This window comes from Rosa chinensis, chromosome 3, assembly GCF_002994745.2.
Source record: "Rosa chinensis cultivar Old Blush chromosome 3, RchiOBHm-V2, whole genome shotgun sequence".
Classification (NCBI taxonomy): Eukaryota; Viridiplantae; Streptophyta; class Magnoliopsida; order Rosales; family Rosaceae; genus Rosa; species Rosa chinensis.
Window position 1 is genome coordinate 38117737 of NC_037090.1, and position 71282 is coordinate 38189018.

The 71282-nt window shown below is 38.6% G+C and overlaps 5 protein-coding genes, 1 long non-coding RNA gene and 1 pseudogene across 14 annotated transcripts in view; 4 read left to right on the forward strand and 3 right to left on the reverse strand.

Annotated features, from left to right (window-relative positions):
• Positions 1-7447: 7447 nt before the first annotated feature.
• On the reverse strand, positions 7448-15682 carry LOC112195449. Of its 3 annotated transcripts, XR_005807999.1 has the most exons (7): positions 15424-15682; positions 14895-14989; positions 8520-8609; positions 8343-8390; positions 7957-8140; positions 7698-7868; positions 7448-7606 (listed from the first exon to the last, which is right to left on the reverse strand). XR_005807999.1 is itself a non-coding variant. In XM_040516087.1 (5 exons), exons 2-5 carry the CDS (start codon positions 8602-8604, stop codon positions 7862-7864), a joined length of 324 nt encoding a protein of 107 aa, XP_040372021.1. In that variant the 5' UTR covers positions 8605-8609; positions 14895-15122; the 3' UTR covers positions 7588-7861. The 3 variants fall into 3 exon arrangements, 1 of the variants encoding a protein (XP_040372021.1); XR_005807998.1 differs by lacking the exons at positions 14895-14989; positions 15424-15682 and having other exon boundaries at positions 8520-8739; XM_040516087.1 differs by lacking the exon at positions 15424-15682 and having other exon boundaries at positions 7588-7868; positions 14895-15122.
• Positions 15683-15995: 313 nt separating this feature from the next.
• Positions 15996-29527, reverse strand: LOC112192199 (kinesin light chain 3). Of its 7 annotated transcripts, none has more exons than XR_002933408.2 (19): positions 29280-29527; positions 29127-29198; positions 28659-28846; positions 28436-28540; positions 27732-27832; positions 26189-26267; positions 25358-25369; positions 25209-25274; positions 24939-25007; positions 24802-24858; positions 24204-24281; positions 23246-23343; positions 23107-23152; positions 21403-21530; positions 20262-20370; positions 19197-19259; positions 18691-18832; positions 18389-18457; positions 16476-16548 (listed from the first exon to the last, which is right to left on the reverse strand). XR_002933408.2 is itself a non-coding variant. In XM_024331826.2 (18 exons), the coding sequence occupies exons 1-18, from the start codon at positions 29413-29415 to the stop codon at positions 16348-16350; spliced, it is 1674 nt and encodes a 557-aa protein (XP_024187594.1). In that variant the 5' UTR covers positions 29416-29526; the 3' UTR covers positions 15996-16347. The 7 variants fall into 7 exon arrangements, 5 of the variants coding, with proteins under 5 accessions (XP_024187594.1, XP_024187593.1, XP_024187595.1 ...); XR_002933409.2 differs by having other exon boundaries at positions 16499-16548; positions 18389-18454; XM_024331826.2 differs by lacking the exon at positions 18691-18832 and having other exon boundaries at positions 15996-16548; positions 18389-18454; positions 29280-29526.
• Positions 29528-29592: 65 nt separating this feature from the next.
• On the forward strand, positions 29593-30553 carry LOC112192200 (mitochondrial import inner membrane translocase subunit TIM17-2). Its single transcript, XM_024331832.2, has one exon. It carries the CDS (start codon positions 29662-29664, stop codon positions 30301-30303), a length of 642 nt encoding a protein of 213 aa, XP_024187600.1. The 5' UTR covers positions 29593-29661; the 3' UTR covers positions 30304-30553.
• Positions 30554-30766: 213 nt separating this feature from the next.
• On the forward strand, positions 30767-33580 carry LOC112191533 (protein LIFEGUARD 2). The gene has a single exon (XM_024330898.2). It carries the CDS (start codon positions 32678-32680, stop codon positions 33401-33403), a length of 726 nt encoding a protein of 241 aa, XP_024186666.1. The 5' UTR covers positions 30767-32677; the 3' UTR covers positions 33404-33580.
• Positions 33581-39323: 5743 nt separating this feature from the next.
• On the forward strand, positions 39324-41381 carry LOC121052356. The gene is made up of 2 exons (XR_005808803.1): positions 39324-39763; positions 39857-41381. It is a non-coding gene; the product is annotated as an uncharacterized LOC121052356 (long non-coding RNA).
• A 13313-nt stretch (positions 41382-54694) lies between these two features.
• LOC112193588 lies at positions 54695-57139 on the forward strand (annotated as a pseudogene).
• Positions 57140-68855: 11716 nt separating this feature from the next.
• Positions 68856-71282, reverse strand: part of LOC112194544 — a 2715-nt gene continuing 288 nt past the window's right edge. The window contains exons 2-3 of the mRNA XM_040517048.1: positions 70699-70966; positions 68856-70428 (exon numbers count right to left, since the gene is read on the reverse strand). Of these exons, the coding sequence (XP_040372982.1) occupies positions 68856-70428; positions 70699-70966 (1841 nt within the window). The remainder of the gene's footprint in view (positions 70429-70698; positions 70967-71282) is intronic.

Sequence of the window (71282 nt, forward strand, 5' to 3'; positions counted from 1 at the left end):
CGGAAATCGGCAAAATCCCAAAACTGCAACCGTTACCTTCCCAGCGTGAAATCGAGCTTTTCCGGCCAAGTCGTCGAAAACTAAGGGCACCAGCGTGACCAGGGGGAGGAGGCGACCCTGTGGTGGCCGGCTTTCTGCCGGGTGATGGCCGGACATCGGCCAATCGAAGGGAAGAAGGATTTCCCGAAGAAGAAAGAGGGGAAAATCGGGGGAGAGGAGAGAGAAAGGTGGGTTTCCGGTTTTGGAAACCTACCACAGTAATTTTCCTTATATATATAATTTTCTTACCATGAACTGTAACTTTCTTAAATCACTCATAACTTTCGCACACGAACTCCGATTTTTACGTACCACATATGCACGCGCTCGGTTTAACGCCCTCTACAACTTTCATGAAGGAAATTTTCTCAAATTATTAACTCATAAAAAGTCAATTTTAACCACCCCCCTAAACGTTAAAATTATAACCGCGAACTGTAACCATAAAGAATTTCATGTAACTCAGTAAAAAGGGTATAACAGATGTGGGGTGTAACATGTGTATAGCAATAGGTAGAGAACAAATTATGTGTTGTTTTTAGAGTATGCAAATAACAGCTACTAGGTAGCTGGAAATTCTTAGGTAATACTGACAGGACCCGCCCCGGATTTCACCTTGAAATCCGAAGTGACCCTGCGGGGCCCACCTTAGAAGAAATTCTACCAAAAATTTGGCAGAACTTCCCCTAAAATGGGCTACCCAAACCTGTAGAAAACATTTACACTCCTCAATCAATTCATCCTTATGCTCCTGGAGCCACCCTGCTCTCCAAATCAACATCAGTCTCCAATTCACAAAACACGCATCCCAACTCAAATATCATAAATCCCATAGGTAATCAGAGCAATTCTAACAGAAAGGTATAAGAGGAAAACCTAATTCAACGACAGATGCGGAAGCCATGCTGATGACTATGCCTCAACTCCGTGTACGCCCGACCTCAACCAATTCACCTGCAAACTGGGCATTTGAAACCGAAGGGCCCAGGGGAAAGTACATAAAATACGTTAGCGTGAGTGGACAAAAATAAACAATTTTTAAACCAAGTGGATTTTATACTTTCCCATATATATATTTCCTTAAAAACTCTCGATGCATGTAACGATTCAGAAAACAATTCACGAGAAGCCCTGCTCAAGAAAAACCGACTAGCCCCGCTAGTCACAAACAACCGAGAGGAAAGATCGAAACTCCGATACTCAACAGGATAAAACCAGCCCCGCTGGTTACACGGAAATCAGACTAGGCCCCGCTAGTCGAGAAATGGTAAGATATAAGGAAGAGATATCACCATACGGGAAATGGAGCCTCTCAGGCTCTACCTACCCTCAACTGCCACTCACACATAGATTGTGCGAGGAGGAGAACAAATAACCTCAACTTCCACTCACACATAGATTGTGCGAGGAGGAGACCAAATGACCTCGACTGCCACCCACGTGAGGAGGAGAATAAATCACCTCTACTGCCACTCACCAACACAAAGTAGGTGAGGAGGAGAACAAGCTACCTCAACTGCCACTCACCAACACAAAGTCAGTAAGGAGGAGACCTAATAACATAACCCGCGTATGGTGAGGAAAAATCATCGAAAACCAGTAAATCCATGTAGCTTCCCCATATTTCTCACGAGATAGAAACCATGTATTCAACGACGTGACCCCACACGCCAAGATTACTCTCAATCTCAAAATGGATAAGTGAGAAATAGGAATATTCTCAAATCCGTAACCAAAACCGGAATTTAGTTTAGGAAAATCCCATTTCCAAAAATCTCTCAAAATCTCCAAGAAGCCAACCAAATCCAAAATCCTTAATTAGGCATTCCCAATGCCAAAATTGAAAGTCAATAAACAATTGAGAATATCCAACTCCCTTGAAACTCATCTTAAAAATCTTCCAGGAGCTTAACTCGGTGATTAGGGATATGCTTAATTCCAGAAATTTACCTCGGAAATAAGGAATTCATCAAATAATATAATAAATCAAAACCAACCTTTGAAACTCATTATTGAAAGCAAATCCATGATATAATTCGAAATCAATTTCCGAAAATTAATTCATTTCCTCAAAAAGTAATATGAATAATCACTAGAGCATTATTTAAGAAAATAAATGCATGCATCGCTATTTAAAACAAAAGTCCACTCACAGTGTACGGCTAAGCCTGCCGTCGATCCGAACCCTCCTTGAGGGAATCCTCCTCACGTCCTGTACAAAATAACGTCCGAAAACCGTAATTACTGGATGGAAACTAAATTACGTTAATTAAAACCAAACCCTAACATCATCTTTATTTCCCAAAATCTCCCAATCTTCTTCACTAATATTATTCTCTTAAGGTATGGGCTTTAGGGCCGAATCAAGGAAATCTGACAGATGGATTTCTCATAATTCAATTAACAATTTCACCATTGATCAACATCAAAATCCATAATCACTCTTCTCCAATTTTATCCTAAAACTGCAATCATGGAACTAAAAGTATAATTGACTAATTATATCAACAACAGAAGTCAAATTCTGGCCAAAACACAGTCTCACGCGCCACCTACAGTGGCGGCGCGTGGCACCCACGCGCCAGCACCAACCTCCACCACCGGCTACCAAATTTCATATACAGCAACTACTCAACACACTGATTAAACTTCTCAACTACAACATTCCCAAATTATACCTGTAAATGGTCGAATTCAACCGGCGAAATTAACCCAGAAAATCAAGAACCCTAGATTTTCAATTCTGCCTCTACACTTCAAATCTTGATTCGAGGCTAGGGGCGAAATGATCTCCGTGGAAAACCGAGCCTTCGACGGCAAAATGGTGACCGGAGGTGGCTTGAATCGCCGGAAATCGGCAAAAATGGCTAACTGCCACCGTAGCTTCCTCCGCTCCAAATTGAGCTTCTCCGGCCAAATCACCGTAATATACCTCCACAGACGTGACAAGGGGAAGAAACCGAGCTTGAGGGTGGCCGGATTACGTCCTGGGTCGGCCGGAGGAGGAAGAAACCGGAGGGGAAAGAGATCGGGCCGAGAGGGGAGAAAGAGTCGGGGAGAGAGAGAAAGGAGAGTTACCCGGTTGGGTAGGTTTCCAAAAATAGAAATCTACCAACAGTAATTTCCATATATATATAACTTACCATGAACAGTAAATTCTACATTTTTAGCCATAACTCTCACATACTAAGTCCAATTTTTACGTACCACATATGCACGCGCTCGGTTTAACGTCCCCTACAACTTTCATGAAGAACATTTTCTCAAATTTTGACCCGAACAAAAAGTCAACTTTTAGGGCCACTAAAATACCGAATTAGGGTAAAAAGTAAGAGCAGTTGTCGTTTACCGTCCAAATGACTAGTAAACGGGTAAGTGAAAATACGGGATGTTACAAATACTTTTCTGATTTAACTATAGGACTATCGAATGTCACAATACTTTTTTGATTTAGCTATATGACTATCCAATGTCATAATACTTTTCTGATTTAGCTCTGGGTAGCTATTGGGTATCAGGACTATTGATGAAGTGTGTATAGCTACAGGAGTATCAAATGTCACAATACTTTTTCTGATATAGCAGACTGATGACTAATTGCATATGGTTTTATGCTATTGGTTTATAATTTTTTTTTCTTTTTAACTTTTTTTTTTTTTTTGCAGTGAGAAGGAATTATAGAGACCACATACCTTCAAGAAGAAGTCAATGAACTCCATGATGGGAAGAATTCGTTAGCGATAAGTATCTTTAGACTTTTACAATGTGGATCTTCATCAATTGTATGGTTTAACTCTGTACCTAGTGAAACTTCTTTGTAGCAAAATTTACCTTTTCCATTGCAAGTAGACTTTGACTTTTGCAATGTGGATTTTCAGTTCTATACTCTCTATTAATATATTGCAATTTCATTTCAATTTCTTGAATTGATGCACTAGATCATGGTTGAAAAAAATCGTCGTCTCTGTAGCTAACAGACAATGGATTTATTCTAGAAATCGTTGTAATTTACCATCTTCATCATCACCGACAACGTTATCAATTTAGAAACCGATGTAACAGTTTCTCAACACCAACGCTTTTGACGAGAAACTGTTGCGTAATGAAGTTGGAAAATATTTTTCAACTAAAAATCGATGTACACAATCCTCAAAGCCAATATTTTTTTGGTAACAACCGTTGTGTATGAAAGTTGTTGAAGGCCAAAAGTGATGTGTAAATTATATTACCACATCGGCATGTAAGCGAAAACTGTTATTGAATAATTACATACACAACGGTGCATTTAGTGCTAACGGTATGTGCTGAGTATATCTACAACGATTTCTGACTAAAAACCGTTGTACTTTATTATGTTCAACATCGGTGAAGTACCGTTGTGGAGTGAAGCGTAAAAAGACAACACTCACCTAGACAACGAAAATATATTTTTTCAGACAACGGTGCGGAACAGTTATCTATTTTCGATTTTGTACTAGTGTCTCTTCAATAGCCTTAATAACTTCATCATAGACAATTTTTTGACATGTATTTAATTAAGTCACTAAATTCGCGTGTTCATGTTTTAACTGAAGACAATCATAATCTAATTCTTCTTTTAATAATATATTATTTATATCTAATATTCCATCTAGATTAGGCAATGGTAATTGATAATTTTTTAATGAACTTGATGATTTGTTAAGCAGTTGTTCTAATTCATATAACAATTTATTTTTCAATTCTGATTTTGGTAAAATTAGAGTTGGATTCCCAACTTGAATTCTGATGTTATGTAAAATGTCATCACACATATTTAGCCAATATGAATTGAACAATGTTTGAGGACTTGCTACGTCACAAAATAAAATTATTGTAACAAAAAGTTGTCGAATTTCAAAAGTTGTTGTGGTATGTAAAGAATCTGTTAATGCTTCAATCCATTCTTTGTTATTGCCTAATAAACCCAAAACTCTACAGGCTTCTTGGTAAGAAGTATATGTAATGCCATTAATAGTTTTTATTGCATCATAATCACAGCAACCTTTTTGAATATTTAATAACATTCTCATAAAATATAATTCACCTAATGTAGGCTGTATAGACGCAATCCGACCAATAGTTTGATGAAGTTATCGTGGGGTCCAACATTTGTTCTTATTGTTCCAAACAAATTTAGTTGGAAATTCTGTGTAAGTTAATCCAGTCGCTTCTGGATTAGTTGAATTTGCTTTAAACCAACCAGTAAGCATAGTATCTTATGTACTTTTTTGATTTATTATTGATTGTAGAGATTGAAACTCATTTAAAACAATATTCTGTTCTAAAGGCATATGAATTAGCAAATGCTGCACAACAGGATGTCAAGAATGAATTGAATACTCAAATAATCTTCATATAGATTCATGAGGAGTCAAATATCGACAATTAAGATAAGTTGTAATCTCATCATTTAGATTTTCATATAAAACAGGAACTCGATCTGGACCTTTATTAATGTATTTAAACAAATATTTAATCAACATTGACTGAGAACACCATTCAACATTAATATGAGCATCATATCTTAATAATAAATTTGAATTATAAGGAACAACAAAAATTTCAAATATGCACGTTTTTGTATCATCATCACGGCGTCTATACACTGGAGGTAAATTTGTTTCAAGTTTGGTATTTATATTATATGGTTTTGGAAAAAATTTGGAACATTTTCCATCTCGCATGCTAGGAGATTTTGAATTTATTTGTCTGCAAGGTCCATGAATCATAAATTGACTGACAATTTCTCAAAAAGTCTTGGATTAACATTTTTATCTGGTAATTCCGCTGAGATAATAGAATCTACATCAGTCACTGTATAACATTTATAATCTTTTTTTTTAAACCAAAATAACATGTGAGCATGAGGAAGTCCTCTATTTTGAATTTCTATAGTGTGCACATGTGCTTCAATTTCTCCAAAAAGTTCTCCAGACTTAATATAATTAATCATATCTTGTAATTTTACATTAAACATTCTCAAAATGATGTCAGGTTTATCTTCAACTTTATACCTAGGTTTCGTCTTAAAATATCTTTCTATTCTGGTCACTTAACATTGCACGTAAAAGTTATAAATAAATCTGGATTACCATATTCTCTGCAAATTGCCATATCATCTTAATAATTATTAATCATATCTCTAGGACTTCCTATATGAGAACTCGATAAAATGATTTTTTGTCCTAAATCACGATCTTTATTAATTCTTGCTGAAGCAGCAGCAAAAATATCTTTATAAATTTCAGTTCGAAAATTCTTTTGATTTCTTCTGATCCAATCTAAACGATATTTTTCAACTATTGCGTAAGCATCAACTAAAAATTGTTAAAATAATCGTCCGCCTTTTAGTATGGTATTCACTTCATTATTTCTATCTTGAATTTGATATGCAATATAAGCACGCATTGACATTTTCTGTCTTTTGTTTGTATTATTTCCTGCAATTCGTTGCATCAATAAATCTATCTTATATCCATCTTCACCATATGGAAAAATTATTGGATATTGCAATGCCATGTACTTTGGATGATTTTAGAAATACATTTGTAAATATCTATTATTTGATTGAATAATTATATCTTTATTTGAATTGTACTCTCCAATATCACCAACTATTAAACCACCAATTTCTTCAGTCATTGGTTCTTCATATTGTTTACTATCAGTAGGTTGATGATTAGTATACTCATATTTAATGAAGGTATAGAATGACTTTCAAATTTATCTCTCATTGTTCTAAATTCTTTCACTAATTCATTAATTTCATCAAACATTTGAATCAGTCCTCCAACAATGTCTGCTTTGATATTTGCATTTACATGACCAGGATCAATTGCATTTACACGATTTGAAACCTCATTTTTTGTATCATACATTATAATTGAGCATATTTAGGACTTTCTTCATCATAAAATAATACAGAACCTATTAAATGATGTACTTGACCACTAATTTTAAAGACATAAGGACTTGATCCAGTGTTTATTTTACGATCAATTGTAGCTCCCATTGATGTAAAAGAAAACATTGAATTATAAACTTTGATATTTTCTCTAAAAAATTATTTGGATCTAATAATATTTCAAGAAAATTTGGCGTTGGTTTGAGTTGCTGAAGTTTGATTTGACTTTTTTTGCAACAATTTGGATATGAAGATGTTTGTTTATTAGCTTCTCCAAACCAAAAACATGCGTTGCAATAATCACATACATGAATATTATCACTTGAATCTTCATACGTGACAATCAATTCTGTGATGAAAATTTCACTTGTCATAAATAATTTATATTACAATCGTTGTCTCCAAACAATAACTTAAATTTGACAGGAATAACCTTCTCTACTTCTTTGATACACTGCTTGACCAAAACAATGTGACAACTGAACTGAACATAGAATTTTGTAAAAATTTATTTGCCTATGAATAAAAATTTCTTACATTTTCAAGCTCTTAACTAATCATTAAATGCAAAAATTAGACCTTTAACTTCATCACTGTTCGGAAGTTGAGAAGAACTGCCTTTGTCTAAACATTGTGAGGTCCCTGCATCCAAAAATCAAAATAGATAAGTGAATCGTATACAAACTTTATCCACTGTTTTCAATTGCATTATAAATATGTAAATTTGCATCACCAGAAAAACTTTGATTTGAAATTGCAGCAGTGTTTTGTTGACTTCTTATAAATCTCTTGCGACAATGTTGAAATCTCTTGCGACAATGTTGAAATCGACTGGCATCATCATTCCCAGCACTGTACTGAGTGTCTAAATGCCGGTCCCTTTTTCTCATCCTCAACTCAAATGCTATAAACAAAATGCAAACAATATTACTTATTTTGAACTTATAAACAGAAAGCAGATAAACAGTTTAAATTCGATAATGGATGCTCACCATCTTGGATGAATTTGATGGTCTTCGTCCCTACCAGAAACTGCGGTTCCAGTTTCAGATATACTACCAATTACATTCTGGTCATTAGATATTTCTTGGACTTCCCTTTCAGCATTATGATTTTCATCTTCATACTCCTGTAACAATCTCTTACTTCTTGTCCACCTCATCTTTGGAGCCATAACTGCTTTCAAAAAACTATACATTAGCTTTAAATTGAAATAGTTTTGTTTTGAAATTTGAACATCTCAAATACAAACACTGGAATATCTGTTTCTCTTTCAATCGGAACAAAAATAAAACAACAAATAACCTAACGACACGAACACTTCCAATCATAGTTTAACAATCATATGTAGTCATTCAAACTGTTCTCAAATTTATACCTGAATTCAAAGCAGTTGAACAATCTACCTGCACACTGTTCCAACAATCTGAGAATCAAGTGACAGAATTTAGAAATCCAATAACGGTCATACAAACTATTAACTGAGTACAAAAAAGACAATAATGAACACAGATAGAACCAGTAACTCAGCAAATAAAACTGTAGCATTTATTACCTGAATAAGAATAAGAGATCAAGATAGTGTTAACCAATACACATAGGAACAGTGGCAGCAGAACGATGTGTAAATGATTTTGCATATAATCTGTAAAAATGAAAGAAAATAACAATAAAATCTTGAAATCAATCACAAAACTACCAAGAGATCTTCTCTTATAACACTGTAGTTTTAAAATAAACTATGCGAACTTAAAACAACATACAAAGTGAAATTATAGAAACATTGATAGCCCTGCGTCACTGATCTAGAAACAAACATCGATAAAATAAAAGTCCCTCACACTTTAGTTCTAACCTTCAAAACCCAAAATATATGTGTGTGTGTGTGTGTGTGTGTGTGTGTGTGTGTATACACATGTGTGTGTGTGTATATACATACACACACACACAATTTAGTTCTGTGGAAGTAAAGCCACTTGTGCATCTTACTTCATGCTTAAGTTCTTGATAAGCATGATCTTCTTGATTAGTCAAAAATGGAGGCTTGCTTCATGCTTAAGTTCTTGATAAGCATGGTGTTTTTGATAAGTCAAAGATTGTGACTTACTTCATGCTTAAGTTGTTGATAGGTCAAAGATTGTGACTTACTTCATACTTAAGTTGTTGACAGGTCAAAGATTGTGGCTTACTTTCCAACATATGATAGTTGTAAAGATTGCATTTACAACTCATACATAGCTAAGTTTCTTAAGCTTTAAGAAGCTATTTGTAACCTCCTCTATCTAGTATAAATAGAGGTCATGAGTTCTAGAGTTGGAATCCCATGATGTTGTGAGTGAAAACAGAGAGAAAGAGGGAGAAGAGTTTAGAGAGAAAAGAGAGGTTTCTCCTAAAACTCAAGTGTCTTTCCTTTGTTAGAGTGTATTTCCTCCTGTTATAAGAGAGAGGGGGTTGTCAATTGTGCTCTCCTTATTGCAGTAGAGAAATTGTTGTATTCTTTTGCTATAGTAAAATCCTTCTACAAGTTGCATATCATCTTATGCTTCACTCGTTTTCACAGTTTCTACTTCAGTTGTAATTGGGTGCCCCATACCACAACGCTTCCTAATAGTGGTATCAGAGCAGCAGGTTTATAACCGGTTTTTCGTGTTATAGTAAGATCCAGTTAGTGGAAAGGAGGCATCTTCAACAATGGCGACGAAGTACGAAATAGAGAAGTTCAATGGGAACAATTTCTCATTGTGGAAAATGAGGATAAAAGCAGTTTTGAGAAAAGATAACTGCTTGGCGGCAATTGGAGATAGGCCTGAGGAGATCACTGACGATGGCAAGTGGAACGAGATGGATGGCAATGCGATTGCTAATCTGCACTTAGCACTAGCCGATGAAGTATTGTCAAGTGTGGCGGAGAAGAAGACAACAAAAGAGATATGGGATACACTCACAAAATTGTACGAGGCCAAATCACTACACAACAAAATCTTCTTGAAGAGAAAGCTTTACACCCTTCGGATGATGGAGTCGACTACAATGACCGACCACATCAGCACACTCAACACCTTGTTCTCACAACTCACAACAATGGGGCATAACATAGAGACGGGTGAACGTGCTGAAATTCTACTTCAAAGTCTACCTGATTCGTATGATCAACTCATCATCAACTTAACCAACAATCTAGAAATACTAGTCTTTGATGATATTGCAGCTGCGGTTCTTGAAGAAGAGAATCGGCTCAAGAGCAAAGAAGATAGATTGGGAGGCTCACAACAGACTGAAGCTTTGATGATAATGAGAGGGAGATCAACGGAACATGGCCCTAGTGGGAGTCAAAATCAGAGTAGACCAAAATCCAGAAGTAAGAAGAATGTCAAGTGTCATCACTGTGGTAAGAAAGGGCACTATAAAAGGGAGTGTTGGCATCTCAAGAAGAATGATGAAACCAAAGGAAAAGGTCCTGAGTCATCAAGTGCTCAGGGTTGTGTAGCAAGCACCTCAGATGATGGTGAAGTCTTATACTGCAAGGCAACAACAGTTACTGAAGGGAGGAGAAAATTTGCTGATATCTGGCTTATAGACTCAGGAGCAACATGGCATATGACCCCCGCCCCCCCCCCCCCCCCCCCGGGAGAGAATGGTTCCACCAATATGAAACTATCTCAAGAGGAACTGTGTTCATGGGAGATGATTATCCCTATGAGATCGCTTGTATTGCTACCATCAAAATAAAGATGTATGATGGTACAGTTCACACCATTCAGGAGGTACGGCATGTGAAAGGCCTGAAGAAAAATCTATTGTCATGGGGACAATTCAATAGTAGCGAATACCAAATCCATGGTCAATATGGGATCAGGAAAATAATTAGAGGCGCGCTTGTGGTGATGAAAGCGGAAAAGATAGCTGCAAATCTGTGCATGCTTAAAGGAGAAACACAACAAGAAGGAGAAGCATCTATAGCGTCAGTCAGATCTTTAGAAGAATCAACGATAATGTGGCACCGTAAGCTTGGCCACATGTTGGAACGAGGTTTAAAGATTCTCGCTGAAAAAAAGCTTCTTCCAGGGCTCAAAAATGTTTCGTTACCCTTTTGTGAGCATTGTGTCACCAGTAAGCAGCATAGATTAAAGTTCAGCATTTCTAATGCTAGAAGCAAAGCTATCTTAGAACTGATCCATTCCGATGTTTGGCAAGCACCAGTTCTATCCCTAGGAAGTGCAAGATACTTTGTGTCTTTTATTGACGATTACTCCAAGAGATGTTAGGTATATCCAATCAAAAGGAAGGCGGATGTGTTCCCAGTTTTCAAAATATTCAAAGCACGTGTGGAGCTTGAATCTGAAAAGAAGATCAAGTGTTTGAGGATGGACAATGGAAGAGAATATACCAGTAATGAATTTGATAACTTCTATAAACAAGAAGGTATAAAGAGGCAGTTCACAGTGGCATACACTCTACAACAAAATGGAGTAGCAGAGCGGATGAACAGAACCTTGTTAGAATGGACAGGAGCGATGTTGAGGACTGCGGAGATGGCCAAGTCATTTTGGGCAGAAGCAGTGAAGAGCGCCTGTTATGTGATCAATCAGTCACTATCAACCGCAATTGATCTGAAGACGCCAATGGAGAGGTGGACTGGTAAGCCAACTGATTATTCTCTCTTACATACATTTGGAAGTCCTGTGTACGTTATGTACAACGCCTAAGAAACATCATAACTGGATCCAAAATCCAGAAAATGCATTTTCTTAGGGTATGCTGATGGAGTTAAGGGGTACTGCCTGTGGGATCCCACTACCCATAAGGTGATAATCAGCAGAGATGTAATATTTATAGAAGACAAGGTACAAGGAAAAGAAAATGATAGCACTTCAAAAGAGAAACCAGAGACTATTACAGTTCAAGTTGAAGGTAAACGAGAACATGAAGTTCCAGATTCTTCTGAAGTGGCACTAGAGCACGAAGAACAAGAACAAGTTGAGTTTGCAATTCCACGAGTTCGACGATCAACTCGGGAAAGAAGAGAACCAGCTTGGCACTCAGAATACATTATGGAAGGAAATGTTGCATACTGTCTACTGACAGAGGATGGAGAGCCATCAACTTTCCATGAGGCTACAAAAGGTCAAGAAGCTTCTTTGTGGATGACAGCAATGCAAGAAGAGATTGAAGCCCTCCATAAAAACAAGACATGGGATCTTGTTCCGCTACCACAAGGAAGGAAGGCCATTGGTAACAAATGGGTCTACAAGATCAAATGAGATGGCAATGACCAAGTGGAGCGGTATCGTGCTAGATTGCTGGTGAAAGGATTCGCTCAGAAAGAAGGTATTGACTTCAATGAAATATTCTCTCCTGTTGTTTGACTCACAACAGTTCGAGTAGTCCTGGCGATGTGTGCTACATTTGACTTGTGATTGGAGCAGTTAGATGTGAAAACTGTGTTTCTTCATGGAGAACTTGAAGAAGAGATTTACCTGCTCCAACCAGATGGATTTGAAGAAAAAGAAAAAGAGAACTTGGTTTGCAGGTTGAACAAATCTCTGTATGGTCTCAAACAGGCGTCGAGATGTTGGTATAAGAGATTTGATTCCTTCATCATGAGCCTTGGATACAACAGACTCAGTCCAGATCCTTATGCTTACTACAAGAGATTTGGTGATGGTGATTTCATTATTCTGCTGTTGTATGTTGACGACATGTTGGTAGCAGGCCCCAACAAAGATCATATTAACTAATTGAAGGCACAGTTGGCTAGGGAGTTTGAAATTAAGGACTTGGGACCAGCAAACAAGATTCTACGGATGCAAATTTACCAAGACAGAAACAGTAGGAAGATTTGGCTCTCTCAGAAAAACTACTTGAAGAAAATCTTGCGTCGCTTCAACATGCAAGATTGTGAGTCAATCTCTACCCCTTTTCTTATTAATTTCAAGTTATCCTCAAGTATGAGTCCTAGCAACGAAGCAGAGAGGATGGAAATGTCTCAAGTACCGTATGCATCAGCAGTGGGTAGGTTAATCTTCGCTATGGTGTGCACAAGACCAGACATTGCACAAGCAGTGGGAGCGGTTAGTCGATACATGGCGAATCCTGGTAGAGAGCATTGGAATGCTGTGAAGAGGATCCTAAGATATGTCAAGGGTACCTCAAATGCTGCATTATGTTATGGAGGATCAGATTTTATTGTTAGAAGCTATGTTGATTCAAATTTTGCAGGTGATCTTGATAAGAGTAAGTCAACCACAGGTTATGTGTTTACTCTTGCTGGAAGGGCTGTAAGCTGGGTTTCGAAACTGCAGTCTATTGTGACTACTTCTACGACAGAGGCAGAATACGTCGCAGCTACAGAAGCTAGCAAAGAGGCAATATGGTTGCAAATGCTATTGGAGGAGCTCGGACACAAACAAGAGAAGATTGCTCTATTTTGTGATAGTCAGAGCGCTTTGCACTTGGCAAAGAATCCAGCATTTCACTTAAGGACAAAGCACATAAGAGTTCAATATCACTTCGTTCGTGAGAAGGTGGAAGAAGGAAGTGTGGATACACAGAAAATCCATACGAATGACAACCTAACAGATGTTCTAACAAAGCCAATCAACAATGACAAGTTTATTTGGTGTCGATCCTCTATTAGCCTAGTAGAAACATAAGCAGTGTGGACATGGCAAAGTAGAAAAGATAGAAGAATTGCAAAAGTGACTTTAAGTGGGAGATATGTGGAAGTAAAGCCACTTGTGCATCTTACTTCATGCTTAAGTTCTTGATAAGCATGATCTTCTTGATTAGTCAAAAATGGAGGCTTGCTTCATGCTTAAGTTCTTGATAAGCATGGTGTTTTTGATAAGTCAAAGATTGTGACTTACTTCATGCTTAAGTTGTTGATAGGTCAAAGATTGTGACTTACTTCATACTTAAATTGTTGTAGGTCAAAGATTGTGGCTTACTTTCCAACATATGATAGTTGTAAAGATTGCATTTACAACTCATACATAGCTAAGTTTCTTAAGCTTTAAGAAGCTAGTTGTAACCTCCTCTATCTAGTATAAATGGAGGTCTTGAGTTATAGGGTTGGAATCCCATGATGTTGTGAGTGAAAACAAAGAGAAAGAGGGAGAAGAGTTTAGAGAGAAAAGAGAGGTTTCTCCTAAAACTCAAGTGTCTTTCCTTTGTTAGAGTGTATTTCCTCCTGTTATAAGAGAGAGGGTGTTGTCAATTGTGCTCTCCTTATTGCAGTAGAGAAATTGTTGTATTCTTTTGCTATAGTAAAATCCTTCTACAAGTTGCCTATCATCTTATACTTCACTCGTTTTCATAGTTTCTACTTCAGTTGTAATTAGGTGCCCCATACCACAACGCTTCCTAACAAGTTCTAACCTTGAAAATCTTTCACACTTAAAATTTGACTGCACAATTTAGTTCTAACTTTGAAAAAAATAAAATAAAAAAATAGACCACTGTATGCATCAGTTCTAACTTGATTAACCTTTAGAGAGAGGGAAAAAAAAAACCTCTTCGACCAAAATTCCCCTACAGATCAATGCAGATCCTAGATTCTAGAAACCCTCACAAAAACCAGATTCTGTCATCTAACATTCTGAATAAAGCTGTTGAAAGACCAATGCATATCTTTAGTTAGTAAAGTTTTATTCTAGAATCAGACGATACTAAATTCAAACCATTCAATTGCTCACTTTAAATTCATACCCATTTCCTAATTCATAAAAGCAGATTCGTAATTCGACAGAACAAATGAATAGAAAACACATGACAAATCAATGATGAGCTTTTTCATTTACTTTCCATATTAATCTCATTACAAAACAGCTTACAATGTTCGCATAAGAAAAAAACAGACCCATACACAAAGAGGAACTGTTGTATGAGAAGTTTAAAATTCAAAAAACAATGCACAGATAGAGGCTTTTACCTTAAGCTTTACTTAGCTTTGGCAGACAGCAAATAAATGATTATTTGCTTCTCTGTTGCTGCTAAGTAATTTGCACTTTTGAAATAGAGCTGAGGCTGCATACAAATAAACGAAAAGAGGTCTTCAATAAAAGAGAAAAGAATAGTGTATAAGCAAAATGTATCTAGATTAAATCCCCCCTCACTCCTGTTTTTTACATTTGAATAGGTATGGTGAATTTAGCAATGATCAACTATTGGTATCCAGCATCTAGAAACAGAAAGCAATAGCAACAGAGAGCAAAATCAAAGCCAAATCTTGATCAGGTAGAAACATGTAGATCTCAAAAATTGCATCAGAAATCATTAATCATCTAGAGGACAAATCAGAAACACCTACATCAACTTCCCTAATCCGATTCTCTTGAATCTTAAAGATCTATCAAGGCTTGTGGCAATCAGCCAAGGAAAAAAAAAAAGAATTATAACATGAACTTTCCTCAATTGATCACATTGAAGAACATTCAACAATCAAAGCATAAACCCATCACCTGATTGATCTAACACGTTTATATTCTAAACCCATGTACGATTGGGAGAACGAAATTCTACATTGGCCTAAAGCTCTAGAATCGTGCAGATAGTATTCTAGTCCATCAATCAAACTACACCCAGAAGGTGTTAAGGCACTTTAATGAGGATAAAGCAAGGCCTTTGAGCACGCCCATAATCATCGTAGTATATATGCTAAAAGAGATCAATTTCTTCCGAAAGAGGATAGAGCCTAGAGTTCCCTATATGAGTGGAATAACCGCTTTATCATACTTGACACTGCAATGGACCAAACATCTCATAATGATTCAAACCATCCTCAGAATGATGCTTGCCTCGTTGGATACGCTAATGCCAATTATTCACCTGCTTTGCAAAAGACATGTTCCAAAATTGGTTGTCTTTACCATTGGAAATACATCAAGGTATATGAAATACCCTTGTTGCCTTCTAAACTCTCCCTAAAACATCCACCGCAACAAATAACAAAATGTGCAAATGTAGTCTAAAAAAATTAAACAAAAACAACAAAAATCAAATGCCAATAGGGTTGGTATAGCAACCCAGCAAATAAAATAAAAAAAATGTTCAATGTCATGTGAACTTTAATTTTTATCTTAGATGGTCGAAACAGCAAATACACACTGAGAAAACCTGTTCTAACTTCTAACGCTACAACAAATAAGAACCCCTTTTTATAGAAATATTTCAGTAACAATTTTGGATCGCATTTCCCTCGCTTCAATGGCATGCTTGCCAGTAACTTTAAAAAGGCTAACTGATCAACAAATACAATGTCCTAACTCCTCAGTCACTAATGGATATAATATTGACAGTAATGGCAACAATTCTGTAGGTTATCCTTAATTCTACAATGATGCTTTATAGGCTGTAACAACTCCCACGAGTAGAATCTCAGTAGCTCAAATTTTGCGTTTCCTATGAGGAGAAAGTTCAACTTCAAGACGCTTAATTTCGTCTCTCAGATCTTGCAAATTGACTCCAGTAGAGTGCTGTGTTCTTTCTGTAGTGCTATCACTATTCAAGCTCAAAAGATGCTTCAAACATTTAAGATACTCGGCCTTTGTTTCAGGAGACTCAGGGATTGATCTCTCAGTTACGAACTGCAAATTAGATAAACAAGTAAAAAAAAAAAAAATTAGTGTAGTATTTCAAATCTGAAGAACACACACACACAAATGTATTGTACACAAATGTATTGTGTAAGATGCTGACGAAAGAAAATAACTATATTCAACAATTAAAATTAGAACAGATAAGACACAATTTTCAAGGGATATGCTCCATTAAGTACTGAGAGAGGGAGTTTAGTGGGAGAGGACATCTGGTACAGAGATATACTTTAGAAATGAAAAATTTGTTACATCGTGAGTTGCCAAAGTACTTTCCATTAGTGGGTACAGAGATATACTTTAGATCTTTAATTGCTTCAAAGAGTACAGCTGGATAAAACTAACCATGTTCATGTATGATGTTCAGAGGAAGTCCTGGAAAATTAACCAACTGCTAATAAAAATATGGTTTCAGGGAATGGGATACAATGCTAGAAAAATCCTAGCTCTGATTTGCCAGGCTTTCGCCAAGAAACTGCCACCTTATCAATAAAACATAAAAATGATCAAGAGTTCAAGGCTTCCAAAAAGCTAAATTGCACATGTAGCACCAGATGTCCTCTCCCACTAAACTCCCTCTTGATGAGGACATCATAGTCAAACCGGTTTATAAGCGAAAGAAATGAAAAGTAGAGCACCTAATCCTTTCCATATGGCTTGATTAATTGTTCTCAAGATAATTACTGCAGCTTTTGAGGGAAAGATTAATGAATCTGATTATAGAAATCTATTCGAGTCTGGTGTCTTTTCAAATACTTCTGTTTCAGTTTAAGAGTTTCAAAGTTTCCTTCATTAAGTCTTGAATGCTTCAGGTTTGGGAAGTCGAAGAGTCTTATCTATGATTAAGTCTTGAATGCTAGATAATGTGAGCTATCTGCTCATGTATAAGCAAGTGTAAGTGCCAAATGGCCAGATATGTCTTGATGAATAAAAATTATCAGAGTATTCTGAGTTTTCCTGAAATGGTCATGCTGGTGTGAAACCAGTTTGGTGAGAAGCCCGGTAGTGATTCCTATTTTATAGTTTTCTATTTCTATCCTAAATAATATGTGTTTTAGCTCTAAACTTCAGAGTTAGTTGATCCTGGTGTCTTAGGCAGTGAGAATTCTGCATCACCTCTTCTCTTAGTTGCCTGCCATAGACTCAGATCTGTTATACAGTCGAACTCATATCTATGATACAACCATGTATCCAGATCACAAACTTCAATGCCAAGTTTGGCATGTCTTTATTGTTAAGTCCATCCATTACTTGTAATAAATCTCACATATCAATGCTGAGTTTAGGAGAAACATATGCAATTTAGCTTTTTGGAAGCCTTGTAGTCTTAATCATTAGATGGTAACATGATGATGACATGATCATGTGGCAATAGCTAGGCAAAAGCGGCAATAGCTAGACAAAAGCCAAGCACATGCAAGAGTTTTTAAAGCAGAAGATGGATCCAAGTTCGGTACCCACAAAGATCGACTACTTTCCAAAAATTTATTGGGACCCTGCAACAACGTATTTGATAAAACAACATAGTTTTCAGAAGTTTCCCAACCTTAACTAAATGCAAGGATTTAAAAATAAAAAAATTGCGACTTTGCAGGGGTCTCTTCTCTTATTTTGCCATTAACAGCTAGCTTCTTGCAAGTACATAAACAATGCAGTCATCTTTAGTTATATCAATGACTCTTTTTTTATTCTGATCAAACCTCACTATTGTTGAATTGGTATTAGAAAGAGCAAAAGAGAAAGTGTACATGTTAAATAACCATTCACAAGAAGAAAAGAAAAAAACTATACAAAGGAATTAAAGAAAGCTTAATAAGTGACATAGATGTACCTCTTTGTAAGCAGATATACATTTAAATAGTGCATTCTCAGCTTCAATATTAGGTGCATGCTCAGACTGCTAGATTATACAAAAAAGTAGATCAGCAACTTCATATAGGCAGATTAATTGACTAGTGAGGGGTTACAATTTAAAAATTGTTACACAAAAGAGTTGTAGCAAATAAAAATTGCGGTCATTATTGAATCCTTAAACAATTGCATTACTGAGTTATTTAATCCTTAAACAATTCCATAACTGAATTATATAATCCTTAAACAATTGCATCACTGACTGCAAAATTTAAGACCTACCACAAACAGCTATTGTAACTCTTCAATTTGAAATGAGAATATCATAAAGCAATTGTTTAGGTGTCAAAAAACACTAAAACTCGCCCCTCTATTCAACTTTAGTCAGCTTCACAGATCTCCTATGCCACCCCAAGAACAAACTCTGAAAAACATATCCCCAAATAAGTAATCATTAAACTCCACTCCAGAAAACAAGAGAATAAAACCCTACAGCCCCCAATCAATTGAATATTATGAGGATAGATATAACATCTCTAACACTAATGCACTCTTGCAGATAAAACATCTCTAGCACTGAACCCATTAGGCCATTACCCACTAATGTCAGGCTGTTAAACAATTTACCTACTCTGACCCCAACAAAAAGGTGCATAATGCTGGTAGAATTTTACTAAATAACATTGATATTTGATTCAAAGGTGAAATACAGAGTACTTTTTTTTTATCAAGAAAATAAGACACAGTTTATGAGGAGGCCCTAGTGCTTCAAGACCATAAGTACTAACCTTTGACCCTTGTAATTGTTTCTTTGTGATCTCCAAAAGGCCAAGAGCATCAGAAGCTTGCAACTGTAAGTACAATACATCCATCAAATTCAATATGAGAATGTCCATATGCATAGATGTCAGAATTACTAGGTCTTAACTTTTTTCCTTTTTTTGTTTTTTTTTTTTGGGCAGACCTGAATCGCTATCTAGCTTCACACAATTTTGAGCTGTCCAGGCAAGCAAGTCACATTTAATTTTAAGGTTATTACTGCACCACAGTAACAATTCCCTTTTGGTACTAGTTTATCTACTTCCAATCTGATGAATTGAAATTTTTCTGGAGAAAGCCAATCAATATATGCCATAATACCAAAGATGTATTCCAAATTTTCATATAAAATCATCTATGCAACTTGCAGCTTTACCACCTGAAATATGTTCATTCATAAACTTTTGACAAACCACACACACTATGTCTCCACTTCCCTTATCAACTGTTTGAACAAAGATAAGGACAAAATGCCTGTTAAATGTTAATTAATTAGAAAAATATGCCCCCAAATAGGTTTTGATAAAATAATGATATCATATCAAACTGTTAAACCATAGAATATTACTAAATTGGAAGTGATTAGGGAAGTTTGGACAGTTCAAGTTTCTAATGGTCTGTTTATCTAACAATATTGTAGATCGATTTAGATAGTAATAAATTCTATTTCTCTGCTTTATCCATCTGTCTTGTATTTAATGAGTTGTTTTCAATCAATTTGAAATAATCGAAAAGCGACTCGTATTTTGTAAATCTACAACAGTCCTAAATTGTTGAAAGGGCAAATTCCACTATATCATGATCAACAAATTGATGAAGACATTCATACATCAAGAATTTCCAACAACCTTTATTACCTTACAGTCTCACACAAAACTGAATAACAATTTTAAAGCAATAAGCAGAAATTGCAAATATTAAATGCAGAGCAGTTGACTTATTTAAATAGAATAGAACTACATACAGAACTCCAAGCACATATTTATAAATGCATTTTGATGGCTGGAGAGAGAGAGACAGAGAGACAGACTGACCAATATGACTAATGGCACCTGACCATTCTTTCCAATTTCACCTGGTGCTCCATTACTACGAATCTTCTTATTTTGCTTCATCAATTTATCCAAGGAACATTGTGCTATCCTATTACAAAAAAAGAGAGCATATGACTGTACCATTAATAAAATACCATTAATTGGATGAAAGACTGAAACATACAGAAGAACAAAACACAAACGTTATAAAATTCTCAAAATGCATGCCAAGTACCAATAAAAGTTGGCATTCTCACAGGCTAACAATATCCTATTCAGATTGAGTTCTGCATGAGTACATTAAGAAGATACGACCAACCCTTCAATTTCAGTCACATTCAAGGCTTTGGGGAAGGTCCCAAAGCTAAATCTTTGTGGAGTTGATCGTTCATATATGTTCATTGGATCATTTGGATGGAGCATCATAAAAGAATTTTTGAAAATTACAAAGCAATGAGTTAGAAGAACTTTGGATAGAATTGAAAATTGGTCAGCTTTTTGGTGTTTGGGCACTAAAGAGTTTAAAAGGACTTTTTTATTATTATTATTTTTTTTTTTTTTATAAGACTTTGTTGCAGTTAGCTTGTTTTAGTTTGGCCATTTTGATTTTGGATGTGGTGTGATTTGGCCACACTGCAAACAAATGGAAATTCAAGTCAATAAAAATGAACAATTTTGGACAATTAGAGAACAAAATGGAGAATTGACAAGATCCCATCTACTGTTTTGTTTGAAGGAAAGATTGGGAAACAAAGATAGCTGATCAAGGCTAAAAAGTAAGCGCCAGTTGTAAAATAAATTAAAGCAGAAAAAACAACACGATACAAGAACCTGACTAAGAGCTGAACTTAGTAAGTCGCCATTAATAACAAAACTTATTATTTAACCATCCACCCTTTTATCAACATACCCATTAACCCTATCCATACTTTTTTTTGTCCTTTGCAAGATGCCCCCAATGGCAGGAGCTCTTGACTGGGGCTTTCTCCATTGCATTCCTAGTCCTTTTTGGTTTCAATCTCAAACTTGATCTATAGAGGTAGTTTGGGATGATATAAGAGCATTACAAATAACTGAGCACTTTAAATTTAATTTTAGTACTACAAGCTATTTCACTCAAAACTATGACAAAAAAACAAACCTCATGGACTCATGTAAAACTTCTTTGGCCTTATCAAGCTCAGAAATTGCTTTTGGATAGTCAATATTCTTCAGTTGGTCGGAATTGAGCATTGCCACTCTAGCAATATGAAGCAAGTTCACACCAATCTGTTCATGAAGATAGTAAAATCAGGCTAATGGTAAACATGTTTTCATGAGTAAAACAGATGAACGCAAAAGATGCATTGCACTTTAGATAAAGAGAGAATCAATTAAATGTTGTCCCAAGAACTTTTCATCTATAGGAGTCATTCTTGTCCAAAAAATCATTCTACAGCTAAAGTGTTGTGCTTTCTGTTGACCTTGGGCAACTCTCTTTTACCCAGAATTGGACTAGGGGCTCGACTGAACTTAAGAGATGAAAGGAAATTACTAGAGCTATTATGTTGTATACTGTTGGAAATCATAATTGTAGGGGTTTATTAGGACTACAGATTTTAAATCAAGGTCATTTGAAATTCTCTTTGAAATCTTTGGTGTAACACTGTAAGAATAGATCCAAATCTTGAAACTGAAATTCTGCAGTCTCCATTCTGTTCCTCACTCCCTCTCTCTATGTTTGAACATTTCATATATGAAGAAGCCAAAACTTTCATGGAACAAAAACATGACATAACATTATTGCCAAACAGAGACAGCTTGATCAGTCCATATCTCTACAATTGATAAGTTTTTCATCAATTTTTGTCTTCATATATGGGTTAGGGGAAAGGAGGGTCATACTCTGGACCTGGGTGTGGGGTAAATGGTCTCTCTTATATGCGACATCACAAGAGAGCTAATGATTTCTATAATTTTTACATGTGAGTCTTCTCCTTGGAATTCTCCTTTTTTTGTTTTTCCGCAGGAAACAAATCTTTTTATAGAAAAGAATGATAAAAAAGAGTGGACAAGAATCCACAGTCCACACCAATAAAAGGATTGAAAAAAACTATACCGCAGACAAACCACTAAACGAGCCTATCCAAGCCAGAAACCTTTAACGACTGCTCCCTTCTAATCTAGAATAATAGAAGAAAGAGTGTACTCTTTTTATTTTATTTTTGGTGTAATGGTTGCCCGAAGCCCAGAAAAAAAAAAAAATTTACATGAGAATATCTTTAGCTCTTGCTGGTGTGCACTCTCTGAATTCTACCAAGAAAAAGCCCATGAAGCTGACAAAAGCCTAAATGTCTCCCCAAGCGCTCTACCCCTGTATCTCTGTAGTCTAAAAAATAAATAAAAATCCTATTCTTTCCATTCAGAGTAGCCAAATAACAGCCACTGCAGCCCCAAAAAACTTTAGCCCTTTCCTCTGCCAAAAGCAGAATGCTTTTCAATTCACAGATATTTTCTAAAATCTTCTAGAAGATTTTGTTAACATCCACAAATCCCTTTGTTATTAGAAATGATTGTGCTGCCTTTTTACTCAAGTGATCAAGTTTGCATATGTATTTGTTTTTCTTTCTAAAGTCAAACTTTTCATTTATAACAGGGAACAATAAAAAATATCAAGATATATGAACACAGTCATGACTACTATATTATTTTCTTCTTCCAATTAACAATGCTAAACAACTTTTTTTGTATTCATTATGAAATAAGAAGTAGATGCTCTAAAGAATGATAAGCATCCTAACATATAGGCACTGCATTTGTGGGAATGTTTCAAAGACATGAATTTATAAAATGCAAAGCGGCGAACCTGAACGTGATCTTGAGGAAGTAAGGCTTTTCGAGCATCAAGACATCTGAAAAGAACATATAAACAAGGTTATAAACAAGGTTCTGTCAGAATTAATGGGATATCACCTCTTATGTTCTTCAATTACAATGATATTTACCTTTCAAGAAGCTCTTCAGCTTCCTTTAAGCTCCCAGTGGATTGGAGGATCAGTGCGAGCCCTTCAGCTGTTATTGCTGTATCCAATGCATTCCATCCCTGTGTCACAACCAAAGTTGGCATATTAAGTCTCTCTCATCCACATAACAGAACATACAGAGTGCCCAAATCTGCAACTTCTTAGAAGGTACTTGTTCTATGTTCTGCCTTGCATTTCAATATCAACGTGTTCAACTTTAAAAATCAAAAGAAAAAAAAATACTGTTTAGGACCCAAAAACTGAAAATACCATCATGAAGGAAAAAAGAGGACTTAGAAACAGTGTGGAATCGAGTAAACTATGATCATTTGAGAGCCTATGTAGGTGAAGAAAAGAAAGGTTTCAAGGTACCTTCAAAAAGCAATACTCGTCCCAAAACCTAACCCTCATCTAATTTCCGACCACCAACTTGATTAAAACCCCACTCAAGTTTAAGAAACACCTTTCCATGGACAAATTAGTCAACCTGCTTAGAATCTCATCCATTAACATCTAACATGTATTAGGGTTTTAGAACAGCATGCCATAAAGAATGTCATTTGATAAGAAATCTCCACCACCTCTTCCCAAGTAGTACAATGTTTTTAACCAAATTTCCAACCATCCAATCACCCTCCTGGTTAGGTGGAGATACAAATTAAAATAGACCAAATGTTCCTCTTTCCGTTCATCAAAACCTTTACCAAAAATATATATATATATATATATATATCCATCATTAGCTTTACATCAGCTTTGCCTTGGGATTTGGAAAAGAGATAGGTTATCACCATGCAGACTACTTGTTAATGACTGTAATCATTAGTTGCATAGTCTCTTTGCCCGTGCAATATATTTGAGCATGCAACAGATCTTAACCGAAACAAATTTTACCAATATATAAAATGAAAAAAAATAAAGATAAAAGTAAGTGCCAAACCTTTGTTATTTCCATTATATGCAGGATCTTTCTTTGTACCTTCTCGGCCTCCTCAAATCGATTGGATTTCAGATATATCTAGAGAGAGAGAGAGAGAGAGAGAGAGAGAGAATGTAATTATCAAGGAACTGTTGAGAGAGAGAAAGAGAGGGTAATTATCAAGGAACTGTTGCATACAGCAGAAGGCACTCTAAGTTCAGAAGATTTCATGCATTAACAAGTTCAGTCTTTTGGGATTAATAATAGATGAATTAAACCCTACAAAGAATTAAAAGACTAACTGAGAAGCAAGGACCTAAAGTAGCAGGCCCTTGATGGAATACCATCAAAATCTCAGATAAAATTCAGTTCAATCTTTCAAGATAGTTGATAAAGTAATCTGGGGTTCACATCCAAAACCAATTGACAATGGATGGAGTGGCCCAAACACTTATAAACCCATAGGCAAGATCCCATTTTTCCCATGTGGGATGTATATATTCTCAACAATAGTACATCTAAGCATCCAAATTTTCTTTTGATATATTCATCCAATTCTTGCATTTAATTGCATCCTTCGATATAAGAGTCAAACTAGCAACGTGGGAGAAAACACAACCTGAGCAAGATATCGCATTCTCTTTAAGCACATAACCGACTCTCCTTGACCACCATCCTACATAGTCCAACAACTGAGGTAAGACAGTAATAATATTTAAGCTGAACAGAGAATGAAGTAGTCTAACAACTCTTGACCTCAAGTATTCGAATGGAATCTTGAACGAGGGCCTCAGAGTCCTTTTCTTTTCCTTGGAGGTGTAGCACCTGCAGTTAAAACTGCATTTCACTTAATAAGTTGCACAGAGAAACTACAAACAAAACATTCAAAATTAAAAGAGCGTAAATGTTTAAATCCTACCACTATTCAAACTCAGATGTGTAAATCAGTTCAGATATTTTAGTTTTATTATATACTACAACTATTCATAACTTAACACTTCTGATATGGAGGATTGAAGAGACTACCGTTCCAAGATGATACATCATATCTGCATAACCTGTATGGTTAAGACCCAGAACAAGGCGTTTAATCTGAATAGAGTAATTAAAGCATTTAATTAGCAGCATAAACACTTACACTACTATGTCTATTATAAAATAGGCCAAGCCGATACCTTCAAAGCACGCTGTCCAAATGTGTCATCGATCAGACATCAACGAACATGTGGCAGGGCAACGAAACATTGGCAGATAATTATAGAAAGAAAATTTTATCAAATTGTTCCAAACAGGCAATAATGCTTTGCGTGTGTAATGATGCTGAATATGTGTTGTGAGATGATGCAGGAGACAAATCAAATAATTTTATCCACTAATGAAGAGAAACAGAAAGGATCCAGAGTCGGCCTACATTTTTGGGCACATATTGCTGGCAGTTTATTGATTGGAACCATCAATCTCTTATTTCCTCCTTCAAGCATGACCCCTTCCAAAGATTAATTATCTTATCCATTTGATTACCATTGTATTCACTTAACTTTTATCTGACAAACCGTGTTCATCTACACAGTTTGCAAGTACAGTACCTGACCTAAAGGATGGATGGTTATGATCATTGCCCTACACAGCAGAATACTCAGGATGTGGATGTGCGCAAAAATGAAGATCCACTACAGAACCGGCTAGTCAAGAAAACATATAACAAATTGCATCTATACAAGCTGCACCTAGATAAACAAAAAATTAAAAAGCTAAGAATGACTCTGACCAAACTTGGCTAAACATACAAAAATTTCCATGTTCTGGATCATGAGCATGGCTGACAAAGTAATCATATACTTGTGAAAATTTAGCACAAAAAATAGGAAAAGCCCAATGATTAAAATTTAAAAGCAATTTTAAGTGAATGCCTAAAAAGTTCATGGATACTCTAGGAAAATCTCTATAGTCACAAGACTCAAAATCATAAAACATATACCGGAAGTAAAAGCGTTTTAAGTTATCACCTCATAGCAAACACGGGCTTCATCCAGCTTCCGCTGTACAATATAGAACTGACCCAGGTTATGAAAGGCAGACCCAACTCTGTGCACAGGTCATCTTGAATGAGGGATTAGTGAGTCAATGATACATTAAAGAAAAACGAGAAAATAGTTCAGGAAAGAAATGAGAAATGAGTAGAAGGGAGAGAGGAGAAAATGCATAGTGAATAATTCTAGCCCTGGGCTATACACTGTATTTATACAACTTCTAATTATTATAACACTAAAAACAGGAACAAAGTTGTGTATGCCAGTAATGACTCCTCAGATTAAAACAAGGAAGAAGAAATGACTCCACTGAAGTTTACAATAAAGGGAGGAAATATATATAATCTAAGCTTACACTTTGTTCTTTAATCCTTACGGTGTTGCGGAAAAACACAGTAATTTTTTCTAAGGTGCAAACTTCGTGCTGTTTTGACTTCCTGTAAATTTTCTCATCTATGACTGTCCACAGTATGTAATTCTCCTAAGCTTGTCTTAAAAAAACTCCTTTCCTCTATAAATAAATTTATATATATATATATTGATATATACGTATATTTAACGAGAGAGAGAGAGAGAGAGAGAGTAAGTATACAAACATAGCCAAGTGACTGCATAAACTATCGTTAAAAATAATATTCTTATTATATGTTTTATATGTTCAGACTATCCCACAAGGGGAATGTGAAGCCTAGCCTTACACTTCATATTGTTCTGGGCTTCTCATTCATTTCCAAATCGTTTTGGGTTAGGTCATACTTCTAAAGTATGCAGGTACAATTGTGTTTCTCCTTCCTGTGGTACAGCGAATGGTGTAATAACGCTCTAGAAGCATAAATCTGTAATATAATCATGAGAAATGCCAAGTCAATTGCTCATATGTTCAGATATGTCTTAGTTGACTTCAAATATCCTGTAAGAAACTCTACTTTTAACGAAATGCAATCAGAACTACAACGTAATGAACTTGCAATCTGACTCTCTTCTTCCAGTACATATGCTCTAAATATGTTTTGTTTCTTTGATCCTCTTGATAAACCTTACTTTTATTCACCACCATACAGCAACTTTTCAGAACAAAAGTGTTCAACCTTTTATCACCAAAAAGGTGAAACATTATGGCCTTTCACTGGTGCCAGACCTAAACGTATCATCTTTCGGAACAGCAATATAGTGGGATTTGTTTCATTCTCTGACAACTTATTTAAACCCAAAGAATCTCTCTATTTGTTCCTTCCTCTATTACAAAACAAAGACGCAGAGTTTAAGTATGTCCCCTCTAAACTCGAGTTTGACTTGAGGAAGAGAGATTAGTGATATTTGAATTCATTGACACTACCATAACAAAGTTTTTGATGTGTAATATGCTATTGAACTATAGAAAGGCAACATACTATTGTCATACAAATGGCATTATGCGGGTTATTTAACACGAATGCATGGTTAATTGTTTAATTACTATCATAAAATAATGAACATGTAAGCATTCTCCGTCATAATGTGCAGATTAATCACAGCATACCGTATATCTTCAGGACCAAATGACTCCTCCAGTATGCTGATGGCCTCCAAATACAATGGCTCTGCCTTATGATATAGCTTATTAACTCTATAGAGCTCTGCCTGAAACAATAAGAGTAACCTATAATTTCTCACCAAAGACGAGGTTCCCCAAAACCAGAAATATATTGCATAAATACTTTCATGAAACAAAAAACGATTTCACACATTTTTCAGGTATAAGTAATAACAAGTTAAACTTTGTCGTGGATTAACAATGAGGTTTCTGACTCAAATAAACTCCTTACTATTTACATTTGAGCTGTATGTATACTAGAAGCTACTTGAAATATTTTTTTTGTTGGTACAACAGGGACCAAAGGCCCAAAAAAAAGAAAAAGAGAAGCTAAATACTAGCTGTAGTCACAGCTCTAGGCCTAACTAGGCCATCAATATCGTCGAGAATATCTTGAGCAATGAAGCTTGGAGGAGGCAATCTGCATAACCCAGATCAGGGTCTGTGCTATGTTTTGCCAGACCATCAGCCACCATATTCCACTCTGTAGAAGTGGAATAGCTGGCGCAATCTACTTAAAATTTGCAAAAGAAAGAAATTCAAACATTTTTTTTTAATCTAATATCTCTCGCCATTTCAATCTTCTTAGTTCCTCGTATGAACTTAAGAAAACAATAATCAACTTAACCAAGGCATAAAAGTGCACATACTAAATTATTGCTTGCAGATGCAACATGCGGATCCCTCTTCCCAAAACCTTCTTCAGCTTCCTGTAAAGCTGCGAGAAAGAGCTTTTCAGCTTCCTCCACTTTTCCCTAGCGGATGGAAACAGAAACGATGATTCTGAGTAACACTATTAGATAAAAAAAATAAGCACATGATAAAAAAATAAATAAAAAAATAAAAAAAGACACATAGGCATAGGATGCTTGCCTGAAGGAAGAATTCCCTTCCTTTATCTGTAAAAACTCTCCACTTAGAGGTATGTATGTTAGATTTGACAGAAGCATCCTCAACTCTGCGTAATTGCATTGTGTCATCCCCTTCCATCCCCTGTGCCTCATTATCAAGTGATGCATCTTTTGCCAAGACGGTGTTGGACTTTATGGCAAGAATAATTGCTGCAAGAAATGAGGATATAATGTAGCTAAGAGCCTAAAAGAGTATATTTCAGTCAAGGATATTCCTTTCACATGTCCTCTGAAGCATAAAAACCTTTTGTATATGCCCTTAGAAACCAGCTTCCCCAGCATGGTTCCACAATATCAAATTCATCCCTCTTAAAGGTTTCGAAAGTAATCAACTAAATAAGTAACCTCATCCCTATTTGTTGAGGATTTCCCCAAATGGACTAGGCAGCTAATTGAAAGGATTATAAGAGATGGATATGAGAAAACAAACCTGCATTTCCAGATAGAAAAAACCAGAGCCGAGGGTCCATCCTCCAATGCTGATCAGAAAACTTGTAACCGCCTACAACAATAGCAACACCGGTGAGTTCAGGGCAGATTTACTTGTTTGTTTGTTTGTTTGTTTTGGCGATTGATTACGTACCAGAACCGCCGGAGAAGAACGGAGCAGTAGTCATGGTTCCGGTTCCGGCAGTTGAAGAAGAAGGAGAGAGAAAACGGTTAACTATATGCGTCTTCTCCTTCACCACCTTAGCTACCGCTCGCCGCACACAAGACATTTTCCGACGAAACAAACGGCGGCCGGAGGAGGAGGAGAACTAGAATAGAAAAGAGCAAAATGAACTAGGAGTAGTAGAGAGAGAGTCCTTTCTGGTAGTTTGGAAACAAGTAAGGGTATTTTCGTCAAAACACAATACCCCAAAACCTAGAACTAAGAGGGCAAACAAAAGTAAGGGTCATTTCTCTCTCTTCTTCTTTTTCTTCTTCAAAGCCGAAGGAAGAAGCGAAGCCAAGCCAGCGTTGAGATGGGAACTCCAGAAACGTCTCGGGAGCCGTGCCCGGACAGAATCCTCGACGACGTGGGCGGAGCCTTCGGGATGGGCGCCGTGGGAGGGTCGGCGTTCCACTTCATCAAAGGCATCTACAACTCCCCCAAGGGCGCGCGTCTCGTCGGCGGCTCCCAGGCCGTCCGCATGAACGCCCCCCGCGTCGGCGGAAGCTTCGCCGTCTGGGGCGGACTCTTCTCCACCTTCGACTGCACCATGGTCTACCTCCGCCAGAAGGAGGACCCCTGGAACTCCATCATCGCCGGCGCGGCCACCGGCGGCTTCCTCCAGATGCGGCAGGGCCTCGGCGCCACCGCGAGGTCCGCCGCCATGGGAGGGGTGCTGTTGGCCCTGATCGAAGGCGCCGGGATCATGCTCAACAAAATCATGAGCGAGCAGCAACAGCAGCAGCAGATGGTGATGGAGGATCCCGGTGCTGGTCTGCCTGGGATGCCGCAGATGGGCGGGCCTCCCGGCTCAGAAGAAAGCTCCTCCGTTGGGTCGTGGCTGGGAGGGTTGTTTGGAAAAGCCAAAGAGCCTGAGCCGGCCGGCAGCGGAAGCGAGACGAAGGTCCTCGAGAGTTTTGATGCGCCTCCAGTGCCTTCTTTTGAGTTCAAGTGATTCTTAGTCATTCATGTGGTAAGGAAAGGAGGGGTTTTTGATTAGAAAAGCTAAGTAGTTGTATTTAGGAGGGTTGGAATTGGACTCAGGGATTTGGGTCAAGTTGGGAAACTTGAGGTTTTTATTGCTAATTTTGCTTTGAACCAGATGTTTTGTTTGTGCTCTCTCTTTATTTATTTTATTTTAAATAATCATACTATTATAGGTGTATGTTTACAATGATGTATTTTGAATTTTCACTTGGCAATAATGCAATGTTGTTGCTGGCTTGCTACTGCTGTTTGTTGCTAATTTGGAGAGGAAGAAAACTTTGCTATCATTTTTGTTCTGCATTTACTTCCCTGGCTCACTCTGACTTGTTCTGTGTTTGAAAGATCAAAGCTTTTTTAAAAATGCTAGACCTTTGGTCTGATGGGTTTATGTTAATTGAACCATCAAGTGGAAATAGGTGTAAAGATTGAAGCTTTGTGAATTTGTAACAAAGCTTCTTTCTAAGATCATGTAAGACGGATATTGTGGGGAGGTTCTGGATGTTTTTTTGAATTGTGATTATATGCTTTGTTTCGTGACCTGTGCAAAATGGTTTGAAATCTTGTCACTTGTGTTATGGATGGCTGCTGCATACTCATGTTATTGCTCTGAATGGTCATTTGTAAGCAGGACATTTCCTGCCTGAACTAGGTGTGTATTAGTGCGCACCAACTTGGTTGTTTTTCCTCCCCTAATGGCTCTATAAGGTAAGCCAGACTAGTTGTGGTTGTGGTTTAGGGTTTGTGCATTAGAGTTGCTGACCATGTGTGCTTATTTGCTTTTCTTGAGTTTATTATGTTTGCGTGCATCATGTTGACACAGGCCCACAATGTTTCAAAAAAGTAGGTAATGAATGGTTGGTTCTGGTATAGGCATCAAGCACTTACTGTATATCTTTTGATAGCTTGCGATTTAGAAGCAGGAGTTGCACTATTATGTGTAGTTTCTGTGTTTAGTTTATGCAGCTACTAATTCAAGTGATACCATTGAGAGAGAGCTGTGGCCAAAGTTGTTTGAAAAAAACCCCAGAATAGTTGGAAAGTTATGGATTTTCACCTTGATTATGGATGTTTGGGACAGTGTAGATGTGTTTTTTGTTGATATGTTATGTTACCTTGTAGCTTAATGCAGTCAGTAAATACACCACATGTACTCCAACTGTTGTGCTATTTTCTTTTTTCCACAAAATGTGAAAACTACTAGGATGGCAAGCATTGTTAGTCTCAGACAATTAACTTTTCTTCTGTCAAAATCAGGTGTCTTTTGGATTGGTGTCTGACCATTGGTATTATCAAAATTTTATTTTAACTGATAAGTTTGATCCTGTCCTTTTAAAAAACGAGACCCCACTCTCCTGAGTCTCCTCTCCCATACCAAATCAGTCAGGGAAACTGGTCCAATTGCAGTCATAGCTCCCTTCAAGTTAAACAAGGAACAAGAATTTATGATGGGGATGATCAGAACTGATAAAGTTTCTTGCTCTGATAGTGGAGAATTTTATATCATCCTCCAGAATTTTTCATCAAATTTAATCGTGAATTTCAACACACTCCAGCACCGATAAAACTATTCCTGCAAAAGAAGGAAAGAAAGAAGAAACACAGAATGAGGAAAAAGAAGGGTTTCACCAGTACCACAGGAATTTTGGGCAATCGGACAGAAAGGTACTCAAAGTTTGGAAGTGATCAATAAGGACCCCGAACACTCATAAACAGATGCTTGGACCCTTTACGACGAATTTCCGTCACAATTCAGTTAAATGAAACCACGTGTTGCTCACATGACCATAAAAACCTCCAACAATGGTCCTTTTAGTCATCCCTAGCCCCTCCATTTTCCCTTCAGACTGTACTGCTTTGCTCTTTTTCCCTCTCAAGTTTCCCTCTAAAACTCTTCTCCACCATTATTATCTATCTTAAACATCACCACAAATTGAGATTTGAGATCCTTTTCTTCCGATTTCTTGTAGAACCATATCTTATCTATGCATAAATTAAGCAATCGAAATTGGGCATCATTCATATATCTGGTTGAAATAGCACACTTATGTATATGAATTTCTTGTATATGAAATAGCACACTCATCTGGTTTAATAAATTTCTTATAGGTCAGAATCCCTCTTTGACATGGTAAGTAAACTCTTATGTACGTGAACTAGGAAAGATATATATTCCTATGACTACTGGGATTAGGAATATTGCCTTTATGGAAATAACTCAGTTGCCTATATAAAGAAGACCTTGGTCCCTTGTCTAGCTATCGAGAAGCATACTGGAGATTAGAGAATATCACTCATTTGGTTAAGCCCCTCCTTCCCGCCCTTGGTTTCCCTGAAGCTGGAGGATGATGAACTGCTGGTCCTTCGTTGGCAAAGTGTACGCCATCCTCACCCTTCAGTTACTCGCCACCATCGGCATCGGCGCCACCGTCAGACTGGACCCTTCAATTTCCCACTTCTTGCTCAAAACCCACGCCGGCATTGCCGTCTACGTCCTCATCCTCGTGACGCCCTTTGTCGTGCTGATCCCAATGCTTTGTCTCAGACACCTCAAGCCGGTTAACTACTTGTTGGTTGCAATTTTCACAGTCTCTCTTGCATTCCAAGTCGGAATTACTTGTGTTTTCACTCCTGGGATGGTGATTTTGGAGTCTGTGTTTTTAACCGCTGTGGTTTTTGTTACTCTCACACTATACACATTCTGGGCTGCTTGGAGAGGCTATGACTTTAGCTTACTAGGACCTTTCCTGTCTGAAGCCTTGCTTTGTCTGGTTATCTATGCTTTCATTCAGATATTTTACCCTCTGGGTAAGACCAAGGTGATGATATTTGGGGCCTTGGGATCCATTGTTTTCTGCGGCTATATCGTATATGACACCTACATGCTGATTGAGCGCCACTCACAAGACAATGACTACATTTTAGCTGCAGTCGGCTTGTACCTGGACATCCTTAATCTTTTCAGCTTCCTTATTGATTTTCTAAGCGGCTGTGATAATGGCTCCTGCGATTGCTGCAGTGCCGAATGCTGCGAGTGCCTAGGAGATATTGGTGGGGAATGTTTAGCTTAATTAACCACTGTTTGGGTTTTGATTAGGAGGAGAAGCTGTAAATCCCGATATATATACCACACGTAGTTATTGTAATGTGCTTATATTAATTGCTAGTGCATGTCATTTACTCATTTTTAACTCTGCTTAATTGGCCTTAACCATGGATTTTGAATTAATGTAACTAAGCAAGATATATTTACCACAAAAAAAAGTCAGAAACCTCTTTGTCCTTTCTGTTTTAGTCTTACTGTATCTGTGGAGCATCTTCTTCTTTTATGTCCATGCATGGGTGGTTCAAACTTGGTTCATTCATCCAATTGGTTATCGAATTCCTTTGCAAACAATCACTTCATTTGATCGTTGGATTATTGAACTCTCCATCCCTCACAATGCTGCTTTGATCGAAAAGACTAACTTATGTCAGTTTTCTTCTTTTGCATATTTGGAAACATAGATGTCATTGTGCTTTAAACTTTGTTAGTCAAATTTGAATTCCTATAATAAGCTTAATTATATTATTCAAATACTAAACTAATTTGTTGATAATACAAAACTAATTCAAACAAAAATTTGCTCAGAAGTCTCATCTCGATGCTTATTGTATTATGGGGTTTAGCACACAATGTCCCCTCTTTATATTATGCGGTTTCATTAAAAATCAAAATTTAAGGACAGCAGTACTGGCTCTATTTCCAAAAAAAAAAACCAAAACAAAAAAAACAAAAAAATCACAAACACAATAACTTTAGGAAACTGCTATCTGTACCTCCAACATGCAAGATTTAGGAGGACAAGTTCCACTGCCGAAATTGGCTCAACCTCCACAATCCATTATAATGTTGACATTGGATCCGGAGTCAATAATTGCTCCACCGTCGCCATTGGGTCCTATGTCAATAATGGCTCTAGCGTCAATATTAGCTCCACCTTCAAAAAAACAGTTCCATGTCCACCATCGCCTACACTGCCACGTGTAAGCTATGACACAGCTTACATATGGAACTGGACATTGCTTAGGGGGTGTATTCATTTAAGAGTCTACAAGATTTTTTTGTATTTTGAAAGTCTATGGGTATTCAATTGAGATTTTAAACAATCCCTAAGAAATTTCTTAACTATTCGGTGCTCCTCAAATGGATCATCAAGGCTACGGCATTGGTTTGTCACATTGAGAAGTCGAGCGTGAAAATCATCAATTTATTCAGCTTCCCCCATGGTCCTGTTCTCAAATTCCAATACAAGTCTTTGAAGCTTCTGACCTCTAACCTTCTTGTTTCCCTCATATGTAACCTAAAGTAGATCCCAAGCTTGTTTGGCTGTGTCACAGTGGCTAATTCTCATCCTCTCCTTCTTGGACAAAGCTGTGAATAGTGAATTCCTTGCTTTAAAGTCATAAGTTCTATCACGAACTTCCTCTTCTGTCCATTCCTTCCTAGGTTTGAGAACCCTTCTACTTTCTTTGATTCTTCTGCCTTGGTTGGGTGTTCCCATCCATTCTCAACTATATTCCACATGTTTTCATCTTGAGAGTAGAGAAAAGCCCTCATCATGATCTTTCATTGTGAGTAATCTTCACCATCAAACAAAGGAGGGCAATTTATTGAACTGGAGGCTCTGTTATATTCACGTTCCATCCTTGACCACGGATCAACTAAAAAGCTTTAGAACCTGCTCTGATGCCAAATGAAAATACAAGGACAGAAACTATTTTCTAGAGAATAGGGATTGCAGTGCACTGATCAATCCTTACTGGGCAGCAGAAACCAAAATAATAAACTAGACACCAGATTTTGGTTACGCAGTGAAAACCTCAAATATGAGATTAAAAACACTGCAGGGCTCTTACTCTTGAGAACCCAAAATAATAATCATCTTATTCAAAAGGATATGTTCTTGTACAAACTTGTATAACACTTGCTCGGCTATAAGATTTAGACAAAAGCTAACTCTAAGTTTGTCTTCCTTCTAGAACTCCTTCACTTGAATGATCTTCAATCTTGTTCTTCTTTCTTCACAGTCTCTCTACTGATCTCGAGAGAGAGTATTATCATATGAAACTATGATCACAAACACTTATACATGGATCAAGTGTTTTGACTCTTTGTGAGGACTCAATCTCAAGCGAACATGCAAGACTCTACCAAAAATTCTTGCGTCTCTAGGTTGTCTCCCTTTGCCGTCTGTTTTTCCTTCTTATCAGGGTTAGCTAACGTGTTCACCAAAACAACCAAAAACAGCTAATTACCCTAATCCACCTTCTACAAGGAAAAACAAATCTTTTTGTGTTAATAACAAATATATATAATTAAGGACACCAAATCCTAATATATTAGGGAAATTAATAATCCAATATGGCACACAGAAAAATATCTTTAAATAACCAAAAGATATTAAACCCATTAACCTCAATGATACTTTCCCGTTTTGTATGGAATGCCAACACACAAAACTTGTACCTACAATCTCCCCCTTTGGCATTCCTATACAAAACATAAAGTAGGACAAACTCTCCCCCTCAACAAGTACAGGAGGAGCATCACAAAGCACAACTCTTCATCCATTCATTCCTGAAACATTTCTCACACATTGGTTAAATGCATAAGATAGAATAATGTTATCATAGTCACACATTTCTCACACATCTAATTTCTCCCCCTTTTTGAATAGGAATGACAAAGGTAACTTACGTAGCGGAAGCAATGTAGAAGGAGGATCACAAATAGATGGTGCATAGTAGACAGTAGCCCAAGTCGAATCAATCAGAGAAAGATAGTCCAAGTATTAATACTCTCCCTAAGTGTGATCATGTTATGAAAGATGCAAGAATGAAATGCAAACACACAATGAGTGGGTTTGTATCCAAATGCTAAGAACAGATTTAATTCGCATAGCTTTTTCAACAAGAGCAATACCACTTAACCATAAATAAGGGTGCAACCAAATAAGTTCACACATGCGAATCGATTCCGACAACCACAGGGTAAGAGAGAGGATGATCGAGTATTCTATACCTCTTGGTGTGTAGAGTGAACATATCTCAAGATGGGGTGTGTAGTATTTGTGGAAACCTGAAAAGTAAGGCTCACATACGAAACACAATTAAGCACATAAACTTTATTCCCCCTTATAACATTGTGTGGGCATGATTTTGAATTTTTCTTTTGGCCTTTCACACAAAGTAACATTTTTGCTCAAGAATACTACGACCCATGTAACAAGTATTATGCTAGCAACTCCCAAGTCAGATGACTTTAGGGTACTAGATGTAACAAGGACATCCCAAAGAGCACATCTACTCGAGTCAATAGTTTCACAATCCATCAGGGTGACCAAACCATTCCCGTTTCTTTCCAATCCTCATATCGTTCGTCACGACCGAGAACTGTTTACTTTGGGAATAGCCTGGCCATGCTTCATAAATCATTCTCCCCTCTTTTTTTTTTTTGGTTTTTTTTTTTTTTTGGTAAGGAGCAGCAAAAATAAAGAATAATTTCGAACATGAGAGTTGAGAACAGGCCAACCAACAAATATGACTTACCATTTGGTTGGAGGATGCGACCAGCAAGAAGGCGTCTCAAGGCCCTGAAAGACTGTGACAGACTCAAGGAGGAAGATCGAAATTGGTGTCGTCGATCTTTGGCGTGGAATAGGGTGGACTGGATCTCGGCCTCTGAGGCTGGTAGGCAACGCAATGCTTTTAGCACTCTTCTGGAGGTGAGACCGGTGAAGAGAAGATTGATGTTGGTTCGATTTTGGACGGGTGTTGAAAGCGGCGGAGGGCACTCAGAGTTGAGGTTTTCTGGGCTGTCTTGGCTCGACATACAACGATGATTGATTTCATGCTTCGATCTGCTGGGATGATGGTGATAGGCGGTGCACACCGATTGAAGGCGGTGAACATGGAGGCCATGGCTGATGAGGCAGGATGGGTGCCCATATCAGTTGGGAGGCCCAACTCCAATTGGGTGCCCAAACTGACCCTAAAGCCCATATCACTTCTGAGGCCCAAACTGGCCTATTGGGTGTCCTCAATTTTTGGGCATGTTGCTTGGATCTGGGCTCATTTGTGGACCAGAATCATGGGCTCTTATTCCCTAGGGTTTTGTATTTGGGACCCCGGTGGCTTCATTCAACAATCTACATCTATGTTTGACTTTGTTAGCCTACAGATTATGATGTTTTCTCTTTACATCTTGATAATGGAAGCTTCTGGCGCACCGCAATTGAGCGCATTGGCAAAAGAAGTTTTCACACAAAATTATCTCTTTGTAGGGTAATGTTGTAGTTTGTTAGGCTCCTTGTTTAAGTGAGCTTCAATGTCTTAAATGAATGGTGCATGATTCCCATTTTCTGGGAAATTTGTAAGTGCCGTTATGGCATGCGATTATCAATGAAATCTTCATTTACTCAAAAAAAAAAAAAAATACACACCCCTTGACATAAATTCTCTTATTTTTCCTCTCTTCCTCTTTCTTTATACACAACTGCAATCCCTTTCTTCCTTCCCGATTTATACTATAGCTACTACAACAACCTACTGTCTTCCTATTTTTTTTTCTCTTTCTAATCCAGTGCTATTTTCTGTTTTTTTTTTTATATATTTATTAATGATTGATTACAGAATTTCTTCTTATTCAATATTTTTATTTTCATCGTTTGATCTAAAGTTCTTGCAATGCCCAAGTCCTTGGTGCATGGCTTTTGATTATTAGACATTATTCCAAATGACATGATGAATAAAAAGAGTTTGTTCTTGTACGTCCTGTAATAGAAAGAGTTTTTACGATTTGAGCTGTAGTTGAAGTTTGTTGATAAATAAGACAGCACCATATTCAACTCTTCAAGATAGATACTGTTGCATTGCATAGGGGAAACTAGCAAAAATCTTTTGAATTTCTATTAGATGCTAATACTTTGATATTTAAATTCGCAAAATTCATCTTTGCCAACCATGACCTGTGAATTTTGGCAATGTCAATGGATGTCACAGCGAGCATAACCCTAACTATATATACAATACAATATTATAACCATTGGTACTGCTTATCATCCAGCAAGCCTAATAAAGCATGATTGCCTGTCGGTGTTTTTGTTCCTATTAGTTAGGAAAAGGGCAATTTGGGGATTTAAAATTGTACAAAAAACTAGGATGTGTATTTAACAAATAGGGATGTGTATTAAAAAATAATAATAATAATAAACAGTGTTTTGATCAAAACAATAAATTGTTTAGGTATTGACCAGTAGCTGCAAATCCCTAAACTTCCTCTAGTGTATCCCATTTTGTGGCTGGAGAGCAAAAATTATAAGGTTATTTTCTCCATTTTGGGCAAACTTCGGCAATCAAACTAGTATTTTCAATCCACGAACGTCCTTCCTTGGGGTGTTAAATAAAGATCCTCAAAAACCTCAACCACACCAATTACGTACTAATCATATAGTTTTAACTCAGGTTCTATCTTCTTGAAGCCCCATTTAGATTATCGTTGGAATTGTTTAAAAGAATAATATTGAAAATATTAATATCTCTGTATAAGTTACTTTCAGAACCCTTGCCAAATCCCACAACGAACTAGCATCCGATCAACTTCAGTATTGGATTGTTGGAATTTGATTGTTTGTTTGCGGAATTTATTTCTCCTTCATCTTCTTTTTTGCTAATGTCAGGGTTTTAATTCAAAACATTATATTAATTCCTCAAAGAAATTTATTTTTATTTACACATTAGAAATTAGTAAGTCAAAAGAGATTATGTGGCAGCTGCCACCTCATTTGGGATTCATATTTGGTATAAATTTTTGGAGTCTCTAGTACTACTCTAAAATAAAATAACGGGGCGGAACCCAGCTTTGTTTCTTGTGGTAAAAGTAATGAAATATACTTGATAAATGATACCCAAATCAATGATCTGTTCTGAAGCAGAGCCATACAATTTCATTTGGCCTTATCGTCTCCATTGCTTAAACTCTTGGTACAAAAGGAGCAACTGATTTCAGCTAGCTATGTGAAGGTAAATAACGCAGCAACAGTCACGCTCAGAAGAATACTTTGGAAGATTTTTCAAGCATGATGAGTACCAATGTGGAATCTCCTTACTACCTTAATTTGTCAACTTGCACATCCTCTCTTAAAGGTCTCAGGCAACGGAAGCATTGTATTCATCGCCTCCATCGCTGGTATGAAAGCTCTGCCTAGATTATCTTCCTATGGAGCAACAAAAAGCACCGTTATTCAAATTTCGAAGAATTTGGCATGTGAATGGGCACAGGACAATATTCAAGCATACACTGGAGCACCTGTTTATACCCAATATTAGCATATCGGCTTATCGATCATATCGTGGCCGTTTAATGAATGAAGAGATTGAGATAATTATGGGTAATTTTTAATTACTATTTTGATGATAATTATCTTGATTTGGAAGATAAGTATTCATTAAAAGATTTTATCTCTTTGGTAATGCATGGATAGTATTCGCAACGAGTAAGGAGAGCAGCTTATGAAGTGGGACTTAAAGATGAGTTTTCTTTTGATTAAACAAGCTGCTAGGTTGTTGTGTCAAACTGTCCAAACCAATTAATGTAATCATGCAATAATACTTGTTGAATTGGAGTAGGATTCTATTGCATGACAGTGGTACAATGCTAAAACTAATTGCATGATTAACATTGATAAGTCATACATGCTAGCTGATGACGTGAGACCTTGATTACTTATCATGTGTATTAATTACTTAACATGCATTAGGAGTCCTAATAAGCTTGAAGCAAGCAATTTGAGTTCAAGAGAAAGATCAACTCGGCTTGATTATCAATGACCTCCATATAAAGAAGCATCGACAGAAGACAGAAGACACACATACATCTCCAGCCAAAACTCCATCATGGGTTTCCTTCTATTTTTCTTAGCTCCAGATTAGTTTTATTCTCTTTTCAATTCTTAGTTGTTAGCTCTACTAGTTCGAGTCAATTTCCTTCGTTTTTCTTGTAATCTGGTATCGCTATTTCAATAATTTCCTTTGTTACTTTTTGATAATAGTTGATAGTTTTATTCTTCAAGCCATTTATTATTTTCTTTTTCTGCTCTTTACTTTATCGCTATTTACTTTCCTGCGATTTACTTTATTGCTCTTTACCTTTCTGCACTTAATCTAGAGTTTATTTTCTTGCTCTTTTACTATTGTGTTTATTTCTTGCACTAGGAGTAGTTTTAACGCAATTGTTCGGTTACCAATCACTATTTGCGACTCGTCCATTGAACAACCCAAAAGTCCTTGATCCAAAGGCATCGAACCCTCAACCGAGATTGTTCCTTCCTCGGCTTTCAGTCGCTCGACGAAGTCAGAACACGTGCACTTCATCTACTACATCTACAATTGCACACTTGGCCTTTTGGCCGTGTGCTGGCACGCCCTGCAATCTACTCACCAAGAAGGACATTTGTTCCTTGATCTCTCGGCTTTCTGGCCGAGGTGATTTTCAGAGGCAACAGCACCATGGGCTCAACACCGGGGTTAAACCTGATAATGGGAATATCTCCTCCAAATCCTACAACTTTTTTGAAATTGACCTTGTGTTTTAGTATATTACCAGTATGATTGAGAGCAATTAATAATCTAACATGATAAATTTCATTTTTGCATCAGGATGAGCATTCTGCTGACTTTAGACGCTTAATAAGTCGAACTCTCATCCGTCGCATTGCCGATCGAGCCTAATGAAATTTCGTCCTTGGCGACTTTCCTCTGCCTTCTTGCTGCCTCATATTTCGAGTTGTTAGTAATGATGGAGGGTTTACAGTTAGCGGTTTCTAGTGTACTGAAAACTCAAAATGTAGGTTGCCAAATCAACAACCTGTGTAGTATACTCCCTAGTTTGTTCATAGTTCCACATTTCTTGGTCAATAAGGTTTGTGAAACAGTACAAAGAAAACAAGTTACTCTTCGCAATCAAGTCCTTGTCATTTTGTGTGTACTATATAAAAATAAGTTTTTGAATTGTTTTTGCTTACCTCGCTAGATTGCATTTCCCTAATGTGTAACTGTTCGTTGGTTGGGAAGTGAAGCTCTGATCCATTGGTTACCAAACTAGTCAACTTATGAATGATATTGACAAGTTCGGATTACTCAAAAAAAAAAAATAAAAAATTCAGGATCTAATAATTGTTTTTGGTAAACCAATAGACTTTTAATTAGAGGAATTAAACAATTGAAAGGAAGAGAGATTGTATCAAGTAAAATCTTACTAAAGCAATCTTGGCTTGGAAATATACTGTCTGAAAAATATTCACCGCTCACCCCTTTAGCTTGCGGATGCAATGCCACATAGCAAGTTGTTGCTGCTCCCTATAATCATCGCAGTTATAAACAATCAAATTCGGTAGACGATTGATATAGAGAGAGGTTGAAGCAGCATATTTTTCCTTGGTATTTCAAATCCAGGCATTTTGAATAGCTAAACGCACATAAATGTCTTCTGCTAACTACATCAATGAAAGTATATGTAACAAGTTCGATCTTGATTTGCTCTACAGGTTAAACAAGATGCAATTACCTGCTGAACATTTTTAAGCACAACTCTACCGAGCACATTAACAAGCCCTGCATCAATCCAGAAAACCAAAGTCTATAAATATCTGAGCAAGCACATAAAGAAAAAAAAAGGATTGAAGTAACTTTTATAGGTAAAATTCAATTATATTTGCGAGAATTGATATGATTACCATTAATGACATGATTACCATTGATAACAATGTTATGATGGAAAAGATTGGTGGGAATTACACCAGGGTGAAGTGCATTTGCAGTTATATTTGCCCCATCTTCCTGTTGATGCAACAATTATAGACAGGTTTCACTTAGCACATCATGGAGACCATAAACAAAAGGAAAGAGAAAACGTTCATGTTCTTCTATTTGATGATGTATACGAATGAATTAAAATGTATCGACATATGTAAGCTAGTATTGGCATGACTCGTGATTTCTGCTGAGGGGCTGCAGATACACACCCTCTCAAGATAAGTAATAAAAAAAAATTTCTGCTTCTAAACCTCAACTTTTCGAAAAGTACAGTATAACGGAGGATAGCATAGCATCTCATGAACAAGGTGTATAAAGTTTATACAGTTGCCTAAAAGTTTGCATTGGGATCTTAATTAAGACCCCCATTGTCTAATTCAGTTTATCTGGGTCCTAAAACAAGATATATACCTTTATTTGTTTTGAAAGTTCTTTGGCATGCAAAATGTTAGCTAGCTTTGATTGACCATACTCAGGCCAACTACTGTACCTGTGTATAGCCAGGACAAATTCAGATCAAAGATATTTAAAGTTCTCCTTTCATCATATGCTATCAATATGCTACTCAACCAAGTTTTGCACAAGTACTTGATATGGTATCAAAATTTAAAATGCAATTTTCTTTTTTCAACAATCTCCTTCCTCCAATTTGAATAAAAATTCAATGTATATCCGACATGCTAACATATATATTAAAATCTCAAAAACAAGGGTTCTGGACTTCTGTCATTACCCTGATGGGTCGTTGATTCTATCAAAACGGATTCCTTCACGATATGCATACCGGTGAGCTTCAGAGGATGCATTTACAATTCTCCCTTCTTTGCTACTTGAACGTGCAGTCTTTTTCATAGTCCCAAAAGATTTGTCAATAGAAAATGACCTGCAGATCAGGAAAAAGAATTTAAAACAAGTAGTCCCAGACACTAGTTACCGTGAGCATCTGAATAACAATTTATCCAAGTCCCCCTAAGTTGTCTGCACTTTTACAGTAACAAAGTTTGGTTGTTTCTTTATGAAGTGAGAACAGGCCGGCAAGTTATGCCTCCACAATCAAAGAACTATCAACCATTGAACTTATGTAAATTTATTGATGCACATTCTGACAGCTGATAGTTTTGAAACAAGATTAGCTAAACAATAAAATTAAAAAGATTACTCAGTGTATTGAAAGCTTAAAAGTAAGAATACCTGCATAAAGTCAGTTTTATGGTCAAACCAAATGTAGCATACCTATATGGTTTGTGGCAAACTGAAGTTCAATCTTATCTTTGGAAAGCAAGAATGGGGTCGCCATAATTCCTGCATTGTTACTTATAACAACAAAGCAAAATTACCACATGTTAATGTTTTGAACTATGCCTTTTTAAGAAAAGCCGAGTTCCGGAAATCTATGACAATCCTGGGAACTTAGAAAGTTAGAAGACACAATGTGAAAGAACTTCTACCATTTCTTACATTAAGATGTTTAGAGGACGACCAGAGGATTTGTAATCTGATGCAAATTTCCTCACAGATGACAATGAACTAAGATCCAACTCCATGGCATCAATTTTGGCAGTGGGGATTTCCTTAACTATAGCATCAATTTTGGCAGTCCCCGATAAGACGTGTGTTAATCCATTGTTAATAGCCAACAGATGGAGCCAACATGCAGTTCATGATTTTACCAAGTACGTGCTCAATTTCTTCCATTCATGTTACTAAATATATAGTAGGTCAAAATGTCATATTATATAACTTGTTTTAAAAAATTGAACACACAATGCGCTGAAGTTAAATAATATATATATATATATATATGGCTCTAGCTCTAGTCCCTCACAAATCATGCAAGGTATGAATACTGAGTGTAATTAAATATTTTAGGTACAGTTCAATTTGCATCCAACTAATACATGATTAACAAAGTCATTCTGACAAAGCAAACGTTCAAAGTAGAGACTTCTTGCATGTTATAGTAATATTGTTTCAGAAATTCTCAACCACACAGATATAAAAGTAATTGCAATATTCCATCCAAGTGATCCAACCAGACAGATAAAAGTCATAAAACCACCTCAACACTAAAGATTTGAGGCCATCTGGCACTCAAGAACAAAGCTGGAAGCATCAATCAGAAAAGTTAAAAGTAGCAGAGTAATGACATTTCCTGGGGCTATAGACCTCCAGCATGAAATAGTGGTATATTAGCACCATCTGCATCGTCGAACACATAGACCCTGATGAGAATCTGAAGAAACAACTGGAAAGGAATGTTTAGGCCTAGCTCCCTCCAATCCTCATCCCCATGCACATTGCCATCCTCACCAACATCCACATCCTCATCTCCATCCCCATCCCCATTAGGGAGAGCTGTGACATAAAAAACCCTATACCCTTGTGGTAGGGGATTTGGAGAGTTGAGTACCCAGCAGCTATGTATTGCATCAAGCACATCAAAGTGGAGAGCATTCCTTGAGGGATACAGATCAGCAAGGATTTCATTATAACAATCTCCAATTTCTTCTGCATCAGCAATATTACCTTGCACTCGAAATATTCGAAGCAACTCCTCTGCCCTGGGGATGGTGTAGTAAGGTTCATAAGGCATTCTGATAAAGTCCACACAATCAAGAAGAAAGCTAAAGAGAGCATAGTCATTGTTTTCTGTGTAGGGACAGAACAATTTTGTTAGTCCGTCACCTTCATTCCCCATATCCTCTATGTCATCATTCCAACATACAATTTTATAATGCACTATCTCATTTTCATGTATATTCTCCTCCATAATCTGTAGGATCATCTGATAAAATTGGAAGGCATCAGCATAATCATCTGGACGCACATGGTCAACAATCAGAGCTTCATACACTTCTCCATTTCTAATAAGCCAACGTACAGGAACCACACGGCCGTGCCCACCTTCAACATCATCAATATCCTCTTCTTGCTCTTCTCCTTCAACTTCTTCTTCTTCTTCACTCTCACTCCCATCACCCTCACTCTCATCAAGTTCATCATGGCCGCCCTCATCCCCAATTCCACCAGCACCCCCCGCTCTGCAAAGTCGCACAGTATCTTGAGCGGATAAAGAATCATATGAGACCTTAGAGGTCGCAGGAAGAACACCTTCTCCAAGTGTAAAGTAATTACCAACCATTTTCTCCCGACCTTGGAGGTGCAGGGTCTTTAGGAGAGAGTTCTTTACTATCTCTGGCACTACTGGATCCTTCATGAGGCAGGCCAAGCCACTAGGAGCAAAATTTCTCACAGATACCTGCAGACCAAACCAGTAAAACAGTAAGTTTCTCACTTCGTAAACGTTTCACGTAGTTACTCTGATCCATTAGTAATGCCTAAAATGATAAGAGGATTCTGATCCATGAGTAATGCCTAACATGATAGAGCATGCAAACACAAATGAGGAAATTCAAACCCGAAGGCTGCGAGTGAACAAATGAGGCATGGAATGTCATGACTAAGGTATCATGGACTAAAAGTTGGTAATATGTAGAGACATGAACGATTTTATGAGTTTGTGAGAAGAAAAGAAAATTGGAATGAGAAAGCTGAAGACAAATCCAGAAATTGTATCCCTTACGTGACCAATTACAGTTACTTGTCAGTGACATGGTCAGTTACTTGACCAGTGACATGGTCAGTTACTTGACCAGTTACAGATACTTGGTCAGTGACATGGTCAGTTACTTGACCAGTTATAGATACATGGTCAGTGACATGGTCAGTGACATGGTCAGTTACTTGACCAGTTACAGATACTTGGTCAGTGACATGGTCAGTTACTTGGTCAGTGACATGGTCAGTTACGTGACTAGTTACATGACCAGTTACAGTTACTTGGTCAGTGACATGGTCAGTTACATGGTCAGTTACGTGACCAGTTACATGACTAGTTACAGTTACTTGACCCAGAATTGATCAATATCCAAAATCAATGAAAACAAAAAACCAAATAAGAAGATAAAAACACAGACGTTGTTAAAAGAAAGAAAAAACCCAGAATTGATCAACATTCAAAATCAATGAAAACAACCAACCAAAGAAGAAGATAAAAACACAGACATTGTTAAAAGAAAAAAAAAAACCCAATCTTGAAATTGATCAATTCTTAGCAAATCAAGCAACCCAGACACCAATTGTTACAACCCATAAACAATTGTTAATAGAAAATCAATCCATAGTCTTTAATTTAACAAATCACAGTAGATACATGAGAAGAAGAAGCTAGACGGGGTTGAAGGGAAGAGGGAATCAGAATCAAAGCAAAAGGAGCATGACATAGAAAAGAAATTGAACATAGAAGTTCAAGGAGGATGATGTGCGATCGAGAGTGGAGAGACGAGGCTGAAGCACGAAAGAGAAGGAGAGATGAGGTTGAAGCGCGCGAAAGGGAATAAGAGACTAATGCGTTGTTGAAGCCCGTGCTTCCACAGTCCAATGAGATTTGGGGGTTCTATGTAAGAAGGTCGGGAGCTGATGCGGGGACTCTCTAATCTCATTTAATTGAGTCCTCATGTGTGCCAAACGTGGGATGAGTCTTATTTTCTTACATAAGTTACTCCAATCCAGTCCAGTCCCATATAACAAACACCACCTTAATGAATCAAATTTATTACATTGATCTTTTCACACATGCAGAGAACTACTAGATAACTGATTCTAACCCCAAGCACTTCACAATGTAAAAACAAGTTGGAGAATCATTATATCCAGGGGTTACTAACATCTGCCAGCATAGAACTAATAGGATTACTTACTCAAATATAGTTCGATGAAGAGAGCATACATACAATCAATAGAATCATACATAAACAATCAGCCTGGAAACTTGGAAAACAGATAGAAACAGTACAATTATCGCAGGGATTTGCAGAAACAGAGACCAAAATAACGCAAGAAAAACAAGTATCGTTTGCTAAAGATCAAGAAGAGCAGGAAGCACTTTATATACCTGATTGTAATTCAAAGCCTCCGCCATTGGATCCGTAGCAGCAAGAATCGCCACCGGCTTGCCTCTGTAGTAAACGAAGGACTTCTTCAGTCTCCCCCAGGCCTCCTCCACCATAACCGCCGAAGATTCCTTCAAACTTTGATGCGACATCGTCTTCTTCGGTGCGCTATCTGGAGCTTCGTCGTGCCTCTGCTGTTTCACCGGCGGTGTCGCGCACATATCCATACACTTCTCCAGAGAATATGAACCTTTCTTCGCCAATTCGGCACTCCCGCTCTTGTCATAGGTTGCGGATCCTTCTTTTGATTTCGTTGAGTCACTCAGAGTCGCACTCGTCGCCGGCGACGGAGCAGAAGGCGGAGGCCGAGCGGCCGCCTCCTCTGCTTCTTTCTCTTCTTTTTGGAGTTTCGACATTATCTACCAACAAAAATCGATTATAAGAGAGAGAAACCGGAAAATCAAGAACAGAATCTAAATGGAGAACGATTTTCTACAGCTAGAAACAGAGAGAGAGAGAGAGAGAGAGAGAGAGAGAGAGAGAGAGTGAGTGAGTGAGTGAGTTACCTCAAGAATCGTAGTAGCTGGTGCGCAGCGAAGAGAGAGAGAGAGAGAGAGAGAGAGAGAGAGAGAGAGAGAGTAGTAGTACTAGTAGAGGAAGACTGTGTGCTCGTACAGTTAGAGAAAATGTGGTTTGGGTGTGAGTGACGGAGAGGTGTAGTGTATATATAGGCCGGGCGCCGTGGATTTCGGGGAGGAGGAGAAATCGCTATTAGAAATAACGGAATTCAAATAATATTCTGGAGGGGGTCGTTGGGGCACAAATTTTGGTTTTGGAGAGAGGGTATTTTGGGACAATGAAAATCCGAGGCCGTTTGGCTGTTAAGCCAACTCTACGCGCCCAAACACCTCTGATTCAAAATAATCCCCACCAAATATTTCATTCTTTTTCTTTTACACAAGAATTGAACAATTATGATAATCTACATCTTTTCCTAAATTTAAGAAAGAATGTGTTGTTCTCTCAAAAAAAAAAAAAAAAAGAATGTGCTGCAGTTAATTAAAGGGAAAAGAATGGAGAATTGGTCTATATAATAGGTAGTAGTTGTCTTCGATTTTGAATCACACGAGTATTGGGCCTCCTCGTATTGGGCGCGTAGAGTTCAAACGGCTTCGGATTCTTATTTTCCCAAAATACCCCAAAATTACCTGTAGAACTCCCAAAGCCCTCCAGACTTTTTCATTTCCCCGCCCAAAAAAAAAAAAACAACCACCACGCTTTCTCATCCTCACCCTAAATTCTGGCACATTTTCTCTCTCTCCAAATCTGTACGGACACACAGTCTTCGGCTTCTTCTGATTCTCTTCCGGTTTCTTATACATTTTTCTTCTAGCAAAATGTCAAACCCCTCAATTAAGGAAGAAAGGGAAGAGCGGCGGCAAAGAATGCCAAGTCGATCCACTGCGAAAGACGCCGTACATGCCGGGACTAGGCTCGCCGAGATTCGAAACATCGGTGCAGGGTTTCGAACTTCATTGCAGATGACTCAGAATCGTCTTTCGATCTTCACCACCTCGCGACTCCTGTGATTTCTGAAGAAGACGGCTGAGAAAGATTAATTCCGGCGCGGTTCCAAGTGGTGATATATGGAATTGATCAAATGGAGTTCCGGATTCTGAAACCTCTGAGATCGAAGAGTGAGAGTGCCGGATTCGCCGAGAAATTAACCTTTGATTTTCACTGCAGAGACCTCGATCGGCCCCATCCAACATATATTATTCACCGCTGTCACTGTAATCTACCACGAGATAGATAACAAGCTGCACTATATTGAAGCTCCATATATAATGGAAGGCTGAAATTTCACTTGGGCATTTTCTCCAACACTCGGTGTGCATGGTTAGCTACTCGTTATTATTCTTGGGCTACTTTGGCAGGTGGTAATTAAAGAGACTAGAGCTGTGGCATTGAGTTTAGAAATCTGAGACAAATTAAGCTGCTGTAAATCGTTGTGGCGGCATTGTAAGAGTCACCGCAATTGGAGCAACTGGCATGGGAATACACATTAGCAACCATATCCATATTTTCAGTTTCTTCTTATTTTATAACTTTTTCTTTGAAGAAAATATAATAACCGGTAAAGAGGTAATTTAAAAGTGTAAACTTGGGAAGGCCATCAAAGAGATGTCAAGAATTTTGTAAAATTGATCGATGGAGAGTTTCTCAAGTATGTTGAACTACATCAGTGTTTTTTTTTTTTTTTTTTAGAATCAACTACATCAGTGTTAAATGCATTGATAATTGTATAATTAGAGGTCAACCCAATATTAGTCTAAATCGAACGAGTATTAATGCATTTAACACAGTACAACACCGATATAGTTCAATACGGTAGGAAAAAAAAAGAAAAAATTATTTTAGTGGGTGATGTGGTAATATGAAAGTATTTAAATCAAAATTCACTTGTCAATATCTTCAGGTACTTCGTATGCTGGTGGTAGAAAATTTTAAATATCAAATTAAATGAGTTATGACCATAAAAAGAGGAAAATTGAAAAATGTTCAGAGTAAGAGACTAAGAGTGCTGTTGCAATGCTACTATAATGGCAACAGACCACTTAACGTTATTGTCAATTATGAAGCTAAAGAATGACTATTGTCGCAACAAAACACTTGATGTTGATGACAATTTTAAAAGCTAGAGAAACAATGTGCTTTCACTAATAAGTAATAACCATTGTTTTCTCCTACATAATCTACATCTCTTCCCAAATTGTGAATGAGAATGTTTCAGTAAATTGAAAGAAAACTAATGAGATTATTGTCGACTATAGGTCTTTAATTTTGAGTCACGACCTTAGTGCCTTGTCGTGTTTGGACGCATAATGTTAGTTACTAGCCAAACGACCTCAGATTTTTATTTTCCCAAAATACAGTCAATAAAAGCAAATATTTCCTACACAACTCCCAACAAAGTCCTCCAAGCTTAATGAATTCCATTTCTAACCACATTTTATAGTTTGTTGGCAATAGTTTTTCGATATACGTCAATAGTTTTTAAAAAGATTTTCATAAAAATGACAATAACTTTTTTAGAGAATAACAATTTGTCGGCAATAATTTTTAGATGTGAGGCATTAGCACTGTAGCAGGCCCGGCCTGACACTAGAATGACAAGGCCTAGGCCTAAGACCTCCAATACAATGGGGCCTCAAAGAAAAAAAAAGTTAAGTTAACCGGCCCAAAAAAATATATATGAGAGAAAAAAAAAGATATAGATGAGCATTTTCTGCTTGATCTTGTTCCATCAATTAATTTTTTTTTTTGGAATTCTCACTTCATTGGGCCTTTTGGGTCTTTCATATACATACTAGCAGGGCTCACTCACTATGTATGTGGAGAGAAGTTAAAGGTAGTTGAAAACTTCTCGTACAACTACCACATTTTTTGTTTTTTTTTTTTTAATTCTTTTGTTTTCTATTTTACAATTTACTATATTATCCCTAATGATTAATTATATTTCATAGTTTTTTAATATATAAAGGTTAAATTGGTAAAAGAAAAATGAGTTTTGGAGAGCAAGCTCTCTTCTCTTAATAATAGTATACTAGTATTTCTCCGCACATGTAGAGTTTTTTTTTTTTTTTTTTTTTTTTGCAGAAAATAATAAAGAAAATGGTTATTGCAGACATAAGATCATGGAAGAGAAAAGTGGATTGTGGCTTTTTTTTGTTTATTTTTTAATAAAAATATATTTTGTAAATGTCATAATTATCCTTGTAATTTAATTAACTCTCAAAGTTTTTTAATCTTTTAGGGTCATTTCTATCAAAAATTTTGATTTTAGCTAACAAACTCTCTTCTCTTAATAATAGTACTAGCAGGGCTCACTCACTATATGTGTGGAGAGAAGTTAAAGTTAGTAGGGAGGTTTTGCATATAACTACCATGTTTTCTAACTTTTTTTTTTCTATTTTACAATTTACTGTATTATCCCTATTGATTAATTATATGTCAGCGTTTTTTTTATATATAAAGGTTAAATTGGTAAATAACTTCAGTTTTAAAGAGCAAACTCTCTTCTATTAATTAATAATAACTAGACTCCAAACACACCCTATGGGTGTGGATAATTACGTAAGAAGTTATTCCGCAGAATGTGGAGAAAATTGCTGCACATATTTTGTTTTTGATTTTTTGATTTTTTTGTTAAATTTCTTTTGTTTTTCGTTTATTTGGGAATTGACAATTTTGTCTTTCTCAAATATTTCAGTTCAAATGTTTTTTAATATTTTAGGGATATATATATATAGATATATATAGATATATATAGATATATCTATATATCTATATATATATCTATACTATTATTAAGAGAAAAGAGTTTGTCAGCCAAAACAGAAAAATTTTACCAAAATATCCCTAAAATATTAAAAAACATTTGAACTGAAATATTTGAGAAAGACAAAATTGTCAATTCCCAAATAAACGAAAAACAAAAAAAATCACAAAAATCACAAATATATATATATATATATATATATATATATATATATATATATAAAGCCTTTGACAAAAGATGGATTCACAAATACATCCCTACAAATTGATTTAGAGTTTATAAGGATAAAATTTTACACATAAGGACAAGTTGTTATTTTGATGCCATGTGTCCATAAGACATTTACAATTCTAACCTCCTTCATATATTGATATCTAAATATTAATTATTTTCTTTAATTCAAACTCTTTTTTGTTCAAATCCTGCTATTGCACTTGCTGCACTTATACTCGTCTAGTTCTGCTACTACACCTGTACTTGTGTTTTGCTACTACACTTGTCCAGTTCTGCTACTACACTTGTACTCGTGTTCGGCTACTGCACTCATCCAATTCTGCTACTGCACTCGCTGTACTCATACTCGTCTAGTTTTGCTGCTACACTTGTACTCGTGTTCTGCTACTGCACTCGTCATCATCTAAACATGCTACTGCACTCATCCAATTCTGCTACCAAGGTTCTAAAAAACACTAGGCCCCAGTCGGGCGATGTCCCGAGTTCCGCCTAGGCGCGTGGGGGCTAGGTGATTTTCTTATTTTAAATTTTATTTTAATTTTAATAACATATAATTATATAATAAAGATATAAAAGGTATTGATTTCCATAGTTAGTTAGCATATATACTAATTCATCATAGCCACAAAAATATTTCTAAACTAATATCCCATAGTCAGTCAGCATCTAAGCATCATCAATCTCCTCCACTAACTGACCCATTTCCACCACACCAGTAGTGTGCTCGTTTGCTCATAAACTTTATTTGTTTCTTGTTCAACCTAAATTTCCAGAAGAAAGGAAACGGTAAGTTTCTTGCAAAAGTACACAAATCTCTCACATTATTCCCAACTCTGTTGCTTTCCAAGACCAGGAAACTGAAAGTCATATTTTCACAACTACAAAGCCCAAGAATTCCAATTATGTCGACTCCCTCATAACAAAGCTACGAATCAAGCTGATCTGACTTTCAATTTTCAGGAATCGGAGTTGAAAGGTTTTACTAGAACAATACATCAGTGTCTTAGTAACCTCGAAGAACACAATAAACAACACTAACGCATTTGCGCTAAACCACATCGAACCAAGAACATGACAAACACCACTATTTCTACACAAAAGTACAGAACACAGCCTGCACTATTTCAATTTTGATTAAAGTGAAATAAGTACATAACAATGGAAATTGAGAAACCAAGAACTGGGTTTCAGATTTCAGATTTTCAAACATATTTGAGTTTTGAGATAGAGAGAGACTAATGAGGAGAGGGAGGGCTGGATTGGATTTGACGAGAGAGAGGGGGGACAAGTCACTGATGGCCAGATTAGGTTCGAGGAGAGAGCCGGATCGGAATCAGATTCGAGGATAGACTAAGAGAAGATTGATGTGTCGTTGACACACCGTGCCCGTGCCGTCGACTGTCATCAGCGGAGGAGATTGGGGGAAAGTGAATCTGAGAGTCGGAGAGAGAGAATATGAGATTCTGAGAGTTTGAGAGTCTTGTTTTGTGTTGAGACTTGAGATGAAGTGGTCATTTTGACGACGACTAGAATGCCAAAATGCTCCAGCGCCCAATATCACACGCCTAGAATGCCTAGTCATCACCTAAGATTGCCTAGGCGGCTACTAAATAGCCCATCGCCTACTAGCATCGCCCATGCCATAATTGGATCGGGGAGGGGCAGCCGCCTGTGCTAATTTTTAGAACATTGCCTGCTACTGCACTCACTACAATCATACTCGTCTAGTTCTGCTATTGCGCTCGTACTGATCTTGTTTTTCTGTTGCATTCGTACTCATCCAGTTCTGCCACTACACTCGTACTCGTCCAGTTCTGCCACTGCGCTCGTACTTCTCTAGTTCTGCCACTGTGCTCGTACTAGTCCAGTTCTGCCATTGCGCTCGTACTCCTCCAGTTCTACTACTGCTTGATGATTAAGGCAATATTGAAGGTTAGTTCTGTTACTGCACTTGTACTCTTCAAGTTCTGCTACTACACTCTTATTCTCCAATACTGCTACTGCACTCATACCTCTTCAATTCTGCTACTGCACTCATACTCCTCTAGTTCAGCTATTGCTTGAAAATTAAAACAATATTGAAGGTTAGTTCTGCTACTGCATTCATACTTCTCCAGTTTTGTTACTGCACTCGTACTCGTCCAGTTCTACTACTACTTTAGAGTAGTAACAGTAGCAGAACTGGTAGAAGTTACTACTAGCTCCACTGTTCAGCTCAAACGAGTTGTAACTAGGACCCTAGTCATCAAACCGCCACAACTTTCTGATTCCAGAAGAGTCAGATTGTGAACCCTGGAAGTTTATTTGTCGAGCTAAGTTGAAATCGTTGGCGAATTAATTTACGATCTTATTATTTGTTAAGTGCTCGAGAATATTTTGACATTCTTGGTTTAAGAGTTTGATAATAAAGCACGTGAGAAGACGAGCTCATGAAAATTTTCGGGGAATTTTTTGGATACCTAAGCTAATTTTTATGAATTTTGAAAGTTTTGGTGTTAGTGAAATTATTTAAGAAAAAAAAAAGTCATAACATTTTGACAATGCATCACAGTAATTTTGAACAAAAAATTGTATTAATTCATAATTACGAATGAAATCTACGAGATTAGGTCCTACTTCATTATCTTTCGGTGCGGGCTTTGTATCCTTATTTGTATAAATCTATACTATTATTAAGAGAAGAGACGTTATTAGCCAAAATCAAAAATCCTGATAGAAATAACCCTGAAAGACTAAAAAACTTTGAGAACTAATTAAATCACTAGGGCAATTATGATAAATTATATTTTAATTAAAAAGATAAAGTAAAAAAAATCTCATAACTCACTTTTCTCTCCCACTGATTTCTCAATCGTTTTCTTCTATTATATTTTCTTTTTTATATTCTAGGAAAAAATCATTTGCACATGTTGAGCATGTGTGGAGGAAGACTAGTCTAATATAAGATTAGTCCTTTTTTTTTTCGAAAATGAATTTGTTCGGTTACTTATATATATAATTTTCCGAAAACCCTAACGGTGAACCCCTTATATAGCCGACTCAGCCCTAACCCCCTGTTCTTCTGTTTCCTTATAGCTCTCCACGAGAGCGACAGACCCTCGCCGCCCTGATCTTCTGTAAGTCCTCTTGATTTCAATTTGTTTGCTGCTTCTTTTGTTCTCTGTTTATGTTTCCTCTTTCAATTACTTCCATTGTTATCAGCTTCAGACTAATTCATCACACTGCGGATTGATTTCCTTAGTTCATTCAGCCTAGAAATTCAAATCTGTAGTTAAAGCCTATTTCTTTGTTGATTTATATCTAGAATTTGTTTATATTTTTTGAACTGAAAGACCTGGTTGATTCTAGTGGGTGATGTGTAGGTATTGGTACAATTAAATACCTTTTTCTGGGTGAATTGAGGAATCGATTGTTATGCTCTCTTATTTGTGGTGAATTGAAAATTAGATGTTTCCGTTTCTTTCTTGTTGAATTGTTTTAATATGTTTCATGTTTAACTTATTTGGTTTTCGGGTCGAAGTTTGGTGCTTAACTCGAGTCTGTTTTGTCTAGACAGAAAACCAAGTAAAGATGGTGCAATATAATTTCAAGAAGATGACTGTTGTCCCCAGCGGGAAGGACTTCATTGATGTTATCCTATCTCGCACCCAGCGGCAGACCCCAACTGTAGTCCACAAGGGTTATGCCATTAACCGCCTGCGTCAGTTCTATATGCGCAAAGTGAAATACACCCAGACAGATTTTCATGAGAAGCTCTCTACTATCATTGATGAATTTCCTAGGCTGGAAGACATCCATCCTTTCTATGGTGATCTTCTACATGTTGTCTACAACAAGGACCATTACAAGCTCGCACTGGATCAAATCGATACTGCAAGGAAACTTATTTCCGAGATTGCTATAGATTATGTCAAGTTATTGAAGTATGGCGATTCACTTTACCGATGCAAGAGTCTCAAGGTTGCTGCTCTTGGCCGTATGTGCACAGTTATAAAGAGGATTGGTCCGACTTTGGCTTATCTAGAACAAATTAGGCAACACATGGCAAGGCTACCTTCAATTGACCCAAACACCAGGACAATATTGATATGTGGCTATCCGAATGTTGGAAAGAGTTCATTCATCAACAAGATCACCAGGGCCGATGTGGATGTCCAGCCTTATGCTTTTACTACAAAGTCACTCTTTGTGGGGCATACAGATTATAAGGACCTGAGGTACCAGGTTATTGATACACCTGGGATTTTGGACCGACCATTTGAAGACTGTAACATTATTGAGATGTGCAGCATCACAGCATTGGCACATTTGAGAGCAGCTGTTTTGTTCTTCTTGGACATCTCAGGGTCTTGTGGTTATACCATTGCTCAACAAGCAGCCCTATTTCACAGCATTAAATCTCTGTTCATGAACAAACGATTAATTATAGTCTGCAACAAGACTGATTTGCAGCCATTGGAAGGCATATCTGAGGAAGACATGAAGTTGGTAACAGAGATGAAAGCTGAAGCTGTGAAGACTGTGATTAGTCAAGGAGGCGAGGCTACAAATGATGATGGAATACTCTTGACCATGAGCACTTTGACCGAGGAGGGGTTATTTCCGTAAAGAATGCAGCTTGTGAGAGGTTATTGAATCAGAGAGTTGAGTTGAAGATGAAATCTAAAAAGATAAATGATTGTTTAGATCGTTTTCATGTTGAGATCCCAACGCCAGGTGACCAAAAGGAAGGGCCTCCATCTATGCCTCAGGCTGTTTTAGAAGCTAAGGCTAAGCAAGCAGCAGAGAAAGAAAAGAGAACTACTGAAAAGGATTTGGAGAATGAAAATGGTGGTGCTGGTGTATACTCTGCCAGTTTGAAGATGAATTATATCCTTGCTCATGATGAGTGGAAAGAGGACATCATGCCTGAAATTCTTGATAAGCACAATGTATTTAACTTTGTTGATCCCGATATTTTGAATAGGCTTGAGGAGTTAGAACGAGAAGAAGGAATCCGGCAGGCAGAGGTGGATGATGATGTGGAGATGGGTGGAATGGAGTTGACTCCAGAAGAGCAGAAGACATTGGCTCAGATAAGGAAAAAGAAAAGCTTGCTGATTCAACAACATAGAATTAAGAAAATTACCGCGGAAAGTCGACCTACAGTACGTAGGATATTTGACAAGGACGAGTTCACAAAGAGAGTGTGGAGGCAACTGTCAGAGTTGGGAATTGATCCTCGTAGGGCAACTAACTGAGCCCGCAGCAGATCTGTCTCTGGGCCGAAACAAAGAGAGAGAGAGAGAGAGAGAGAGAGAGATAGATCAGTAATTATTCATTAATATAGTTTAAATTTTTGGATGCTACTCTTTTTCGTATACAGCACCAAACTTACAAATTTCAAAGCACATGAAATAAGATCAAACATGTTGAACATGTACCAATGCTCAGTTTGTATTATCAAATTGTATCTCCATGTCATTAAATGATTCGTAGAAGACCATTCAAGCCTGGTTAGTAAAATAAAATTAAAAATTAAAAAAAAATTAAAATTAAAAACTCATTTGATAAGATACCCTTCTATCAGTTCCTCCCACTAGAATAATTACATTGCATGCACAGAAAAACAAAATTGTATAAGATTTAGAAGCCAAAACGACTGTTCAATGACATTCGTCTATCACACCCACGTTTCAGTAGAATCACTATCAATATATGAAAGTTTTTCGGGACCGAGTACTCTTTTTCGACTTCTTACTCTTGTCAGTGGCTTCCCTTCTACCATATCTTGGCTTTCAGAGGTTTTTCACATCATCTGATGCGTAATAGTGTCTCTTATGCTTTAACTGCAATGCTACATCATGCATCCTCTGTCAAGAGTCCAGCTCCTGTGGAGGAAGATGTCAACGGTTGACAATGAGAATCATCAATACCTTCTGATGCATGAACTTGTTTTTGTTTTCTTGTGATTAAAGCAAGTGTGGCATTTTCAATCCCAGATTCCATGTTAACTTCATTGCCCAAAATTTTCTTCCTGTATTTATAATCTAAAAATACTTGAGAGTCTTGCTCGCTTGAAGGTGCTCCTTCTGGATGACCCTCTATTTTTGTGTCCACAATAGCTCCAAGCCATTGTGGCTTTGCAGTAGTATATACCAGTGTTTCCTTTGGTTGCCTCAGTAATAACCTCAGCAGTACTTTCCTCTTTTGTTATAGCACCATTTTCTGGTTTTTCAGGCTACGGCAGCGAATAATCATCTAGCAGAAAAAACAAAGAAGAAAGCATGTAATTCATTATCTAGGAGTAATTGATAATCCCTGTTAAGCTGGGTCCACAGTTCAGACCAAAATTCATGTCCATCACTAAGTGCTCCAGCCTACGTACTAGTTTATTCCCCAAGTTCTCAACTCCAAATGTAATGAAGCATAAGCAGTAGTTATTTTTTAAATACCCAATCGTAAGTGCATTCTCTTGTCGATCTTTTCCTAATTCTTTTGCTACCTGCCGTTCTTACATACTGATTACATGCGCTCCTACTACAGGATATATATGAGCAAAACAACATAAGAATCAACGTTATCCTAGAGAAATTAAGGCTGTTTTGAATATCTACGATGGCAGTTAATAGCAGTTCTTATCAGCAGAAAGAACAAAATACTGACAAACTGGAGAATGTTCATTGATGTAAGAATTAGTTGTTTCTTCTTTAATATTGATAAACATAAAGAAAGATTGATTATATCTTTCAACTAGAATTGAAGGACCAAGTTTCAATATATATATATATATATACAGAGCTGTTCGAGAGCGGACGTCCGCAACCCAGAAAAAGTGCGGATGTCGCTGCTCCGGCCTCGATCAAGCGGCGACGGCGCTGCGCGGCTTGTCAGAGGGAGGCCAGGGGTCTGTGGTCGGGTGGAGTCGCTGGCGACTGGTTTTGCGGTGCTGCACAGAAGCTACAGTTGCAGGTGAGGTGGCTGCCCAGAAACTTGCAAGCCCGACCTCGAACGGTGCCCAGAACAGTCCGGGACGCCTCCGGCCTCCCTCCTGCAAGTCCCGCGCCGCCGTCGCCACCTGCTGCGTCGACGTCCGCACTTTAGCGACAGTGCAGACGTCCGCCCTTGATCGGGCCTATATATATATATAGTCCGGCACTACAAAAAAGAATTCAATTGGCTACAACAAAGGGCCATGGCGCAGATTTTCCATAGCTAATGGTCCTCCCTTAACGACTGCAATTACTGCCGTCGCGAACTCATAAATAAAATGCGAAGGCTTTGCATTCCCGTCGTTTCTGTTCTTATCAATTGCGACTGCATTTACATGCCGTCGCATGTACTTCTGTCAATTGCAACAGAGCTAACAAGCCGTTGCTTGTTTTAGACAATAAGATTCGAGTATGAGGTGAAAAAAAGAAAAGAAAGATTTCCTCTCTCGTTCTCTTCCTCTCGTCACAGAGCAAACACGCAGAGAAACTCATTCCATTGTCATTCCGTCTTCCTCTCAGGTAACTCATCTATCTTAGTCTTCTTATTCCTCTTACTTGGGTCTTTTGAATTAATTCTAGGAAGTGAGGGTTACTAATATCTCCAATTGAAAATTTGGCCAATGGTTGATAGGTGCGTGATTCTGGGGTGGGCTAAGGTAATCTTCGGTGACTTCCTCTTCCTTCTTAATCTGGTGTTCGAATGATTGATTACTGATCTGTTTTATTGTTTTATCTTTGATGCTCGGGTTGGACTTTGGACTGAAAGTGAGTAAGAGAGAAAGGTCATTCTCTTTCTCATCGGATTGGTTTCAGGCAGACGAATAATTCGATTAAGGAAAAGATTAGAACACCAAATTGTCTGGCAATGGTAAGGTAAGCTTAATCGGTGGTCTAAGGTAATGGTTGAGTTTTTTTAGTCTGGATTTTGAGTGATAAAAGGATGAATCAGTTTGGGTTTGTTTTCGACGATATCCGATTTGTCCTTTTTATGGGTTTGGTTTTGATTTTGTTTTCTGTCTCCGTTGGTTTTGAACTAATTGGGGTTTTGTTTTGTTTTGTTTTGTTTTGTTTTTTTTTTTTTGTGTTGGAGTGCGAGATGTTTCAGTAGTTGATGAGATTCGTCTGAGGTGATTTGCTTGCTAAATTCATTGAACTAAGTTGTGGAGGAGGAACTGTCAGCTAGCTGGTATATGTACGAAACATTTAAGTACTGAACTTTCTTTCATTGAACTAAGTTGTATTTATCATTAACAAACGTTTAGGTCTTCACTTGCTTGCTGGTGAATTTTTTAATTTTCTTGATGTTGTTATGTGTATTTCTCACCCCTGTAACATGGAAAAATTGTTTTGCTGTTGATTCACACGGGTAAATCGTAAAGCTTGAGTGAACCATTTGGGATATATTCTAAAAGAACATTGGTGTTTGGCTCCAGTTTTGTTGCAGCTGGTCAATAGTCTCTTTTCTGCGCGGGCGTGCCAGCACCGTTCGGGTGCGGTCGTCGGGGGTGTCCCTTGACCTGACTTCTTTCAAGCAATTGTGGACGAGGAGAGCACCAACCTCGTCGTGGGATTCTTTGTGCCTCGTGGTGAGGACTTTTGCTGAGCTTCTTCTTGTTCACACAATCGATACTCAATATTGCAGATTGAGCAGAGCGAAATCACCGGGAAGTATTGAGATCTTGCTAAAGCGTGACTTTAGCTTGGCTGGGTTGCTAGGGCGTTACCCTTGCTTGGCTGGTTCCGTAACCGTTGTGGTCGCGGCACTACCGTCGGCTCCCGAGGAGACTAGGACCGAAGTACGTTGACAGAGGGTTTGGTGGCACTGAAAGTCGGCTTCTGAGAAGACTAGGACTAGGAGTGTGATCACCGCTAAGAGAAAGAGAAGGAGAGGAGTTGCTCTTAGAGAGGTTGCTCTAGAGAGAACTTAGATCATCTTAGAGATGTTTTGATGTTGTGAATGTGTGTGTTAGAATGAGAGGAGAAGGTGTTTATATAGGGAAGAAAAGAAGAGTGAAATGATGAGTGGAAGAAAAATAATGAAAGTGGAGTATGAAAGTGATTTGTAAAATATGGAAAAGATAGAGAAATGATGAAATGAAAGCAAAGCATGAAGGTGCAGAAACATGGAAGTGATGATGATCTATTAAAGAGATTGTAGAAGAAAAATATATCCAAGGAAAAAGAGAAAAGCATCTAGCTTTCTTCATGTGGGTAGGAAACATGAACATGTGAATATTGAGCTGGTTTTAGGTCAGTTTCTGCCCCTTTATTCCTTCAATTATTTCTCCAACAAGACTTCAGTATAAGCCTTCGACTTCTTCATATTAAATTATCCACCATGAGTGTAGATTACTGTGGTAAAATTTCAGAATTTATTTCCATGTGGTTGGGCCGGAAATGCTGCTGGACCTCTTACAGGTCCAGTTTTCCAGTTTTGCTTCTGTAGAAAATTGGGCTGATTGTTTGAAGGCTTTCCACTTAAAACTAACTCTGGCATTCTTCATAAGAAATGATCCTTGGGATGTCTAGTATTAATCTGGAAAGTTTCAGCTCATTTCGATTTCATTTGGTTAGTCTGCCGCCCCTCCTTCCTTGTTTAGCTCGGTTTCTCCTAGCCGAAGTAGGAAAATGTGCTAAAGTTGACTTTTCATGCTTCCATAGTAGGCTTTATTTAGCCTCTAAATATATATTTCGAACTTGTCGAAAATATATAGCTTGAGCCACTGACATTGGCTCAATTTCTCCAAGACGTGCCTTGTCAGGCCAAAATATTCATTTTGGGTCCAAACATTGCCCCCAAACCTCGAAGTCAAAGGTCTTCGTCTTGACTGAAGAGGTCTTGAATCAGCACTACTCTTATAATGTTGTTGCTCCAAAGCCACTTTTATTGGCTTGACTGAAATTACTTGATTGATTCCATATAAGCCTCTAAATAGGCCATAAAGCTTGAATGCCACAATCTGAATTGCCTTTGTCTTGAACTGACGCTTCCTTTACCAAATTTATTGGCCCCATGTATCTGATGTCTGGTATGCAGTGAATTGGTGAAACTTGGGTAGGTTGTAGGAGATCAGAACTTTAGTGTGCCCCCTATGCGAATGAGACTGCTTTTGATCGCGAATGAGGATCCTTCTCTTCCTTGGTGGTTGCTTCGCCATGTGTATAACAACAAGTATCTGCCTTGTTCGCTGGCTCTCTGTTGATTTTCTCAAATGTAGGGGTTGTAGCCGCTTTCTTGGCTTGATCAAAGCCTATAGTACTTGGCGACATAAGATGCAAAATAGCAAACTGTTTGCTGTCATTTAATCCTTCGCGAGTCTTATGCCGAAGAGGATGATTGGATCATGGCTATCGACATCATGACGTGTGACCAAGTGAAACCACCATACTTGCTGCAACTTTAGCATCTAAAACCGCATCGGTTTTAATCATGTTTTAATTAAAAAACATCAGGCCGCTATGCTGGCCCTGCCGTGGTAAGAAAAGGTGGAATATCTTCACTGTCGCCTTAGATGCGATTCTCAAGATGAAATAATGACTCATTAATTATCAACCAGGGCCACTCACTGGCCCAACTAATAAATTAATCTCCAAAATATCTGAGCTATAAATCGAGGTGTAATGGAGAAATATCTTCACTGTCGCCTTAGATGCGATTCTCAAGATGAAATAATGACTCATTAATTATCAACCATGGCCACTCACTGGCCCAACTAATAATTAATCTCCAAAATATCTGAGCTATAAATCGAGGTGTAATGGAGAAGTAATCCTTGCGACCTAGAAATGGCATCCAAGAAACCATTCGTTATCGATCAGGTAGATGAAATCACTGAGAAAGCCGCATTCAACTGGCGGACTAACATGAGTATTCGATGTAGACGTCAGACTGGAGAGGAGAGAAGCCGACTGATGGGCTTTGGTGGCGGTGATAGTCAAGCGAGTCTGGGTCCCACACCTCGCGATCGTTTGCCAGATGATGTTATGGCCTATTATGGGCTTCCCATCCGCCGTCCCATAGCGGCTCTTCGGCAAGTGCCTGGTGATTTTAGCAGTTGGGGACCAAGAAGGAAAGTGGGCTTCTGGCCTACTGTCACTCCCGAGGAAAAGGTTTGGTATCAGGAGGTTCGAGCGAGAGATTTGGCCCGATGGGACGCGGTGGGTATCACCCAAACCATCGATCTATGCTTCTGTCTGCCCTATAATACTAGCCCTGCACCGCTAGCCGCCGCTCTTTGCTTCTGGAACACCTCCAGCAATACATTCGATTTCCAGTTTGGGCAAATGAGCATAACTTTGCTGGATGTTCTTACCATCACGGGGTTGCCTATTGATTTTGACCCCTATGTGCATGGTCAATTTGATGGCATTCAGTTTCCTTTGAGAATGGATATGGCTGGTGGAGGGCATTACAGCAAATCCTACCCATTCTGGCGTGACTATTACTGCACCCAGCGAGACCATACAGGAGGTATCGCATTCCTGGAATTCTGGCTTTGCAAATTTATCTTTTGCACTTCTTCCAACAAACCTACTGGGCCCTGGAATTCTCTGGCCACTGCTCTCTACAATGGTATTTGCGTTGGCCTTGGGAAACCTCTATTAGGTGCATTATATCGCTCCCTTTATAAAGCCGTAATGTGCCCCTTCAATACCGACATTAGTGGCCCTTTCTGGAACCTCGCCTTTTGGCTGCAGATTTATTTCCCTCGCTTCCGTGGCGGTGATATTCCAAAGGATCCTCCGTCGATTCCCTTTTGGGGAATTGGCTTTGCCGCAACATAAGGTATCGAGCTCCACCCTACTCCGAGTGTTTTATTTATTTGTACTTGCTGGGAGAGATGCCGGACCCAAAAATAGTCCTTTCTAGGCGTTTCCCTCCTCCCCTTGATGATGGCTTTCTGCCCAGTGGACGGGATCATAGTGAAAGAGCCCTCCTGGCCTTTCGTCGCGCCATCTCCTGCTTGGATGTTCGTCTTGCCACTGATCGCGTAAGTTACGAGCTCTACGCCCCTAACCACTTTGCTCGCCAATTTGGGTTGGCCCAGTTGGTACCCTGGCCTCTGGTTGATTCTGCCAATTACTACACTTCTTGGCGGAGATTAGCCCCACCTGGGTCTGCCCCCTTTCAGAGTCAGTTTACTTTGATAGTGATTCCCCCTTGGGTCAGAGCGCTATACCCCCTCAACGATGTCGATGATGACTATGCTGATTGGTGGAAAGAAGTGTCAGTGAATTGTTGGGACCTGCCACATGACGAACTCTTCGTCCTGATCTTTCGTGGCATGAGTAGCCCTGGTCCGGAGGACCGCGAGATTCTTGAGCGGTTCTACAAACCTGCAGAACAACCCCCGCGACCTATTCTACCCTCTCGCTCATTGCGTCCAGGGATACAAATCCACGAGCCTAGGGCAATAGTAAGTTTTTGTCTTTCTTCACCATTCCATTTCCTTGTGTTGATTTTCCCACTCTTATTCCTGAGTGTGCTTTGCAGCAAACTACCCAGAGCAGGACAGCCTCTGTTCAGGCCGGGAAACAAAAGGCAATAGCAGAGGAGACTTCTGAGGGAGAGTCTTCGCATGATGAAGATCCTGCTGAGGTAATTTGGTTAAGAACGATCCCAAACTTGTATATTTGGTGCTTCCCCCCCCCCCTTTTGAGTTATGACTCTTTTCTCGTACAGGCCACTGCTGTATTTACTTGCAAACGCGATCGAGCTCAATTCGTCGAAGAGAATTTTGAAGATGATGAACCTCTGGGAATGCGACTGGTAAACTCCGACCCCGTCTTATCCTATTTAAATTTTGAAATCTGGGCAGGATTTTCACTATGTATCTTTTGACAGGTCCGTCAAAGGACCACTGATCCCTCTCGCCTGAGCGAGGCTGGACCCTCAGCCACTGCAGAAGAGCCAATTATCTCGCTAGTTCAAGCATCAACTAACCCTGTGGCACCTCTCCCATCTCCCACTACAGAGCATTTGCAAGGTCCTACCATTCTAATAACGATCTCTGATGACGACTCCTCGGAGGATGAAAGCGTGGAAAGCCACTCTGAGACTTCTGCCGCTTATGAGGAACTGATGACAACAGAGATTCTCGCGGCACTAGAGGTTCAAGAGGTTAATGAGGCGGGGCCTCTTCCTCTTGGTGACCACGTACCAGATATCGACCCGACAGCTCGAGAGGTAAGTCACTGTTTGGCCAATACTTTCCATTTCCCTTTAGATCCAACCCTGCTCTCTGACATTTCTAAACCTGACTAGGATTCTGTTTGTACCGAGGAGGTGGCTGCAAATCCTGCTGGTCTTATCGACGGGACAGTCACCCCAGAGATGGAAAATGATACTAACGGTGGTGGTGCCCCCCAAGTCTCGCAAACAAATGAGACAACCGTCGAAGCTGAGGGATCTGTGCTTGAATTTGCTCCACTTACCCATGGTGAGCCGCGAGTTGAGTTTCCAGATTCCCCTGAGGCTGAAGGGACAGACCAACCTGTTGAAGATGAAGAAACTGAGGAAGCTGTCCATCCTTTTGCATTGGTGGTTCGTGATCCTGTAACGCCTCTGCCGCCTCCTCCTCCTACCAGATTTGAGAGATTGATGAGGGTGTTGGAGGTAACTCCTCCTTCTACTGTGGATGAGGCTAAAATGGTGCTTCGCGAACATCTGGGTCCTCAGGTATTGGAGACTGACATTCTCCCGCGAGTCTTAGAAGCCCTAAGGTATCTTTGCCAGGAGAAGGTATTGACCCTGCAGCAATTTAGTGCTATTAATGATCTGTTGAATGAACTTGATATGGCCCGCCGACGTCAATCGGCCGCGAACACCCAGGCTCGGGATGCTCAAGAGACTTTGAATAGTCTTTCCCAAGAAATGGACATCCCCCGTGGTATTTTAAATGAGCGAGCCATCCGCCTGCGGGAACTACAAATCCAAAGGTCCGACTTCAAACTTCGGATCGAGGATCTCCAAGCCCGTTTAGCCTTTGTTGAGAATGCGATTGTTGCAGAAGAAGCTCAACTCGATGAACCTTTGGCTGCTTCTGAAGAAATGGGCCGCAACCTGGCCCATATCAGAGATCGGGCCACTCAGGTCGAAGCTGGTGCTATTGAGGCGAAACGCCACGTGGAGGAACTTTGTTTGAAATTGAGCTTTGCAGGCCAATCTTTGTAGGCCCCCTCATAAACCGGTCGGTCATCTCACATGCCAATAATCCCTTCTTTTAATAGCTAACTCCTCAAAAACCGCTCCTCACATGCTACTAGTCCCTTTTTTTCCCGAGATTTGGAATCACTAATCTCGATTTACTGACATCGGTTTGACTCTTTAACCATCCATCCAAGGGTGGAGATTTGCCTGAAGTCCCTATAAATAGTTGTATTTTGGGGAGGGAATACTCACAACAAATCTTCTGAAACATTCAAGAAATGGCCTTTCAGTGCTTGCTTCTCTTTCTCCTTCTTCACAAATCTTCCCCTCATGAAATGACCTTTAGCCTCTAAATTTTTAGGCTTTATGGCGTAATCTTAAGCCTGGATTAGGCCTTATGGCGAAATCTTAGGCAACCCCTTGTTTCGGCCTTCTGAAATTCTGCAACAACAATGCCAGGCTTCAGATTGGTTTAGAAACACGAGGGGGCTCCGAGTGTGGGATCCACGATCATGCGAGTCATCTTCATCATAATCCTTACACGCGGAGCAAATTGGGGAAGGGAGGGAAGCCAAATTGAGGTTCGTCTTTCCTCCTCTGTTTCCTTCCTTTTGGACCCGGCCCGTGTTGTGCCCTCCAGATGGAAGGGGCTTTGGTTCTCACCTCCTTCTCCCCCTTTCTCTTCTTGATAGAATCTTGGAGGGATGAGAAGGGATGGACTCTTTGAAGGAATGGGTTCAAGCTATAGAATGGCTGTTCCTGTACTTCACGTCCAGCTAATGGTGGTTACCAAGGCTAGAGGGGGTGCAGAGACTTAAGCTGATATTTGGTTCCTTCACTCTCTGCCCCTCCTTGAGATAATGGCGCGGCTCAACCTGACGTTGGATTCCATAGCTGCTTCCAATTGAGGGGGCTTGAAGGCTCCATTTTCTTTTACAGGTGTCTCCCCTTCTCATGGATACTGGCGTTGGCCAAACCAATGTTGTATTCCTTTGTCATTTCCATGTAAAGGGGGCTCCGGTACTCCTCTTTTCCCTTCCCTGAAGTCTGCCCTCTTTGAGATAATGGCGCGGCTCAACCCGACGTTGGATTCCATAGCTGCTTCCACTTGAGAAAAGATTCAGAAGATATCCGAAGATTCCTGTTTTGTATTCTAGCCACTTTTGGCTTTGTAATGAATGTACTGCTTTTGGCCGCACAGCCACTTTATGAATACAATAATATTTTCTTATCCTGATATTGAAAATATCCGTGAAAAGCCAATAATTGTGTCTCGCAAGGCCTCAAATATAGGCCCCCCTAGTTGCATATTGAAAATAATATGAACTTAAAATATGTTCTGCGTCAAATCGAACCTCGCGACGAGGGTTTCGAGAAAATATGTATCTTTTGGATCCACTTGCTGGCTCCCAACTCAAAACTCTTAGCGCCAATAATTCCTTCTTTTCCGAGATTTAAGGCACTAATCACTCGTTGAAAAACCAAAGTCGTGAAAAAATAATCTCGTGAATAGAACAGTTACCTCCTCGAAAACCGTTCGGTTCCCTCACGCGCCAATAATTCATTCTTTTCCGAAATTTAGGGCAACTTTAATCACGCTTTACTGACACTTGACTCTTCTCTTTGACCGTCCATCCAAGGGTGGACATTTGGATGCCTATATCTTCCTCCATATTGTAAACCCAAATTTCCAATCCCAAAATCGTTTCATCAACATCAATCTTTCTTAATTACTTATCATCATCACTCTTCTATTCTCACATTCTCTTTAATCCATCATCAATGGAACCACAAAACCGTCATCCAACCGAGGATGGAGGAAGCAACAAAGCCGCCGAGAGTAGTCCTAACATGCATTGCAAGCAGAGTAACACCAGGTGGCTTCCTACTACAGATCAGATAAGAATCCTCAAGGAGCTTTACGATGACAAGGGAGTTAAGTCCCCCACTGTAGAGCAGGTTCAGAGGATCACTCTCCAGCTAAAATGGTACGGACAGATCGAGAACAAGAACGTCTTTTATTGGTTCCAGAATCAAAGGGCTCAGGAGAAGCTGTCCAAGAAAAAGCTCACTTCGGATGTTCAAGTGCCCAAGCAAAGATCAGGGCTTGTTGGTGGATCCATTAATCTCAATTTTGGGTCAACTAGTTCTGCTGGTGTTGGTGGATCCATCATGGAACAACGAGGAGAAGATCACCAGGAGATTAAAACTCTTCTGTTGTTTCCCATGCACAGTGAGGACATCTTTGGCAACATGAAGACTACTTCCGACGGAGGTGGTGGTCACGGTGGTGGCTCTTACATATCCCTTGAGCTCAGCCTTTCCTGTGAGGGCAAAGCTGGAAAATGTTTCCGGAGCCGCTGACTCGGCTTAGTGGCTTCGCGAGTGTAGGGACACTTAGAATTTCCCCCGAAGAGTTGTATTTATGACTCTTTTTTTTTTTTTTTTTTTTTTTTTTTGACATGAAGAAATTTGCATTCTAATAATAAACAAACAACCAACGAAATAAAGAACAAAGATAAACCAAAAACCGAAATATGAATATAAAAGTGTTCCTACTGTTTTTTTTTTTTGTAGGCTAAATGGGCTTAGTATTGTATAGTGTTGCCCCCCTAGTGTTGCTAGGCATAGCGAAGAAATGATTATGGGCCTCAAAAACAGGCCTTCATGAATGGGCTTTGCAAGAGTAGGAACACTAGAATTGTCCCCCATGTCTTATGCGAATAAACTGTCTACGACTCCTCTGAGTCCCAAACATTGAGAATTTCTTCAAGTATCTCCCATTGATAGGGTTATGATGGACATCTCCATCCAGGTCCTTGAGATGAAAAGCTCCTTTCCCTAAGATTTTATAAATGATGTACGGGCCTTCCCATCTTGGAGTCCATTTGCCGCGACCATCTAATTTTTCGCCAAGCGGGAGAACTGCTTTCCAAACCAACTCTCCTTCGCTGTAATTCCTTCCCCTTGTTCGCTTGTCATAGGCTCGAGCAACTCGTTGCTTTTCCATGAACAAACTATCTAAAGCTTCCAACGCTTTTCGCTAAGGTCTTCATGTTCCTGCCACATAGCTTGAACGTAGTCTTCTCCAATGAGATGATGTTGCTCTTGGACTCGTAATGATTGGACGTTGACTTCCAAAGGTAGGACTGCGTCATTGCCAAACATCAAAGCATAAGGTGTAGTTGCGGTGGGATTTCGCTTCGATGTGCGGTAGGCCCAAAGAGTCTCATAAAGGGTCTCATGCCATTGTCGCGGATTAGCTTCCAACATTTTCTTCAGCAAAGTGATGATGATTTTGTTGCTGGCCTCCGCTTGACCGTTAGACTGAGCATAATAAGGACTAGAATGGACGAACTGTATTCCCCATTCCTTTGCCAGTTTATCAACTTCACCACCCATGAAAGCTGCCCCCCGGTCCGAAACAAAAACTTCTGGGATACCAAATCTGCATATGATGTTCCTAAATAGGAATTGTCGCAACGTACCACCAGATGCTTCTTTCAAAGGTTCTGCTTCGACCCATTTTGTAAAGAAATCGGTTGCGACGATAATGAACTTATGCTGAAGTGATGAATGTGGGTGAATCATCCCAATTAAATCTAGCGCCCATCCTCTTGCGGGCCAAGGCTTAATAATGGGTTGCATTGGAACATTAGGGACATGCTGGACCGGCCCATGAGCTTGGCAGTCCAAACAACCTTTAGCGAATGCGATGCAATCCTTCAAGATACTGGGCCAAAAATATCCATGTCGTCTGAGCAACCATCGCATCTTTGGACCTGCTTGGTGAGCACCGCAAATGCCGGAATGAACTTCACGCATGAGTTGTTTCGCTTCGCAGCCATAAACACATCTGAAGTCTATGACATCTTCGCCGCGTCGTCGCAGCTCGTCACCTCTAAGAAAGTAATTTAGTGCAAGAAAACGAATCTTCCTGTCGGCAGTGGGATCTAGCTGCTTGAGATAAGCGATCAAAGGGATGCGCCAATCCACGTCAATAGGTTCCAGGGTCGCGACTGATGTATTATCTGGAGGATTTCTTCTCGCCATCCATGAAGGAAGCGTGCGACGCTCGACTTTAAGGATTCTCTCCCGTACGCCATATCTCAATGTTACCCCTGTTGCTAGTTGGACCAACTCGTTAGCTGCAAAATTTCGCTCGCGAGGAATGTACTTTAGATGTATGTTATCAAACTGGTCCAACAGGTCTAATGCCCTGTTCCAATAAGGAACTAACGTGAAGCTATTGCATCTGAACTCGTTGCACAACTGATTGATAACCAAGAGAGAATCGCCAAGTATTTGTACATCTCCGATTCCCATTTCTAGTAGTACTTCTAGGCCTATAATGAGGGCCTCATACTCTGCTTGGTTATTGGTACACTGGAACTCCAACTGGAAAGAGTAGGAAAATCGATCGCCGGCCGGGTTTTCCAAGACAATCCCTGCTCCTGCTAGCGTATCTGTTCTTGACCCGTCAAAATATAACACCCAAGGCTGGAGTGAGATTGTGGCTTGATAAAGCGTGGCATACTCTGGCAAGCACGCTAAATCCTGGCGATCTAAAGTTGTGGCAGCGACCTCTAAATCTCTAACCGCGGGGACATCCAGCATAGGGTGATGTGCCAGAAAGTCTGCTATGGCTTGCCCCTTTACTGCTTTCTATGGCACATACTGTAGCGAGAATTCTGATAATGCGAGCACCCATTCGCCAATACGACCTCTCAAGATAGGTCGCGACAGCATATATTTGACTAGATCGGTTTGAGCAATGATGCAAGTAGTAAAGGACAACATGTAATGCCGCAACTTGCATGCTGAGAAGTATAATGTAAGACACAGCTTTTCCATTGGAGTGTACCTTGTTTCACAATCTATGAGTGTCCTACTGAGGTAAAAGATGGCATGTTCAACACCATTTGCATCATCCTGAGCGAGGAGGCTGCCAATGGAAGCCTCAGCTGCTGAAACATACAACTTTAATGGAAATCCTGCTTTAGGAGGAACAAGCACTGGCGGGCTCGCCAGATAGGCCTTGATTTTGTCGAAAGCCTCTTGATGTTTAGGTTCCCAAACAAACTCATTCTGTCCTTGCAACTTCAACAGTGGGGAAAACGGATGGATTTTGCCTGAAGAGTTAGAAATGAATCGTCGCAAAAAGTTGATCCTACCCAGTAGTCGCTGTAACTCTTTCTTCGTTCGCGGGGGAGATGCATTGATGACCGCGTTTGCTTTATCTTCAGGGACCTCAATGCCTCTTTGATGGACAATGAATCCCAGGAAATCTCCTGCCTGAACTCCAAAAACGCACTTGGCGGGATTCATCTTGAGCTTATGTAGCTGCATGCGCTCGAAAACTTTTCTGAGATCCGTGAAGTGATCTCCACTCTTCTTAGACTTCACGACGACGTCATCAATGTAAACCTCTAAGATCTTCCCAAGTAT

Excerpts from the sequence above, each read along its gene's own strand:
- LOC112192200 (XM_024331832.2), top strand. The coding sequence starts at position 29,662 with ATGGGAACTCCAGAAACGTCTCGGGAGCCGTGCCCGGACAGAATCCTC.
- LOC112191533 (XM_024330898.2), top strand. The coding sequence starts at position 32,678 with ATGATGAACTGCTGGTCCTTCGTTGGCAAAGTGTACGCCATCCTCACC.
- LOC112195449 (XM_040516087.1), bottom strand. The coding sequence starts at position 8,604 with ATGCAAAATCATTTACACATCGTTCTGCTGCCACTGTTCCTATGTGTA. Across the intron at positions 8,391-8,519 it reads GATCTCTTATTCTTATTCAG|ATTGTTGGAACAGTGTGCAG; the intron begins GTAATAAATGCT and ends CTTGATTCTCAG. Across the intron at positions 8,141-8,342 it reads TTCAACTGCTTTGAATTCAG|TTATGGCTCCAAAGATGAGG; the intron begins GTATAAATTTGA and ends TTTTGAAAGCAG.
- LOC112192199 (XM_024331825.2), bottom strand. The coding sequence starts at position 29,415 with ATGTCTTGTGTGCGGCGAGCGGTAGCTAAGGTGGTGAAGGAGAAGACG. Across the intron at positions 23,344-24,203 it reads ATATAATGGAAATAACAAAG|GGATGGAATGCATTGGATAC; the intron begins GTTTGGCACTTA and ends GTTGTGACACAG. Across the intron at positions 16,549-18,388 it reads GTATATCTGCTTACAAAGAG|TTCGTAACTGAGAGATCAAT; the intron begins GTACATCTATGT and ends TCTAATTTGCAG.